Consider the following 65,469-nt stretch of genomic DNA (forward strand, 5'->3'; position numbering starts at 1 on the left):
AGTTAGACATTCATATTCTGATTTTAAAAAATATTATATATTTATGTTGACGTAGATGTTGGATATGTTTTTCATTCTGACAGTATAAGATGAAAGTCGCAAAAATAACAACATGCTTTGCTTCGTTACACTTTTTTCTCTTCTTTTTCTGAAAGTACTGCAACTCGGACAAATATATTACGCGTTTAAACAGCTATCCGAGGCATGTATTGGTATGACATCCCAAAAATGCATAAAAAGCATGAGCATGAGTACGGCCTGTGCTCAGGTGGTGGCTGGCCCTGATGAGTCGTGGCCATTGGCTCCTCTCCACTTCAGCAAAACGACATCAGCGGCCAATCACACGACTCCGTGCCGGGCCCTAAAGATTGCAACCCCGGGGACTGTGCATGCCTGCGAAGCGGCTTTTTCATGCTTACTTACACAAACGCAACAGATGCACATAAGTGTTTTGCTCACAAATGTGTTTATTTTTATGGCCTCAGACGTTTCGGCTGATATTTTCAAGTTACGATCTCGCCAGATTGCCAAACAGCTGCAGAGCATCCGAGTTGTTTTTCTCGCCCGGAATGATTTGATGCAAATATGTTCGCCTCAATGTCAGATTTGTGACAGATAAATTGAGCAGTCGTCGTATTCAGTTTTAGTACACACTTATCATGTTCCAAATTTAAAAAAAGAAAAAAAAAAGAAAAGGCATTTGGTCCACTATACATGATATGGGAAGCTCAAAATGTACACACACACACACACACACACACACAACAATACCAATGTTGTGTTTCCCTTTCAATTACACAGCTGTCTTAAAATTCCATCTCAGCACCTTCTTGCATTTTCTATTCCACTGCTCATACCTGCGGCATGTACGCATATGCGTGGGATGTTTAAGTGCAGCATTAGAGAGGTAAAGAGAGCCAGAAAAAAAAAAAAAAAAAATCCGGCTGTGTACGAGAATGAGAGCAAGAAATGGGAACAAGATGAGAACAAGAAAGTGAGGAAGGGCTTCGCGCAAGGGATGCTTTCTCTGGCCTGTCTCTGCACCTCTTTCAACCTGCTCAGTGAGCCGTGCGCTCGGCCTTGTAAACTGCAGTCTGACTTGATTACTTTGTCAGTCTTCTATGTAAGTGGCTTTTGCTTGCCGCGCGAAATGGCCAAACATGCCCGGCAGAGAATAAGATGTGAGGTGAGGCGAAGGGAGAAGCTCAAACTAAATGAGAGGAAATTGTATTCTGCAGTGTGTGTGAATAATGGAGCATCGCTGTCCAGATCAACTTTTCGAACAGAACACAAAGCCTGGTGTATTCGCCCTGTATTCTTCTAGACTTAGATTTAGACTTAGATTTTACTTTATTGATACCTTTGGGGGGCGGCACGGTAGTCAAGTGGTTAGCACGTCCACTTCCCAGTTCTGAGGTCTCCGGTTCGAGTCCAGGCTCGGACCTTCCTGGGTGGAGTTTGCATGTTCTCCCCGTGCCCGCGTGGGTCTTCTCCGGGTACTCCGGTCTCCTCCCACATTCCAAAGACATGCATGGCAGGTTAATTGGGCGCTCCGAATTGTCCCTAGGTGTGAGTGTGGATGGTTGTTCGTCTCCGTGTGCCCTGCGATTGGTTGGCAACCAGTCCAGGGTGTCCCCCGCCTACTGCCCAGAGCCAGCTGAGATAGGCGCCAGCAGCCCCCGCGACCCTTGTGAGGAATAAGCGGTCAAGAAAATGGATGGATGGATGGATGATACCTTTGGGATGGCTCCCTCTGGGAAATTTACATGTCCAACGGCAATGAGAACAGATAATAAAATAAAAAATTATTCAATCAACCAATAATAAGGTTATTACACCAAAGATTGAATTAATAATGATAATAAAAAAATAAAAATTCAATAAATCAATAAATAAGGTTATTACACCAGAGATTGAATTAATAATAATAATAATAATAAAAAATAAAATAAAAAAATAAAAATTCAATCAATCAATAAATAAGGTTATTCCACCGGAGATTGAATTAAATAATTTAAAGTACAGTAAAGTGCCATATTTGTGAAGTGCACGCTACACCCTCTCCCCCCCCCCCAGTGAGGAGTTGTAGAGTACAATGGCTATAGGGGGCGCTATATTATTTTTCAGAAGTTGTGCCTTATTCCCATTTTAAATTAGCATGGATATGAACTATATAACTATTTATATAATCATATAACTATTTATTATTGTTTTGTTGTCATTTATAGTGTCCAAATAAGTGCTATATAAATTAGTATTATTGTTGTTATTGTTGTTATTATTATTATTGTTATTATTATTATTATTATATTTGAAGCAATCACTATGCTATGCAATATAGCACTTACATTCATACGAAGATGCTAACATGGCGTCAATAGTGCTAACCAATCAGAGTGCTGGCCCTTGATGATGTCATATTTTACCATCCTCTGATTGGCTGGTCAGAGCAATTCTTTTTGCAGTCAATTTCAACAAGTACAATACTTATGTCTGCTGAGTAAGAGGTATGTTTTTGACATGTTTTTAGATTAGCCTTGATTCTGAACTGGTCTAGATGATATACGTGGCACAATATTAATTGTTTTTAAAATTCCAGTGTGCTCGTGGTTGTATTAAGAGGTAGATTTTCAGGTAAGGCCCCATTACATTGAAGGTTCAGGTACAGAATGTACTGGCCGCCACTGGTTTCCCTATTTACAATCTTGTTGTAAATTCTACCCACATCCAAACGGAGCAACTATGACTCACTATTACTCCCTGAGGTACAAAGTTGTATCACCAACAGACAAAGCAAGCATGGCTGGAATGCCAACTTCAGCATATTTGCCTGCACACAACACAATGAATGAAATAACTGGGAAAACCTCAGTCGTATTAGAAATTAAATGGAGACCAGATACAATTCAAGTTCCAGTTAGCTTAAAGTGAATGTTAAAATGCAAATGGAGAAGGTTTTGACTGGATAACAGATGTACTCCCCGTTTTCAAGCAAATTATGTAATGGAATGAATACGCGATAAATGTATAACAATCTGCTGTGTGGTTAGTTCAATTCAATTGTTTGCACTCGAGGGGAATGCAATTAGACACTGCCACCCCAAGGCCATGTTAGGTATTAGATAACTCGCGCACTAGTGTCCACAATGTAATGTTTCTCATCATGCAAGATTAACTCTGAGTAATCCTAAATAGCTTCTTCTTTTTTTTTTATTTTATTTTATCAGTACATACTTGTTTAAAGTTAAACATAGATGAATCCATATAATGTGATAGTGGTGCATATGCAATTTTATAAGCCATTGTGCAGGCCTGTAACCCCTCACCCAAAGTCAATTCACCCCCTTTAGTGAGGATAATGGTACAGAAAAATGGATTGATGGATGTGTACCTGACCTAATAACATAGTATTGACCTCTGTTCCTCTTGTTTTGTTTTTAATTGTGCTTTGCCTCTGCGACTCTAAATGTATTCACCATGAGACAAATAAACTACTACAGTCTAGACATGTAATTTGCGTATTCAATGTGCGTTCTACAAACATTAGCATGTTTCCTCTCTACTCACTAACACTTATACTGTAAATTACCCATAAATATGGACGCTGGAGACAAAAGGATGCATTAAAAAAAACACACAATATTTGCCGGCAGGAAAGGAATTTGTATTTCAATGACCTAAATAGCACAAAAATATACGTGAAGTGAATGTGTGTGAAACATTTCCAATATGTTTCTATTTGTGTTAAATGCTTATTTTGCTTTGTACTCCAAGAATAGATCCCTAAGGTCACTAAAATATTTTATATTATTTTAATCAATATACTGTGTTGCAGGCTACAACTCGAAAAGATGTTCACTAAATCCACACGCTGTGTATGTTTTCCTGCTCTGAGACTTTCAACGTAAACATTTTTGACGACAAGCTATTTCAGGAGTGGCCTTTGACTCCCCACTAAAGTGCATTGCGCAGCTGTCACGAGGGGATTGGTTGGCGATGTGCACCTGTGTGATTTAATTAGTTCCAAGATGCTGAATGCGGATTTAAAGCATTTTATTATTTTTATTTGTGCACACGGTAAAAGAAGCCATTTTCGTACCTCTATGCAAAGATGGAAATGACGAACAATGGCCGTGATGCTCCTGATGTTGACAGACAGGAACATGATGAGCTGTGTTCCAGAGAAGCACGGCTGTGTGGAGGCCAATGACAGCAGCTGGACAGGTCATTAAAAAATACACATTCTTGCTACAAGCAAGACTCACAATATGTCTGTTCCTTCAAAACTTATTGATCACAACTCGCTGCAAGTGACTGTACATAATAGCGCAAGTCCAAATGTGGGTTTGACGTACTTTTAAGGTGTGATTTGCAGTCCTTAAATGTAGCTGAAAGCAAAAGCCCTGATGGAGTTTTACCAGCATGTGTGGACTAAAACAAAGCAACGCCTCTTCTCTTATTGTAACAGGACACGACACATTTGTTTGTCTTGCAAACATTCCTGACAATAAACATCACTGCAAGCCAGATTATGAACAACTGTTGAAAATACTACTCATAGTACTACGACTAAGAATAGCTGTTATTTGTAATACAGTACAAGTATTCCCTAGCCGTTTGATATGAATTTAGTCCTACATATTTATAAAATAAATGTGTAGAAATATTTCTGTGTTATATAAGGATAAGTAACACATAAGGGAAAAAAATGAAAATAATAGGTGAATGTGTGAAAAATTAACTGGAAATATGTGGGTGGGTTACTGTATTAAAATTAAAACACATATTACAAAGCATGCTGTTATAGTGGTTAGCATGTCTGCCTCAATAAACAAGTCTTGTGGTTTCAATGTCGGCTCAGGCCATTTTGTGTTGGGGGCTTTGCATGTTTGCCATCAGAGATGGTGCAAGGATTTTTTTTCTCCCAGGGCGACCGATAAACATGGCGGCTGAGGAAATTAATTAGAAATATATTTTAAAATATCAAGTAAAATGCTGAGGGGCTTAACTGGTGCTGCACAGATTTTCGACGGGTCCCTTGGCCCCGATTTAGCACCATCCATGTTTGCCAGTTGTCACGTACTATAGTGGGTTTTCTCCAGGTACACACACACACTCCCACATTCCAAAATATTCATGTTTGGTTCATTAAGATTACAATTCTAATGGGTCAAATGCAGAGGTCAATTTTCATGTACGTGTGTATCCATGACAAAATAATGGTGATTGTAAAACAAAAACAATAATTCTTCTTAGATCTGAATGTGAATGGTTGCCTCTTATACCATCAGTCCAATTAATAATAATAATAATAATAATAATAATAATAATTATTATTATTATTATTATTATTATTATTATTATAGTCATAAATAATAGTCGTAAAATTGAAAATTAAAAGTAAAAAATAAAATATTTGACGTCGTTACTGTTGAACAGGAAGTGATGCCGAAAGCGGAAGTGACGCAGAGTGGGCGGGACAAAGACGTTAGAACGTCCACCAATCGCGACCCGTCTTCGTCGAGTACGAACATGGCGGCGCTCCACAGTCAGTTTAGGGACCTGATGCAAATCAAAAAGCAGCTTCTCTCTGTAACATGGCTGTGTAAAGAAAGAGGACTTCTGCATAGCGCCAAGTGGTAAGACTGACATTTCGTAAGTGTCGAGCACTGACGATTTGTTCCCTGCCCAATGGACGCAGTTGCGTTGTTGTTTATCTGTTAGCTACGTTAGCATTTACTTATTTTCATCATAACATAACATAATTTTCATATTAATTAGTTAATTGGATAATTTCCTATGGCGAACTTGATGATCTCTTGTTACACAACTGTTATGCTTTTTTGTCTTTTTGATTTAGGGCTTCTGAGTTGGCTTTTGCTTTGGATCCTCTTCCCAAAGATGCATTACCATCACCACATACCTTTTCAGAGGTTCGTACAGCGAAATTTTACTTATCCCCCTGATTACCAGGCAACAAAAAAACATTGTCCAATCATGTTTATTTTGATATTCCCCAATCTTTGTGAAGTAACTGGAATACTGCAAAAGAAATTTTTGAAAAAGTTTTTATACAAACAACACTTTAATGTGTTCTTAAGAGTCTTATAGAAAACATGCTAACATTTTAAATCCTAAATTTGTTCAATAAAAACTGTTATACACTTACTATTCCTCTTCCCTAAAAAGTGCTTGAACTGAGGGAACCCATTTTCTTTTATGATGTAACCAAAGGTAGCAAAGCCCCACCCCTCCACATTTGGTATCATTGGAAACCTCTGAATGTCCTCTATAGAGCACAAAATGAGTTAATTCAATCGTATGCACTGGGTGGGAGATATTCAGGTTTAAAGAAGGTCCACTACAGAGGACAATTTTGAATTGCTGGTAGTCAGGAGGATATTACTCACAAATGAATCCATGGGAATATCCGATTAATGGCCTCTAACATGCTATGTCAACCAATTTTATTTATATAACATTTTTCATTTTACATTATACAATATTTTCTCCTGACTTGCACCTATAGGAGGACATGCAAGACCTTGATGCACTCACACTGGCCAAATCCTACTTTGATTTAAAAGAGTACGACCGCGCTGCCTACTTTTTGAAGGGCTGCACCAGTCAGAAGGCTTACTTCCTCTACATGTATTCACGTTATCTGGTAAGACCTCAACACTCACCTGAATGACATTTTCACACTTCTGAAGTGAAAGCATCCTCGTTTGTTTGCAGTCCGGCGAGAAAAAGAAAGATGATGAGACAGTCGACAGCCTGGGTGAGGACAAAGTAATGGAAAGTGTTTGGGGGGTTTGAACTATAAAAAAAAAAAATAAAATAAAATAGCATACCTGTCTTGTTGTTTTAGGTCCTCTGGAGAAGGGTCAGGTGCGCAACGAAGCTTTGCGAGAACTGAGGGTGGAGCTGAGTAAGAAGCACAACGCAGGAGAGCTGGATGGTTTTGCCTTATATCTGTAAGAAATATTGTTATTGCGGTAAAATTATTTAATTTAACAAAATGGGCCCTTTGTCGATCTATGCTAGCGGCGTGAAACTGAATCGTGAAAAAACGTTGAACACTATTTGGAATAAAGTTGTTCTGTGTAAAATGGCAGGTATGGAGTAGTGCTCCGAAAACTGGATTTGCTCAAGGAGGCGGTGGAAGTTTTCGTGGAAGCCATCCATGCGCTTCCTCTTCACTGGGGGGCGTGGCTGGAGCTCAGCAACCTCGTCACCAACATTGAAATGGTAAAAAGCGGACTTTAACGCGATTGTCCCGCCCCAAGCCAAATGCAAATCATCTGAAATTCTGTCATCTGGTCCTCTCGTAGCTGAAATCTCTGTCTTTGGCTGACTGCTGGGTGAAGGAATTCTTCACGGCCCACATGTACACGGAACTGCAGATGATCAAGGAGGCGTTGCAGAAGTACCAGGACCTCATGGATGCCGGCTTCACCAAGAGCACTTACATCATTTCGCAGATGGCCGTCGCCTACCATAACATCCGAGGTATTTTTTAGTTCAAATAGTGCTTCAACTTGAATTACTACTGAATTCTTACTAGTGGCAACAACGAGTTTACGAGACGAGTACGTGGGCCTTAAGATGGAGACTATTTGAATAAATGTTACAACGGGTTTCCATAGGGCCTTCTTTGTTTAAATGTGGTGGCATTGCAGATATTGACCAGGCGGTGGCTCTGTTTAACAAGCTGAGAGAACACGATCCCTATCGCATCGACAACATGGACACCTTCTCCAACCTGCTCTATGTCAAAGTGAGGCCTTTTGGCAAAAAACAAAACAAACAAACAGTAATTTCTTCATATTTTTTGCAAAAGGTGAAATTTTCTTTTGTGTGCTTTCCACAGATCATGAAACCAGAATTAAGTTACTTGGCCCACACGTTGGTGGAGATTGACAAGTACAGAGTGGAAACGTGCTGTGTCATTGGTACGTATAAATCACACCCGAAAAACATCTCACTTGCGTGTAAGTGTTTCAATTTCGATTAAACACTGTAAAGGAAGTATTCATATTGATGTGTATTTTCTGTTTTCCAGAATAACTTTTTACACATTTTTTTATTATGACATCAGGTTGTGCCAACTTGTCTTGGTTAAATGATTACGTTTTAAGTAGTGATTGACAAATGAAGCTTCATAAAGCACTTGTGATATATATATATTTAAAAAAAAAAAAAAAAAAGTATGTTGATGAAATTATTTTTGTTTAGTTTTCATTGACGGAACTAACACTAATTGCATCACAACCAAAATATGCTGAATAGGCGCCCTCGGAGTTGGCATAAAATTCACAATCGAAATGTCGATATCGTCTGTGAACTGTAGGGAACTACTACAGCTTGCGCTCGCAGCACGAAAAGGCGGCGCTGTATTTTCAGCGCGCCCTCAAACTCAACCCGCGCTGCCTGAGCGCCTGGACGCTCATGGGCCACGAGTACATGGAGATGAAGAACACGTCCGCCGCCATCCAAGCTTACAGGTTAGTCACCGACTCCGTTTTGGTGATCACGTTTGGTGAATGTCGAGTTTGTTTGTTTCTGTCAGACACGCCATTGAAGTGAACAAGCGGGACTATCGGGCCTGGTACGGCTTAGGTCAGACTTATGAGATTCTCAAGATGCCATTCTACTGTTTATACTACTATCGAAAGGCTCATCAGCTCAGGTATATTGTTAAGTGTTGGGGGGTTATATACACATCCCAACTTACTGTGGCACTGTTTTACTCCTTGCAGGCCCAATGACTCGCGCATGTTAGTTGCACTGGGCGAAAGTTACGAAAAACTGTCCCAGACAGCTGAAGCCAAAAAGGTGAAACATAGTGTTATTTTCTTGTTGATGTGCATCTTTTGTGACACGTCTGTTTTTGTTTCAGTGTTACTGGAGGGCATACTCTGTTGGAGATGTTGAGAAGATGGCATTACTCAAACTGGCCAAGTAGGTGGCGCTGATTCAGTGTCTACAGATGTCAGTCTTTCTATCAGCATACATTGCGGTAGTGTTGAAAATAGTCTTTCAAAAACTCATCTTACTAGGTTAAATTAATATTTCTCTCATTAAGGCTCCACGAACAGCTGACCGAAAGTGATGAGGCCGCCCAGAGTTACATGCTTTACACACAAGACGTCTTTTCCTGCGGGGTAAGCATTTTATGTGAACGTGTGTTCTATTCACAGGCTTGTTGGCCGTAGGAGCTTTAAAATGGGACAGTACAACACAGTGTTATGGAAAATGTGACTTTTTAATGGCTTGTTTACAAATAGTTGGAGAGCCTGGACACGCTACTAGTTCTGATTTTCATTTATGTATGGCCTGAAGTACAAATATGGTTGCGCGCACAGGAACAGTTGGAGCACACGGAAGTTAGCACAGCTCTCAAATACCTCGGTCAGCACTATTTCAAGAACAAACTCTACGACGAGGCATCTCTCTGCGCCCAGCGCTGCTGTGACTACAATGATGTGAGTGTTAATGTGCAAGTTGTGAGCAGTCTGGATACATTTGGGGATTTTAGAACACAGTAACCTCGATCTATGTATGCTTTTATAGGCACGAGAAGAAGGGAAAGCTCTATTGAGGCAAATCTCTCAGGTGAGAGATCAGACGGAGACGCCGCCATGCGATCTGTTCACACCGCTCTCCAACAACAATAACACGACACCCGTTAGGAGGGTGTCACCGCTCAACGTCATCCCCTTCACGCCCTGACACTCCTGCTTGTCATTCCTGGCCTTTTTGCAAGGACTATCTGATTGGATTTGCAGAATATGAGAAACAAAAGATGTATCTGTTGCATACAGTTTGATATTAAAACGACACATTGTTCAAACATGCGCAGTTCTGTGACAAAAAAAGAAATACTGCAATCAACACAACATGCATATAAAAGCTTGAAGCCCAAGAACAATTGGAAGCACCACATCCCAAAACATCTTTCAAAGTTTTCCACTTGGTAACATTAGAACTCTTTGGCATAAAACCAAATCAAAACTGTCAATATACATACTGGATCTAGTCCAGATGAAACGGGAGCAAACTCAGTACTTCCCACGTAGGCTGCGAGGTGTGGGCAAAGGGCTCGGAGGCGGAGACTGCTGGCGTGACCTCAGGATCCGAGAGTACGGGGTCAGGTTAGCATCTGCGGCGTTGCGCGTGTTGTATTTGCGCGTCGGCGTGCGGCTGGGGAACAAAGAGTGGTAGAAGGGCTTTTTCTGAGGAGGCTTGTTCTCAGAGTCGGCGGCGGCCGCCGCGCCGCATCCCCGCTTCTTGCAAGAAGTCGGCGTGGCGAAGGCCAGGCGGGGGAGCGAGACGGGCTGGGCCGGAGTGTCGGCCATGCGCCTCAAGTCGGCCTTGACGAGCGTCAGGCCGTTTTGCAGCTCCACTAGGATTTGGTCCTAAGAGGAAGTGGGTTAACAGTTTTACACAGCGCAGTGAAGGTGTAGTCACGCAAAGGAGTTAGCACAGCAAAACCCTCCACGTGCTTGAGAACACAAAAATCCCCCCATGTAGGCACTGCGTTAAAATGAATTAGTCTGAATTAGTAATAAATACGAGTAGTCTAGTTGTGCATGGGAAGATGTTAGTGAAAATCAGAAAGAGGGAGAGAAAAGAAAAAATACTTTGAGAATTCCTCAAGTATGTAAATAACACTGTTGAAATGTGTATTTTAATGATGAAGAAGAGAACTCCATAAAATTGTACTTTATAAAAACACAGTGATGACAAATATAATTGGGCACTTGGTTTCACAGCAAGAATTAAGAACCCAATATGGAGAAATTTGGTTTTCAGCAGCAATTTGATTGAATTGTAGAAAACTAAACTGACAACCAGCTCTATTTTCATTTAAATATCGGCGGTATTATTTTATTTGCACTAAAGGTGCGAAATTGCTAATATTTATTTATAACTTGAGATTTGATAATGTTATCCAAGTAATCTTATTAATTTATTTGATCAACATAACCTCTCGAATGTAGTATGATTAACATTCTGAATTTTTTCAGTTATTAAATGTTTTAATATTTTACACAATTTTAGATCATGATATTCATCTTTTACTGTGTAGTGATGCGATTTACATTCTCAAGTAGATTCACCAGCAATAGCTGAAAATCAGTTAAATGTTTTTTAATACCCTCTCCCACACATTTCAAATTATTAAAACTCACTTAAAGATACTGTAAACTTATTTTAACATAAAAATGTAGGCATACAGTGTATGAAATGTGTAATAAAGAAAAATAACTACCATAATTTCATGTTTTCATCATTCAAAATTCCCATCCCAGAGGTAATTTCACTCAGGTGTACTGAAACTTTTTTTCAAGCTTTTCAACAGAAAAAAAAAGTTTAACAGAAAAAGCAGGCACATTTGGAAAAACATACCTGTTTGATGATCTTTTCATCTGCGGCAGCCAAAGCCTGCCTCAGCCTCTCGCCGCCCGTGTTGCGGCAGCAGGCCCGTTCGCCCGACTGCAGGTCCGTGCCGAGCTTCTGCAAATCCGAGCGCAGCTGGCGCAGGTTCTGGCGGGAGCAGATGCAAAAATGAGCGGTGGCCCTTGAGCGTGGCGGTGGCCCTTGAGCGTGGCGGCGGCTCCCTTACCCTTTGTCCCTCTTCCAGCTTGCGGACGGCAGTGTTGGTGCCCGCTGAGCCTGGTGCCTCCAGTTGGATCTTCAGCTGCGATACCTCTGTAACAGCAAGCAGGGGAAACAATGAAAATGGATTTGGGCGGGGTGGGGTTGTATTGGGTCACAATGCACCTACCCTGTGTCTTGCTAAGCAGCTCAGCCCGACACTGTTCAAGCTCCTGACGCAGTCGGGCGTCTACCTTCTGCGTGCTGAGGCGCTGGGACCGGCGAGGCCCCTCGGGTTCTGGCTGGGGCGCAGAGCTGGGGCCTGCCTCGCAAGCCATCTTTTTCTCCAAGGCGAGGGCCAATTCTTCAATCTCCTGATCACGCTCCTGTCACAGGAAAGTGTCGACATACATTTCCACACCCAACAGGTTAGATTGAGATCCTCCCAGCGCAGGTTTGCAACACTCACCTTTAACTCTTGGCTGTAGAATTCCTTTAAATGTTTCTGCAGGTTGTTTATTCTGTCCTCGCTGCGGTTTTCAACCAGAGCTATCTGCACGTCCAAGGTCTCACTACGGGGACAGTAGGCGGCAGTTTTTGGTTTAGTCAAACAGCCATTAGGTGTTTAGTTGGGACGTCCTCTGTCACCACACCTGAATTCATTTTGCATCCTGGAAATGACCTCCATCATCTCAGAAACAACCTGCTCCCTCACGTTGGCCTCGAGAAGTTCTTTTTCGTCCCGCTGGAGCTGCACCTCGCGCTTCAGGACGTCAATGGCGTGCAGCAAATGCTGAGGGGGAGTGGGGATTAAACAGAAACAGTTTTTTTGAAATCTACAAACCAAAGCATAACACATTACCTACAGTTCAAATAATACCATAATGTGAATTTTAGGCCGTATTCACCCAAACAAAGATGATGCATTAGTCTGCAGAGATAATATCCCTCTACCTCCAGCCATGCCTTACCTCTGTATTCAACATGGTAGTATCGCCATCTTCAACATCGCTGTCTTCTGTCTCCTCTTCCAACACTGTGCTGTCATTCGCATTGGCTTGCTCATGCAACAGAGACAGGATATAGGCCACTCTGGTTTTTGTGGAGGGTGCATGGACCAGCTGGAAGCGGGGGGGGAAAAATGAAAAAAATGTCATTCCTTTGGTCTGATACACAAAACCCCAAGTCAGTCGAGATGTAGACGCTTACTTGGGAAGCGATAGCCGAGAACTTGAGCGCTTGGAGGGTCTCGTCATAGATGGAGGCGCATGTGTTAATGTTGACCACCATGCTGGAAGTTCCTCGGCCACAGAAGAAACCCTGAAGCACCCGCGTCAGCTTACTGTCCCTGAAGGGCACCACTTGAGCTGGCCGTGACCTGAGGTCGACAGTCACATCCAGTATGCGTTTTGTAAACTGATTCATACAAGTTGAGTTGAGTGCGTACTTGTTGGTCTGGTTGTGTCTCAGAGCAGCAATACAGCGCCCCAGGGTAAGGAGGGAGGTGTTGATGTTGTTTGCTTCTTTCATCCGTTCAGCGCTGCGCATCTCTTTGCAGCGTTCCGACCCGGCTAGATCGCACACAGTCAGTCTATACGGGAGTTCACGTGAAACCAGATGAGTAAAGCACATAAAAAGGACATTTTAATATGCGCATACATTTGAAAAATAGCCTAAAGTGGTCCACTTACTCGCTGATGTGCATGTTCTGACCAGATTCTGCATCTGGGCGGATGTGCAGGACACGAATAGAGAAAATGCTGTGGCTGAAAAGTACACTTGGATGAGAAATTGAAAACGGTACACAAATATGCGAAGAACTGAAAATCGAAAGACTCTTACCTACGACTCGAGTTTTGGTTGAAATGTGTGCTGGCAAAACTTTGATTACGATGACCGGCTCTCAGAATCTTCCAAGCTTCCTCTGCACTGCAGATCTGAACCCATGTGAGGTCTGACAAAAACAGCAGATGCATTAAATGTTTATATAAAGTACTGACAACATCAGCTGAAAAGACATCGGAATGATATGGGCATGAAAGCCAATACAAGAGCTTCATCATCGTTATTTACCACTGCAAACATCAACAATTAAATTGTGCAATTATAGTGTCCAATTACGTTATATAAATTACTCCCACTTTCATCACCAGCAAAATGTCTATTACCCTTCACGTAGGGATTGCCGTGCTTGTCGTCGCTCAGCCGCAGCGTGATCCTCTTTCTCGGCTGCAGGGAGGGCGCGGCGTCCAGGAGGTCGTAAAGGAACTCGTTGTAGATCTCATAGAAGGACACCCAGATGGAGAACTGCAGCCCTTTCTCAAGGTCGTCACCGCCGCTGTTGGAGAGGCTGTCGGGCTCCAGGCACACGCTGTCACAGGCTGGAGAAGAAGAACGACGTGTGCACGGAAGAACTACGGAAGCATTTAGCCTAAACACTAGTGTAACGTTTAGTATATAGAACAGGGGGTTGGTTATGATCGATAGAAAAATGTCATACCTTCCAGTTGGGTAGCAATGCGGCTGGTAGCAGAAAGTCCTCCAATGCCGCTGTCCCAAGTGGTTGTGTTGGCCCCTCGATAAGAACTCGGGTTCTCATCCTGTAACCCATAAAATTAATCATTTTACATCAATGTGTAACTAATCGGTGGCAAGCTATAGTGAGTTGTTTTGTTTACCTCTTTGAGCAGAGAGTTTCTGCGAATTTCCTCCACTCTGACCTCAGAGGGTTCCAGATGCCTCACGTCCTGGTACAAGACAGGCTTCAGGTCCATGCCCTCATACAGACGACCTTGCAATTTTCGAAACAGAGACACTAAAGCTCTGGGGAGGAGGCCCGCATCGCGACCAGTGCCTGCAAAAAAAAAAAACATTCAGGAACGGTTTACATGTTAAACAAGACTTCAATCCATGTTGAGCATGTGGAGTTTTATGTGTTTAGTATAGCTCATAGCAGAACATCATCTCACCTTGAACAGTGTAAGTCTTTCCAGAATTGGTGACTCCGTACGTGTATAGGAGTCTATTCTCTCCCTGAAGAACATTTTTGACCATCTCCTTCATGGTGCACTCATAGAAGGCTTGCTGTGTTGTTTCTGGGCCACAAATCTTTCATAGACAGAGATTAATAAGAAAAGGGGCATATTACTACAGTTCTTGTAGGAGATTAGTCATCAATTTATCAACCCAAACCAATCCATTTTATTTCTATAGCACATTTTATAAACAAGTGTTTCCAAACTGCTGCACATTGCGATCCACACAGTATCATAAACATTAAATCTAGTGAAACCAACTATAAAATAAAAACTCAATAAAGTACAAAACTACTATGAGTAAATTTTAAAAAAAATACATTAAAAATTGGACTAAAATAAAAAAAAAATAAAAAACCAGCCTAGTTTATCTGTCAGAACCATTTTTTTAGACTTCAGACTTTGAGACTTCTGTAGTTCAAATACTCTTACATATGCCTTTTGCTAAGTCGCACTGTCCTTTCTAAGAATACTTTATTTAAACTTAAAATATATGTTTAAGGTACCAAATATTCTATATTTTGTTTAAAAATAAAATGGATTGTGTTCATTGGGGAACGCTGTTTTTATTTTCTCAAATTCAAATATCCCCCCCCCCCCCAAAAAAAAAATACATTTTAGAGCTGTAGTTTTAATATTGTGATATTTTTAACAATGGTTATCACACTGTCAGAATCTTACATCATCCCATGCCGAGATGTACCTAACATGTTTGTAAGAGTAACCCACCTTGGAGAAAGTGAACTTGTGCATGCTCTGAGAGATGCCCCTTTCTGCCATCTTCATGTTTTGTGAGCATTTCGGAGCTTTGAGCAGCAGAGTCGCTTCATCTTGCACGTCCACACATTCCTGGATTAGAGGCACATTTAGAGGCACCACATGCATAATGGAGGAACGGGGTAGATCAAAAAATTGGACCTGCTCTTCACCCCTCTCTCTTTCCACCTCTGTGAGGGGTCGTATGCGCAGGAAGACTTTGACTCTCTCTGTCTCGCCTTTATCGCCACTTTCTTGCCTCACCACTGCAGGTTTTGAAGGCAACTTCTAAAATAACAATACAGACCCAAATCATGATTTGTGAATTGTCACAAAATAGTTTGATAATTGACTGATTCAACAAGTGAGTAAACTGCATATGGTTAAGCTTTGCATTTATCTATTCACTTTTAAATCCAATCACACACATCTTAAAAGACTTACTAAAATAATACCTACCGTCTCCGTGGTGGAAGGCCGGGTGTCCAAGCCCGGCGATATGACAGAGAGCTCAGGCAAACGTGGCACGTCGAATCCTCTATAGTCTGCTGCTGTGGACTCAAATACAGCCATGTCCTCCCCTTCGTCTAAAGGGGAGGCACACGTCGTGGACAAAGAAAACGCCATTGACCTGTTCCAAGGATGACAATGTAAGTCAAGTTATATGGATGCAAAAATAGTGTTGGCATAACTGATGGTTTGTTACTTGCTGACACATATTGTATACCACATTTTGCAACTACAAATTGAAATAGTTTTACATACACTCACTGCAAGTTAAAGTAGACGTGAGGGTGTGTCAAAAGACAACCGTTTCACAGGGGGAGTTAAGTTGCTAAACAGGAAAGATTTCTCAAACCTGTCCCATATGACGTGATTAAAAATGTAAAATCGCAATACAACTTCCCCGAATTGTGAATAAGTGAAAAGGCAGTTGTTATCAATGCCGAGTTCCTCGTACAAATGACAATAATAAACAATAACAATAAATCGCCAGTATGTGAAATGAAATCACCAAGTCCTATGCAGGCCACGAAAACGTTTTAGTTTAAATATAATTGGATGCAATGTAACAAATAAGTACAATTTAATTATCATGCTTATTTACTAAGGTAGGCACACAGTTTGCGTTGTTATGCACTTACCTCGCTTCCAAAAGGTTCAACGAAGATTTTAAATGAGAAATCCCAAGAAATTCAAAATAATCAAACTATTTAAGACAACCTCAAAGCTAACACGAACTGCCAAAACGTTGGGTAGTCTAAACACTCATAACACAGAACCACCGTTTGTCGTCAAAAATTCTCCACTGCGCCAGAGATGCAACCGTCTATGAAGCAGCTTTGAGTTTGAATGAGCCTCCAACTGTGTGCCCACTTGTTCATTGGCTGCTGGTCGTTGAGGGCTGCTCTGATTGGCTATTCCGAATACAGTGGGTGTGTGTCAAAATTCCTTCCTAAACAAGTCAGGCTTTCAAATGTTCCGGTCAGTTCATATGTTCATAACGTCCACATCTAACGTTGATTGCTAGTCAAGAATAAAATAAAATAAAATAAAATAAAATAAAATAAAATAAAATAAAATAAAATAAAATAAAATAAAATAAAATAAAATTTAGAAATTTATTTTTCAAAAAACTGGTCATACTATAAAGATTGAAGGGAAATGTATTATTATTACTTGGTTTACATACAAAGATACGGATATTTGTAATGTTGTTGCTCTTTTTATTTTATTAGGGAAATTTCACATTCCAAAAGCCAAATTTTTCAAATTTAATCCATGCTTTAAAGTATTTTTGGTTGATATTAATCATTACATATAGTCTCTTAAATTTGAAAATAATAAAGGTCAAAAGGTTTTGAAAATATTGTCTAGTTTGTTAAATTGAAGTCTGTCATTTTTTTTCTTTCTTTATTTTAGGGTTATAAAAAATTGGAATTTCAGTTTTGATGCAAAATTGAACTGGATTGTCTGAGTGTTTGTATATATTTTTGTCCTTTTTTTTTCTTGTTGTATTGACAAGATTTGATGGGGGAGTTGAAGTTCATTAAACGACAACAGCGTTTAGCTATAGCTGTTTAATTATTATAACAAAATATGTTTGTTGTAAACACCTCACATAAGTTATCCGGGCTCAACTTTTTGCTTCACACCCATATGAAAGAACACTCACATCAAGTCGATTTTTATTTTTAACAATATTGTAGATAAATTCCATTATAGTAAAACACAAGCTACAGATGTTAATAAAAAGAAAGAAACACTATCATTTGGATTAATAACACTTCTTAATATATTAAATCATACTGGCCTTGATCTATTGATAATCAGATGTTTGTATCAACAAACCAATAAAATGTAGCTCAAAATGTAGTTATCCATCTGCATCGGACGCGATTCTGTTAATACTGACGTGGTTGTGCGAATTTTGGAGCCTTTGTTTCTGTACACTGTGCTGAAGCCCATATGCAAAGTAGATGATTAAACCTGTGTCAGAGAAAAACTGTTTGTGTTCTGTCCATCCATGTTGATCATGTTGTTCGTCTATTCTTCACATACCTATAGCCATCCACACGGCATAGCGTATCCATGTGTCCGATCCCAATTGAACCATTAAGTAAATATTGATCAAAGTGCTTAGGATAGGTAGCAGTGGCACAAAAGGAACCTGTTTGTAAAAGAACAGAAACACAGTGAAAGGTAAACATACGAGTAAAAAGAGAAGAAAATTAATCTGGACAAACATTTGTGAGGTCAAATTCCTAAGTTGGAAGTCTTCCTTAGTCTTTCCATGCAGTGTAAGTATTGTGATTAACAAAAGTAACATGCCATAAAAGCAGCACTAATTGTGCTCTGCGGTTGTCTCCAGATGATGAGGACAGTGAGGCTCAGAATCGCTGCCACTACAACCACACAGAGCACGATCCACCACTCCGAAGACTGCAGCGAGGTCGCAGCTTGGGATATGAAGAGACTCAGGATGGTTGCTAAAAATACTGAGATGAAAAAAGAAGAAGAAAGAAAGTAAGCTCAGAAACAGAAAGCAGTCATACAGGTCATACAAACAGAGGATGTCATTACATTTAACAGAACAAAAAGAGTACATACTGACACAAGCTGTCAAAACAGACACATTTTTTGAAGTCCGTGCTGTACATTGTGAAGGAGGAAAAAAGAGTCCGCTGACTGTAAACGGCTCTTCTTTGTTGTCAGCATTGACGTCCGCTTGGTATCTGTACATGTACACAATAATTCAAATTATTGATCTCTAGCGATTCAACAAAAGTCACATTTTCTTGGAAAAATCTATTCATAAAATTACCTTAAAATGAGAATACATATGGCCACAAGGGTGTAAGCAAACAAAGTTCCAATGGACATCATGTCAACCAGTGCCTTCAGGTCAAACAATAATGCCATGATGGCTGCAAAATTATGAGCAAAGTGTACATTAGAATATTAAATCTCACATTTGAGATTTTTTTTATTGTTGTTGTTGTTACCCGCGACAACACCAGAAGCCAGCGTAGCAATGACAGGACTTTGTCTCTTGCTCATTTTGCTGAGAAGGTTGAAGAGAAGGCCATCCCTCGCCATGGCAAAGAGCACTCGGGGCATAGGAAACATTGACCCCAAGAGGCTGCCGAAGTCAAATTAAAACTGGTTTGACGAAAAAAATAAAACAAACAAAACGTGATTGTGTTCATACCTTGTTGTCAGTGCACAGAGGGATCCCACTGCCACGGCGTACTTGGCAGGGCCCCAGCCCACGTAGGTAAAAGCCACAGGCAGTGGGCTGTGAACACTGAGCAAATAGTACGGCATCATTAAAGTAAGGGCAGCGGAAACGCCAAAATAAGCCAGGAAGCAAATGAGAAGGGATGCCACAATTCCAAGTGGGATTGATTTCTGGGGATTCTGAACTTCCTCTCCTAAGGAAAGATGAAAACAAACACTCATTTGGATACATTTGCTGTTACAAATACTTCATAATATACTTTTTTCCCCCCCTTGTGGCATTTAACTCATTCACTCGCATCCATTTTGACTGAAGCAACCCCCTTCGCTCTCGGCTGTTTTACTGGATTTTGACTGATTTTGCAAGGCCCACAGAATATTGTGTTCTTTTGCTATAAAAACATGGAACCTACCAAAAGAATGATTAGGGCCTCTTCTTTCATCAGGAAAAAAAAAGTATATTTCTATTTGTTTTTGCTGCAATTAGCATTAGAATATAGCTAAGTTTCATCATTATTCACAAATCTGTTTAGAATTGTGTGGGAAACAGCTTGTTTTCAAAATGGCCCTGGTTGATCTCTTATACTTTGCTGCTCCCTGCTGGCCGTTTTTGTAATTACTAACATTGTTCCACCCGTTCTTTGCAATTGAGAGGCTGCATCAAAGCCTTCTGGATGCTCTCGCATTAAAAAAAAAAAAAAAAAAAAAAAGTATAAATATGTGTATTGGACACTTAAAACAGTTAAAATAAAATTTATTTATATGTTTTTGGGAACAAATGTGTTGTGTTGCGTGTACTATGTCATTTTACCCATTGTAGCAATGCAGTCAAAGCCGACAAATGCGTAAAAGCAAGTCGCTGCTCCTGCTAATGTTCCATCAAAGCCAAAAGGGAAAAATCCACCACTTCCAAAATTCATGGTTTCATTCATTGATGATGTGTTTCTATAGCAAACAGACAGAAATCTATTAATATCATTCATATTATTAAATAAAAACAGGAATATTTGTATTCATTCATCCAGAGAGGAATGAGAGGAAAGTATTGTAGAAAAGGTGATAGAACGGTGATAGAAAAAAGATGCATACTCATATGAATTTTGTAGATGCCCTTCATCAATGTACCAGTTGTTGAGATCTCCCTTTATGAATCCAGTGAGAATAACAAAAAACAGCACAACAATGTTGACTGCTGTAAAAATTTTGTTCACGATGGCAGACTCTTTAACACCAAATGCAAGAATCCCTAGATGGAAAATTACACAGTCAAAAGGGATATTTTAAAAAGTTGTGATTAAATATTTGAGCGTATGGACTGTTAAAACATGCCTGCCAAGAGCATAATAAGGCCAGCGGCAAAGAAGTCCGGGTAGGGAGCTAAACCTGGCAGGTCCATGGCGGCTTGTTTTCCCAGCGAATTTTCAATGACATTTCCAATGAGGTCATCAAAAGTTCCACTCCATGCTCTGGCCACACTGGATGTGCCTAAACGCAACAAAAGGGGACATGGTTTAAAACCCACTCAGTCGTGACCCTAAATAGGATAAGTAGTAAACAAACGGATGGATGGTAGATTTACACCGTATTTACCGATAACGTAAGACAGGAGAAGGTTCCAACCAGTGATAAAAGCCCATATTTCACCCACTGTCACATAACTGTAGAGGTAAGCAGAACCAGTCTTGGGAACCCGAGCTCCAAATTCCGCATAGCACAATCCCGCAAAGACCGATGCTACGGCCGCTATTAAGAAGGAGATGATAATACTGGGCCCGGCCACGGTTCTGGCCACCTCTCCGGACAGCACATACACGCCAGCCCCTAATGTGCTGCCCACCCCCAAAGCCACAAGGTCAAGTGTAGTCAGGCAGCGGCGGAAGTTGGACACCTCTCCCTCGGGCTCCAGAGGTTTCCTGCGTGATAAGCTCTGAAGGAATAGCAGGATCTTTGTGCCAGACATGCTAGTGAGACACAAGGAAGCCAACGTTTGAAATGCAAAAGAAACAGTCTGACATAGATTGTAATAAAATGTGTTCACTTGAGAAAACATCATCACAATGTTTGAATGAATCATCAGAGTCAAAGCGTCATTGTTAGCTTTACGGAAATATTTTGAAATCATAAAATTAACTGCAATCAACCAAATTGGTCCTCATCAAAATTTTAGACACAGTTGCTTCAAATGGCTATTAAGGTTTCCACACCTTATGACTTGATTAACTGTCATTTGTGTCTGTGTAAGCTCTTGAGGGACTGCATGTTTCATCCAGTGTTGTACTGACTTGAATATAACAAACATATCTAAAGATTTGAAAATGACAATCAGTAGTGTTGAAAATGACAAAAAAAACAACAACAAAAGACTGCTTTTAGAACAGAAAAAAGGGGTGTTTTCCATAAAGAACAGTACATTTTAAAAATTCTGCCATGGTATGTAAACTTATCAGCACAACTGTACATGGTTTTTGTTTAGTTAATGCAGAGGTCTGCAACTTGGTGCTCTGGAGACACATGTGGCTCTTTAGTCCCTCTACTGTCTCTAAAAACATTAGTAGATTTTTATTTTATTTTATTTTTTTACATATTTGTTCTATTTTTTTTAGATAAAATATTATTTCAATGAATTACCAATTTAGATTGGATTAAAAAAAAAAGAAAAAAGAATAAATACATTTTCAAAAAATGCCATAGTTCAAATTTGTAAATTGTTAGAAAAAGAGACGAAGAGTAGATGAAAAAGTTTAAAAAATAAAAATACCCAAAAATGTCCAAGAGTGACCATAAAATGTCCAAAAGGATCATGTGCACAAATTACCAAAAGTCAGAAAATTTATTTTAAAAAAAAAAGGAAGAAAAGAAAACGTTCGAAAATAAACCATAAAATTAAAAAAAAACAAAAAACAAAAACAAAGGCAGAAAATTACCATAAATTGGAATTCATCACAATGTTCAAAAGTTGTTGTTTTTTTGTTTGTTTTTTAAGATTCCAGACAGATTTAATTGTTATTCTTTGGCCTATATGGTTCTTTTGACAATAAAGGTTGTTGACCCCTGAGTTAGTGAAATGACTGCTGGGCTTTGAAGATACTACGATCATGTGCACAATTATACTTTAGCGGTTATTACAGTTTCTGTACACAGACAGAGAAAAACCTGTTGAATAGACTTGTGCAAAAAACACAAAAAAAACATCCCAGAATTACTTTTATTCATCTTATGAGATTTACATTATGAACTTATTATAAAAGTCCACAGTTAGTAATGATAGCAATGAGAAAAAAAATAGCACAAATAAAATATTCCTTTACCTTTGGAGGATGAGAGCGACTTTCACCGCGTTTCAGATCACACCACTTGTGTGGATTTGTCAATCCCGTCACTGTGAACTTTTCATAGCGCAGCATTTTTTGATGCGTTATGTTACATTTCAGACGCACGTGCCATTTCTGAGGAGAGAGGGAGAGGAATTAGAATTTTGGACCAGGATGGGTTATCTCATATTTGTGTACCAATTTACCAATAATTTCCATTAGACAATTGTCAAATAGAAGGTTGTTTGTTTCGAGGCCTTGGCAAATATAAAATAATCGGTCAATGATCACCAGTGAGGAAATTCGCATGATTGGGAAGCTGGACAGTGGAACGTATCTTCAACAATGAATGTGAAAGTGAAACATGACTTTATTCAATGGTCATGCTAAGCATTCAAAATGTAGTTAAAAAATGGTCATGTTGGCTGTTGCTGATCTCACATTTTATCACAAAATTAAATCAAATAAAAGAATGGAATTGACGTTAACAGTCACAAGATCATCCACAGCAACAGCCTGGTGGAAATGCTAACTGTTACTATAGCTCGCCTTTCCTACCTTGCAGACGCACATCAGTTTGGCATTACTCAGACTTCCAACTGCATGCCAGCCATTTACTTTGACTTTTCCCTCCAAATCTTGCCTTTGTGTTTTTAAAGGGATAGTTTAGCTTCAAATTGTGACATACCAAAAGACAGAAATGTTCAGACTGTCATTGGACACTTCATTAGGAACACTTACACATTCTATTGGGAGCCAAATAAAAGAACTACCGTACATCAAAATGTCTGCCTTTACAAGTATATTCAGTTTTGACATGGTCAAAGAGCAACAACTAATCCAGAAACACAACTAAGATCCCACACTGTCAGTTGAGTGTTGTCAACTGAAATTGTTTTAAGAAGAGGCATCTGCTCAGCAACAAATTGAGGAGTGGGTCATCGGAGCAGAAGGCACACTTTGTGAGGAGACTAATGGCGCAATCCAAAGCTTCTACAGATTCTCATTATCATGGCATTATGCAAATTAGAATTGGGCGCAAAATTATATACAAAACAGATCATTTGTGTTGGAACTAATTGCAATCTATTATTTAATACTATTATTGAAATCTTGAAAATAGTATGCAGATGAAGTGAAGTGAGGAGGAGTGGAGGGTGAGTGGGCTTTATTAGCTGTAGGAAATGGACAAACCTTCTCCCAGTTAATCATTCATCAAGACCACAAAGTAGGCTCACAAAGTAATTGTCCACTGAATTCATTGCACACTCAGGATATTTTGGTTAAACACCTTTAAATGACTTACTGCACTTATTTGAGTGAATTTTATTACACTGACAAAGAGATTTAGAGGTAAGTTCACTTTTGGGATATTTTGGTGGTTTTTATAGAATTCAGTGTTAGTCGACTTATTCCATAAACAATGCTCTATGTTACAAAACGTCTGTAATCAACTAATCTTGTGCTTGCATTGTTTTTTACATGTTGATTATGTATTAAAACAGTTTTAATGGGAAATTTGATGTAATGTGTCAATTTGAGGATTTGAGTTTCTCGGTCAGTTTTTATTGGGTTGCTTTTCTGAGTGAAATACTATATTCTGATGTTATAATATAATACACCACATTGGACTATTTCTACAAATGTTGGAAACAAATTCCTTGTGTGCGTAACATTCACACATTATTTCAAAGTTGTTTTAAAATTGGCCTTTGTGACAAAATCTCAATGACCAAAAATGTGGTTGTGAGAATTTGAATTCCTGCAAAGAGTGTGTGGGTCCGTCACTTCATTATCACATCTCTGCCCCGGCATTTTTCCAACGGTATTAGCGAGATGCAGGCGGGCTGCTTTTGGCTGTTCTCCATGATGACTGGGTTCACTGGCCACAGCATGAGGCTGCAGAAAGGAGGCTCATTAGAGTGAGACTCCTCTCCTCCTCTCTCGGGTCAACACTTATTTCTTTCTCCACTCAGATACTACCAGCGCGAACATGAACATCACGGGGAGGCGAAGTGAGCAGAGATAAAACGAGTGTCTTCACTGAAAAGAGAAGAATCCCCCCCCGACAGAAAAGATGCGATTTGTTGTGCGTTGTCTCCTGCTCCTTGGATGCACTTGTGTCATGTCCACCTATGGGCCTCATCAACGAGCACAGATGACTGGTGATATTTTGCTCGGGGGGCTCTTCCCCATTCATTTTGGGGTTGCATCCAAAGACCAAGACCTGGCAGCACGGCCTGAGTCCACACAATGTGTCAGGTGATCGACTTACACAGACAACGATATTAAATACCGTATTTTCCGCACTATAAGGCGCACCTTCAATGAATGACATATTTTAAAACTTTTTCCATATATAAGGCGCTACAGTAGAGGCTGGGGTTACGTTATGCATCCATTAGATGGTGCTGCGCTAAAGGGAATGTCAACAAAACAGTCATATAGGTCAGTCAAACTTTATTAATAGATTACAATCCAGCTTTCTGACAACTCCATTCACTCCCAAAATGAATAAACAGCTGTTTTATTATTTATCTGAGCTAAAGTATTAGTATTAGGTAGCGATCCAAGATGGCGGGATCTTCTTCTGCGCATGCGCACTGCGCACTGATCGTGCAGGGTCACCGATAGCGTCTTGACAGCGAGACCTGTTGCGGCTCAATATTGATCCATATATAAGGCGCACCTGATTATAAGGCGCATGGTCAGCTTCTCAAAAAATTGAAGGCTTTTAGGTGCGCCTTATAGTGCAGAAAATACGGTACACCCGAACAAGCTGAGATCAACTATGAGAGTGTTATCAGAATTCTTTCTTTACAAAGATAATACCAAGTTTGCAGATAGTATGGGTCATCTTTGTAAAAACAGAACTTTTATTACATCCCTTGTCAGAGGTAGAAAATACAGGTCCAGAAAGTCTTTAGCCACAGGTGCTTCTACTCTATTTGCAGGTAAACGAGCTCCAACCTGCCGATTGAGTAAAAGCACCTTTGGCTAAAGCCAAATTGTGGCAGATTTGATACTTTCTGGACCAACTCCAGAAAGGGTTTTGACTTTCTGGACTTGGCTCTCCCACCTATGATTAAGAATTCTGTTTTTACAGTTGTGGTATCTATTGGTCAGAATGGATAGTCTGTTTGAAAACTGGCAGATAAGAGCTCCATCACCTGCCAGTTGAGCAAAAGCGCCTGTGGCTAAAGCCAAACTATGGCAGGATTTTTACTTTCTGGACCTGGATTTGCCACAGGTGTATATTCTTCTGTATGTTGACATCTGTTTTCTAAACTGTCATATCTCCCGTATGTTATGTCCTACAGGTTTAATTTCCGTGGTTTCCGTTGGCTGCAAGCCATGATTTTTGCAATTGAGGAGATCAACAACAGCAGTACGCTACTGCCCAACATCACGTTGGGCTACAGGATCTTTGACACATGCAACACAGTATCAAAAGCACTAGAAGCCACTCTCAGCTTTGTGGCCCAAAATAAGATCGACTCCTTGAATTTGGATGAGTTTTGCAACTGCACTGCCCACATCCCGTCGACTATCGCAGTCGTAGGAGCTGCTGGATCTGCTGTGTCCACAGCAGTGGCAAACTTATTGGGACTGTTTTATATTCCACAGGTAAATCTGTGTATGTGTACTGTAAACAAATTTGTACATTTAGATCTCTGTAGGACAACGATCTATTGATCTGATAAATTTACGTTACGTTTCAGATCAGCTATGCCTCGTCCAGTCGTCTCCTAAGTAACAAGAACCAGTACAAGTCCTTCATGCGTACCATTCCTTCGGATGAGTACCAGGCTACGGCAATGGCGGATGTAATTGAGTATTTCCAATGGAACTGGGTCATCGCTGTGGCCTCTGATGACGACTACGGGCGGCCCGGTATAGAAAAGTTTGAGAAAGAGATGGAGGAAAGAGACATCTGCATTCATCTCAATGAACTGATCTCCCAATACATGGAGGAGCACGAAATCCAAGGACTGGCCGACAGGATCGAAAACTCTAGTGCCAAAGTCATCGTGGTGTTCGCCAGTGGTCCTGATATGGAGCCTCTAATCAAAGAGATGGTCCGAAGAAACATCACAGATCGAATTTGGATCGCCAGTGAAGCTTGGGCAAGCTCCTCTCTCATCGCTAGACCTGAATATCTCGATGTGGTGGCAGGCACTGTTGGTTTTGCCTTAAAGGCGGGACATATACCCGAGTTTAAAGAGTTCCTGCAACATGTCCAACCAAAGAAAGATAGTCACAATGAATTTGTCAGGGAGTTTTGGGAGGAGACATTTAACTGTTATCTGAAAGACAGTCCGAGACTTCAAGAAAGTGACAACGGTAGCACAAGTTTTAGGCCTTTGTGCACCGGTGAGGAAGACATCACCAGTGTGGAGACACCATACCTGGACTACACTCACCTTCGTATCTCATACAATGTGTATGTCGCAGTTTACTCCATTGCACAGGCCCTTCAGAACATCCTAACCTGTACACCTGGACAAGGACTTTTTGCAAACAACTCCTGTGCTGATATAAAGAAAATGGAGGCATGGCAGGTAAACTGTTGCACTTATTCAACAAAGATGCCAAATACATTTAACGACAAGACAAATTTATGCTACACAGGTATTAAAGCAGCTCCGACATCTGAAATATACCAACAGTGTGGGAGGCAAGATGCATTTTGATGAGAACTTCGACGTGGCAGCAAACTACACGATAATCAACTGGCACAGATCTGCTGAAGATGGTTCTGTGGTCTTTGAGGAGGTCGGATACTATCACATTCATTCAAAGAGGGGAGGCAAGCTGGTCATTGACAAGACAAAGATTCTCTGGAATGGATGCAGTTTGGAGGTAAATCGCAATGTTTTGTTTGGGGTCGTCAAAAAAAAAAATGTTCAGTCTGGAACAGAAATTACAGATCTGGTTTGTCAGGCGTATGTAGGCAGGATAACGTGATAGAAAAGAGAGTAACACCATGACTTTAAACAGAGATGGGTGTGTCAATGGACTTTTGAGTGTCCGTCCTTTGGCAATGGTCACCAGTCGGAACACCCTTCCGTCATCCATCAATATTCCAGGCCAAACCAAACTGTAATCGTCAATATGTCAACGTTATTTTAAACAGGCTTCCATCATTGCTAAATTACAGCCGCTATTTTAGGATCAACAGTCAATTTCATGGCTGCAGTAAGGAAATCGTCTGACATAAAATGGTGCACCAAAGGACTCTTTAGCTGTCTAACATACCTGATGTAAACCTGAGAAGGTCTGTTGGCACTAACCCGGTTATTGATGATTACATTGATGGACGAAAACCCACTTCAATGCTTAGTCCGTCAATTTTTCAAAGTTTCCCGTCATTGACCAATCGTCAACAAACCGGGCACCCGTCATTGATGGAATGCCCACTTCTGACCGCAAACAGGATAAACCAGTCATGCAGGTTTTAGATGTTTACATCATCTTCACGTCTAAAACCGGCAGATTTCTGGCCCTCGGGGGCTAGGATTTGAGAGTCCGTCCTTTGGCAATGGTCACTTCTGACCGCAAACAGGATAAACCAGTCCTGCAGGTTTTAGATGTTTACGTCATCTCCACATCTAAAACCGGCAGATTTCTGGCCCTCGGGGGCTAGGATTTGAGAAGCCTGGGATCAACAGTACTGTAAAGAAAATGTATTACCTTTTGTTGAGGATGGGACCTTTCGTTTACAGTAAGTTCTGCTCACTCTCTTTCACAACTTCTGTCGGTTTCCAATCTGTCAGGTTCCGTTCTCCAACTGCAGCGAGGACTGCGAACCCGGCACCAGAAAGGGCATCATAGACAGTATGCCTACTTGTTGCTTTGAATGCACCGAGTGCTCGGATGGAGAGTACAGCAACCACAAAGGTGAGCTGAAAACAGTTTTTGGTGTATTTTTTGGAAAGTTGCAGTTCTAAGATTGATCTTATTGTCCACACAGATGCCAGTATTTGCACCAAATGTCCCAATAATTCCTGGTCCAGTGGGAACCACACCTCCTGCTTTTTAAAGGAAATAGAGTTTCTGTCCTGGACTGAACCATTTGGGATAGCTTTGGCCATATGCGCAGTAGTGGGTGTTGTCTTGACAGCTTTTGTAATGGGAGTGTTTGTCAAATTCCGCAACACCCCCATCGTGAAGGCCACAAACCGAGAATTGTCTTACTTGCTGCTCTTCTCACTTATTTGCTGTTTCTCCAGCTCACTCATCTTCATCGGACAGCCACACGATTGGATGTGTCGTCTGCGCCAACCAGCCTTCGGTGTCAGTTTTGTTCTTTGCGTCTCTTGCATCCTCGTCAAAACCAACAGAGTCCTTTTGGTCTTTGAGGCCAAGATCCCGACTAGTTTCCATCGAAAATGGTGGGGATTAAACCTGCAGTTTCTTTTGGTGTTTCTTTTCACGTTTGTCCAAGTTATGATATGCGTCGTGTGGCTCTACAACGCTCCCCCTTCCAGCTATATGAACCATGACATTGATGAGATTATTTTCATCACCTGCAATGAGGGCTCCGAGATGGCTCTTGCATTTCTCATTGGCTACACTTGCCTCCTGGCGGCGATCTGTTTCTTCTTTGCATTCAAATCCCGCAAACTTCCAGAAAACTTCACCGAAGCCAAGTTCATTACTTTTAGTATGCTCATTTTCTTCATTGTCTGGATCTCCTTCATCCCCGCTTACTTTAGTACTCACGGCAAGTTTGTTTCAGCAGTGGAAGTCATCGCAATTCTGGCGTCCAGCTTCGGGATGCTGGCCTGTATTTTCTTCAACAAGGTCTACATCATTCTCTTCAAATCTTCCAGGAACACCATAGAGGAAGTCAGGTGCAGCACGGCAGCCCATGCCTTCAAAGTGGCCGCCAAAGCCACGCTCAAACAGGGCACGGTGTCCAGAAAAAAGTCAGGCAGTATCGGGGGATCATCTGCCTCCTCTCCGTCGTCCTCCATCAGCCTCAAGACGAACGGCGACGGTGGTGAAACACCCTCTGGAAGGCACAAGCCAAGAGTGAGCTTTGGCAGCGGGACAGTCATGTTGTCGTTGAGCTTTGAGGAGTCGAGAAGGAGTTCTTTAATGTGATTGCCTACCTTTAAGTTGCACCTTTTTTTTGGGGGGGGGGGGGGCTTTAAAAAGGAACGAAAACCATGTCAGCCTTCAATTCACAAGCCAGATTGATAAATGTGATTCAATCAAAGGAGTTGTTCACATTATCACTCTGGAACTTCACTCGGCAGATTCATTCGGGAAAGGAGACACTTGTTGTACAATACTTTGAGCTGATTGGACGATGCGGCATCTTTGCATGTTGGTTTTGACCAATCAAGGCAATGGATGAAAATGTTGTCTTCGATTTGGTCTTGGGGGGGGTCTTTACCAGATTAAAGTGCACGAAGCTCGTCCCTCTGTTCAACATTCAACATTCAACAATGAAACTGTGAGTAATTCTGTGAGAACAGAAGTATATATTTGGTCTTGAACATTCTTGAGATGTTGCGATTATTGAGAATGAATGCAAACTATTGCTGTCCACTTTTCACATAATCAGTAAATATGGACCATGGAGAATTTGTTGAGTTTTAGACAACTTTCTGTGCTTGCTTATCACAAGGGTGTGGCAAGAGCAAATTTGCAGATGTGTCTCACATGTTGCATCTTTGCATTTGTGAAGGACCCGCAAAGCTTTTTTTGTTTTTTGCCTTAGCATTTTTTGTTACAATAAAATTAAGCTATTCCACTATTCCTATCTGCAGCCTTAATGAAAGTTTTTATTGAAAACCTAACACGATGACAGCTTTGTGAAATCTTTTTGAAAGTTTATTTTTTTTCTTTTTAATGAGGGCAAGGGACATTTGAGGATGACACGCTGAGATTTTCAGGATCAGGGTTGACCCTGACAGGATTGAAAACAGACTGAGAAGCAGCTGGACAACTAAAGACCCACCAAACAACAAACGGATGTCCAGCCGAGACCAGCATGATGTGCACATCTGATCTGCAGTGTGAAATGACACTGAAAGACATATCTGTTTGACTCAGGCATTACCAAATAGATTATAACCAATGGAGTAGCTGATAAAATGCTCCACTATATACCATGATGATATTGATAAAACAACTTCTGCCATTCTGAGTCGATCAATTCTTGAGGATGACTTTAATTTTGTTTGCAAAGTTTTTTTTATAGGGAGATGTGAAAGTAGCTACTATTTACAGTGTTCCCTCGTTTTCCGCTGGGGTTAGGTTCCAAAAAATACCCGCAATAAATGAAATCTGCGAAGTAGTTAGCTTTATGTTTTACAACTCTTATACATTTTTTAAGGCTCTAAAATCCCCGACCGCACAATTTATACACTTTTCTCATTGAGGCATTTACATGTTCGCACATTTCTCTCTTGTTCAAACATTGACAATGTTCAAACCTTCATAAATTTTATAAAATGGGTATATTACTGTAAAAAAATATGCAAAATTGCACTTTAAAAAAAATCTGCGAGACCGCGAAAAGTGAACCGCGTTATAGCGAGGGAAGACTGTAATCAATATTTTCAGACAATCTAATGTAGAATCACAGTACAAACTACATATACTAGTGCAGTACACTATATTTACAACATAAATAAAATGTGGTATACAATTATATTCAAAAGTATTATTATTTAGAAATTTATTGTCCCCGCAGGAATCTGTATTGGTCAATTCATGGTTTTAAACCCCCCCAAAAAGAAACCAAAAAAAAACAACAACACCTATTGTTAATTTTGTCATGCACGGAACATTTGGACATGTGCATTTAAAAGTTTGGCGGTCAAATTGAATGTGATATTTAATTTTAAAATTCGTCCTGAAATTTCACGGTAAAAACCGGATGTTGTGAAAGCCCCTGCCGGAAGTGCATGTATTTGTATTGACTTTATGGCAGTAAACTGGGGAGTGACATGCCACAGCCTTGGAAGTAGCAACAAAAACTCTTGTAAAAATCAAAGATATTTTGATAGTAAAGCGATGTTGTAATGTTCCACGGGTTGTCCTTTACAACAGGCGTGCACATTTTTCTGCTGACGTAGGGAGAAGCCACTGAGGAGGTAACAATCAGCAACGAAGATAACGACGTGTGGATTGTGTGCAAACATGGAGAGAATCCGGGTGGAGGAGGACGTGTCGCCTTTGTGAAAGGTGTCCACTTGTATTTGTGTCTCTTTTCTTGACGTGATTACAAATGGAATGTTTTGTAACTATAGCGGGCACTGTGCTATAATGGGATGCTCGTGGAGCTAGCCAATGCGAGCTCGACTTGTCCCGAAAAGAAGATGACTTTGGGGAGAAACGAGCATCATTAGGTCATTTAAAGTAAGTATTTCTGATAATGCAAAAATATATACAGCATTTTTCAACTACATTTTGTTTGTGCACGTTAATCTGTTGTGACTGTTAATGAGTTGTCAATTTGTTTACTAATTAACTGGAAACTCAATTTAAATTCATATTTTGGATGAAGTTACTAATTGATAACGATAATAAACATGGACATAGTATGATCAACAATGTTTTTTGTGAAGGGATTTTTTATGGCTATTTTTCTTTTCTTTTTTCCCTCTTGTTTAGGTATTATGAAACTGTCTTAAGACATTACGTCATTTCATATGGCCAACACATGTTCATCATTTCCTGATTTTTTGTTTGTTTGTTTTGTTTTGTTTTATTACCAAAACCTAAAAATTCCATCTTCTACACAATACATTTCTAGGGCAACAATTTGGATGTCTTGGCTAGCATGTCGGCCCCACAGTTCTGAGTTCGAATCTGGGCCTTTGTAGATTTTCTTCTCTTCGATTCTGCATGTACTTTGACTCCTTTTGACGTTTCAAATACATGCAACGTTAATTGAAGACTTGTCCATAGGTATTACTATGAGTGTGAATGGTTGTTTGCCTGCGATCCTATGAGGCTATAATCAATGATTGGATATCTTATGCAAATTTACCTAATTAATTGTCTAGTGAGCATTTAGTTTAATTTACGGCAAGATAATGAGGACAAACTGAATATAAACTGGATGAATAATAGACAGGACGCCAGTACAGACAATTCAAACATCTGCAACATGATACTTTTTGGAAGATCACATCTGTCATGGTGTAGTTAATACTTTAGCTTAATGCTAACAAACTACAAAACGCAACAGAGGCGCTCACAAATAGTATCTGGGTTGTGATGGTATAACATTTAAAGAAACATTTGTCATTACTATATGTTTTTATCAAGTACAATATTAGTGCTATTCTTCTGTGCACTAACATCTGATCTCTCTTTCACAGTTGCTATCGATTCATCATCTTCAGGCTACAACCACGTATGTCAACGCCAATATGGAACCACATGGTGGAACCTGTAAACCAGCGGAATGCTTCACTGTCATGGGCGGACTGTGGTAGCCATGAAGAACACATTTTAACCTAGCAAAGTCACAACGTCATCACACAGCCATGGCCTTTTGTTCGTCCGCGTGCAAGATGTTGCGCAGGGTCAAGTACGTTTTCCTGCTGCTTCTTTCGCTCTCCATACTGGCGTGGATTTCCATGTTCTACGGCGGCAGCGTAAAATCTGCTTTGGTCCCCTCGGCGGCAACGCAGCCTCTCGTTCAAGGGGAGAGTACGCAAGATGTGGCAAACTTGGGGACATCGGAGGCGGTTCGCTTAATTACACCAACGCCAATGGGAGAATGTCCTAAGGAGTCGCCGCTGCTACGTGAGTGAACGCCCACGTTTAATTTATTGTCTCTGCAAACATAGGATTCTTGTAACAGATCACCTGCAGTGTTGGATCTCATTATACTGTGCAGATGTACCTAATGAAAACAGGGCCCTAAAACTCTGGAAGTCTCCCTGGGTGGATGACTTAAATAAATATTATAAAGAGAGTCATCAGTAAGCCATATTTGTAAAAGGTAGCACTGCTATATGTCAGCTGTTCCTGACAAGTGACAAAATAAATATAATAAAACAATCCAAAGATGGAGGCTTGCTTGTCAGACTGAGGCCAATCACAATGTAATGTTATTGCTTCAACCTTACTAACGAGTTTCATTGTTTATTGTTGTTATTCTTGAATTGTTTAAAATTGATCTGCCAGGTCGTTCACTTGGATAAAGTGGATTAAAAAGTTAAATAAAAAGCAAAACGTACAAACTGAGCTTTCATAAGATTTGCTGAGGCACAATATGGAGACGTCTCACTCCCAAGTGTAATTTCTATCAAAATATCGTTGTGAATTGTTCACCCTTTGCGGTGCAAATTGTGATTCGGCAGAAGGAGCGGTGAAGCTGAACTTTGAGCCCGCTCTGAAACTGAAGGAGGTGGAGGAAGAGAACAAGCGAGTGTCTGAAGGCCAGTATCAGCCTTCGTCCTGCGCGGCCAGACAGAGCGTGGCCATCCTCATTCCCCATCGCAACCGAGAGCGACACCTCCTCTACCTGCTGCACCACCTGCATCCCTTCCTGCAGAGGCAGCAGCTCCACTATGCTGTTTATGTCATCCAACAGGTACTGTCAACACTGACATAATGTACTGTATGTGTAGTATGAACATGCGTGTATAGGGTTCTATGGAAGAGTATTCAGGCCAGTGAAGAAGGGGGAAAAAAAGGGCATGATTTTCACTTTAAAGTCCGAACTCTGAGAATAAAGTCAGAATTCTGACTTAAAAGTGAGAGTCTTGAAAATTGTGACTTTTCTCAGAATTCTCACTTTATTCTCAGAAAATCAGAACTCCGACTTTATTTTCATAATTCTCTTTAAAGTTAAAATTCTGAGAATAGTCATTATTTTCACAACTCTGATACTATTTGGAATTCTGAGAATAAAATTAAAGTTCTTACTGTGAAATGAGAATTCTGAAAATTCTCACTTTAAAGTCAGAATTCACAGGATAAAGTCAAAATTGACAGAATAAAGTCAGAACTCTGACTTTCAAGTGAGAAGTTTGGAAATTCTGACTGTGGTCACAATTCTCACTTTATTCTCAGAAAGTCCGAATTCTGACTTTATTAATGAGAATTCTGACAATAGTCAGAATTTTCAGAACTCTGAGAATATTCAGAATGCTGAGAATGAAGTCAGAATTGTCACTTTGAAATGAGAATTCTGACACTTCTCACTTTGAAGTGAGAATTCTGAGAATGAAGTCAGAATTAATTTCCCACTTTAAAGCGTGAATTCCAAGAATAAAGTCAGAATTCATAGAAAAAGCTAAGAATTCTGACTTTAAAGTGAGAATCTTGAAAATTCTGACTATTCTCATAATTCTCAGAAAGTCAGTCAGAATTCTGACTTTTTTTTTTTTTTTAAGTCAGAATTATGAGTGAGAATTCACAGAATAAAAGTTAAAAGTGTGAATCCCGCCAACTTTTTTTTCTTCTTCACTTGCCCGATCCTCTTCTGTAGTATTCTAATTTCACTGTCTCTTGCAAAAGGCTGGTGATGTCACGTTCAACCGTGCCAAATTACTGAACGTTGGATACTTGGAGGCGCTTAAAGACTACAGTTGGGACTGCTTCATTTTCCACGATGTGGATCTGGTTCCTGAAAATGATCACAATCTCTACATCTGTGATAGGCAACCCAAACACCTGGTCGTTGGCCGGAATGCCACCGGATACAAGTAAGTTCCTGGAAGAAGAAAAAAAAAAAAAAAAAAAAAAACTTCATTTCCTGTATGCCTGCGTAACTCTGGTCTGATATTCGTACATTATTGGAAATGGTCTGGCACAGGCTACTCATAGTCTCAGTGTGTGTTGCCTCCATCAGGTTGCATTACAAAGGCTACTTTGGAGGAGTCACAGCCATGAGCAGAGAGCAATTCCGTAAAGTGAATGGATTTGCAAACACCTACTGGGGTTGGGGTGGAGAAGACGACGACCTACGCATCAGGTGAAAGAAAATACCAGCTCTGGAAAGCGTTTAGAACATATACACTGGTTCACGTCTTAATGTTTTACATGCGTACTGTAAGGGTGGAGCTACAGAAAATGAAGATTGTGCGGCCGCCAGCTGCCATCGCCCGCTACACGATGGTGTTCCACAAACGGGACAGCGGTAATGAGGTCAACAAAGACAGGTCGGTCATTTGTCACGATCGTGTCCTGGCAACAGTTTCGAGTTTTCCTGAACTTATTTATCCCCGCCTCCCTATCCAGGATGAAGCTGTTAAGACGAACAACGCTAGTTTGGAGAAAAGATGGACTGAACAGCTGCAAATATCAGACATTATCAGTGGAGAGGCCGACACTCTACGTCAACGTGACCGTCGACATCGGGAAGCCGTAGAACTGACGTTTCCAATCAGTTCTGCTCACTGTTAGGCAGTTGAAGCAACTGAAGCGCAAGATAAAATGTGATGGAATCTGCAATATCCATTTCACGTTTGTCAAACAAGGAATGTGTGCAGTCAAAGAGTGGCCAAATGCACATACATGTTTTGCCCAGGTTAAAAGTACTGAATGTGATTCCATTCATTTCTTTTTCTCTCTCTTTTTGACTAGATTGCACTTTTATACATTTCATTTACATATTATACTTTTAAAGTACACATTGCTCAACATATCTGTGACCAAATGTCTAGCTGAACTTAAATGGTTCGAGTAGCAAAAAGTGAACACTGGACTGAAATGCTCGCTGGCCAAAAGACAAAGTCTTGATATGATTGCAAGACTGAATAGAACATTAATAGTGTTCATGAAAATGTATTGATAGTTTACTTTTAGATTACATATACAGTAATTTATAGAATACTTCATACTCAGCTTCGAGGTGTGCCCTTAGAAATGGACAACATTGACTGTTATTCAAGAAATATTTGTTTTTGCAATACAAATGTACTTGGAGGATGTAATAAGTGATGTTTCCAAAAAAAAATTTTAAAAAGGGGCAAAGTGTCCTTATAATAGTATTTGTGTGAGACCATAAATCTCTGGCTCTCACATAAAGATGATCTTGGTAACATATGAAAAATAGTCAATGATATTCCTTGACTGCCTTTTCCTAGAAGTTAAATTTGTGCTACCATGTTCATTAGACTGAAAGATTTGAATTGTAATGTGTAGTATTATATTTTATTTGAAAAAAAAGGGCCTTCTGTTCTTGCTCTGCAGGAAAATGTAATGGGTGGTGGATCGATATTATCTTTACAGTGTCTAAATGTGACCAATGACAATAACAATAACCTCTCATTATACAGTATGAGTAGTAAACTGCATGATGGTTAGTAATGAGACTTGAGATGCACGTATCAATTTTATTTTTTTAAGGGATGTGTGTTACAATTTCCGTTTTATGTCCACATGACCATCACAACTTTGTTCCCTTAAGTTGGTTGCAAAGTACTTGAATGGAACTTTCTGATGATTTCAGACACATTGCCAACCCTGACAGACCAATGTTGCGACAGATGTTTTCTCTTGAATGTGATTCATTATATACAACACAATTCATTTTTTGAGTGTCATTTGTGTATTTGACTTGGGAAAAGACTGGGGTAAAATGTCTAATAAACTATTATTTTCATATTGTCACGTGATCTTTTGTGCCGTCATATTCTATTGCAAATTCAGCTTGAAATGATTCTACTGATTGCAGTGTATAGATCTGGCCACTGGGAGGCAGAAGTAACAAGATTTCCTGTACTTTACGTTTAAAAAAAAAATAAGGCTTACTTTACGTGGTTGTTCTAAAAAAAAGCCTTACTATACATGGTCGTTTAAAAAAAAAAAGGCTTACTATACGTGGTCGTTCTAAAAGAAGCCTTCCTATAAAAAAAAAAAAAGCCTTAGTATACATGGTCGTTTTGAAAAAAAAAAAGCCTTACTATACATGGTCGTTAAAAAAAAAAAAAAAAAATTTGCTATACATGGTCGTTTTAAAAAAAATAGCTGACTATACGTGCTTGTTAAAAAAAAAAAAAAAAAAAAAAGCCTGACGACATGGTCGTTTAAAAAAAAAAAAAAAGGCTTAACTATACATGGTCGTTTAAAAAAAAAAAAGGCTTAATATACATGGTTGTTAAAAAAAAAGCCTTACTATACATGGTCCTTAAAAAAAAACAAAAACACTTACATAGTCGTTTAAAAAACAATGAAAGCTTGACTATACTTGGTCGTTTAAAAAAAAAAAAAGGCTTAATATACATGGTTGTTAAAAAAAAAGCCTTACTATACATGGTCCTTAAAAAAAAAAAAAAAAAAACTTACTACATAGTCGTTTAAAAAACAATGAAAGCTTGACTATACATGGTCGTTTAAAAAAAAAAAAGGCTTAATATACATGGTTGTTAAAAAAAAAGCCTTACTATACATGGTCCTTAAAAAAAAAAAAAAAATTACTACATAGTCGTTTAAAAAACAATGAAAGCTTGACTATACTTGGTCGTTTAAAAAAAAAAAAAAAAAAGCTTTACGATACATGGTCGGTTTAAAAAAAACAAAAACAAAACGCCATACTATAAATGGTCGTTTGAAAAAAAAAAAAACAAGAAACAAAAAAAATGCCTTACCATACATGGTCGTTTTTTTTGTTGTTTTTTAAAAAAAAAAAAAACGCCATACTATACATGGTCGTTTAAAAAAACAAAAAAACAAAAACGCCATACTATACATTAGGGGTGTTAAAAAAAATCGATTCGGCGATGTATCGCGATACTACATCGCGCGATTCTCGAATCGATTCATTTAAAAAAAAATCGATTTTTTTTTTTTTTTTTTTTTTTTTTTTTTTTTTTTTTTTTTTTTTTTTTTTTAGGATTCACACCTTGAGCATGGAAGAATGTTATATGAACGGCACATTAAGCCTTAATATTTTTATTTTAATGCTGTTCAAATGTGAAACAGATTGCAAACTGTTTGTGTACAGTGGCTCACGGTTATAAGCCTCAAGTTTTAGATAAATATATTCATACAAATCTTACAGTGTACATGTACAAATTTACTGATAGTATTTTCTAAATTTGAATGGAAAAAAATCGCAACAATCGACTTATAAATTCGTATCGGGATTAATCGGTATCGAATCGTGACCATTCGTATCGGGATTAATCGGTATCGAATCGAATCGTGACCTGTGAATCGTGATACGAATCGAATCGTCAGGTACTAGGCAATTCACACCCCTACTATACATGGTCGTTTAAAAAAAAACAAAAAAAAACGGCATACTATACATGGTCATTTGAAAAACAAAAAAAACAAAAAACGCCTTACTATCCATGGTCGTTTGAAAAACACAACAAACAAAAACGCCTTAGTATACATGGTCGTTTAAAAAAAAAAAAAAAAAAAAAAAAAAAAAAAAATGCCTTACTATACATGGTCGTTTGAAAAAAAAAAAAAGCCTTAGTATACATGGTCGTTTGAAAAAAAAAAAACGCCTTACTATACATGGTCGTTTGAAAAAAAACCAAAAAAACGCCTTAGTATACATGGTCGTTTGAAAAAAAAAAAAAAAAAAAGCCTTAGTATACATGGTCGTTTAAAAAAAAAAAAACAAAAACAAAAAAAAAACGCCTTACTATACATGGTCGTTTGAAAAACAAAAAACAAAAAAAAAGACGCCTTAGTATACATGGTCGTTTAAAAAAACAAAACAAAAAAAAACGCCTTACTATACATGGTCGTTTGAAAAGAAAAAAAAAAAAGAAAAGCCTTAGTATACATGGTCGTTTGAAAAAAAAAAAAAAGAAAAGAAAAATGCCTTAGTATAGATTGTCTTTTTTTTTTTGGTGTGACCTGGCCGGGGGATTGAACTCACAACCTCCTAGTCTCAGGGTGGACACTCTACCACTAGACCACTGAGCTGGTCTTTGAAAAAGCAAAAAAACAAAAAAAAGCGCCTGACTATACATGGTCGGTTTAAAAAATAAATAAATAAATAAATAAAAAAAAAAAAAAACACCTGAGTATACATGGTCGTTTGAAAAAAACAAAAAAAAGCGCCTGACTATACATGGTCGGTTTAAAAAATAAAAAATAAAAAAAACACCTGAGTATACATGGTCGTTTGAAAAACACAACAAACAAAAACGCCTTAGTATACATGGTCGTTTAAAAAAAAAAAAAAAAAAAAAAAAAAAAAAAAAATGCCTTACTATACATGGTCGTTTGAAAAAAAAAAAAAGCCTTAGTATACATGGTCGTTTGAAAAAAAAAAAACGCCTTACTATACATGGTCGTTTGAAAAAAAAACAAAAAAACGCCTTAGTATACATGGTCGTTTGAAAAAAAAAAAAAAAAAAAGCCTTAGTATACATGGTCGTTTTAAAAAAAAAAAACAAAAACAAAAAAAAAACGCCTTACTATACATGGTCGTTTGAAAAACAAAAAACAAAAAAAAAGACGCCTTAGTATACATGGTCGTTTAAAAAAACAAAACAAAAAAAAACGCCTTACTATACATGGTCGTTTGAAAAGAAAAAAAAAAAAGAAAAGCCTTAGTATACATGGTCGTTTGAAAAAAAAAAAAAAGAAAAGAAAAATGCCTTAGTATAGATTGTCTTTTTTTTTTTGGTGTGACCTGGCCGGGGGATTGAACTCACAACCTCCTAGTCTCAGGGTGGACACTCTACCACTAGACCACTGAGCTGGTCTTTGAAAAAGCAAAAAAACAAAAAAAAGCGCCTGACTATACATGGTCGGTTTTAAAAAAAAAAAATAAAAAAAAAAAAAAAAAAAAAAAACACCTGAGTATACATGGTCGTTTGAAAAAAAAAAAAAAAAAGCCTTAGTATACATGGTCGTTAAAAAAAAAAAAAAAAAAACGCCTTACTATACATGGTCGTTTGAAAAACAAAAAACAAAAAAAAAGACGCCTTAGTATACATGGTCGTTTAAAAAAAAAAAAAGAAAAGAAAACGCCTTACTATACATGGTCGTTTGAAAAACAAAAAAAACAAAAAAAAACGCCTTACTATATATACATGGTCGTTTAAAAAAAAATAAATAAATAAAAAATAAAAATAAAAAAAAATGCCTTACTATACATGGTCGTTTAAAAAAAAAAAGCAAAAAAATAAAAAACAAAAAAAAAGCCTCACTATAACTCCGTTCTCCTCCCACATTCCAAAGGCATGCACGGCAGGTTAATTCCAAATTGTCCCAAGGTGTGCTTGTGAGTGTGGATGGTTGTTCGTCTCTGTGTGCCCTGCGATTGGCTGGCAACCAGTCCAGGGTGTCCCCCGCCTACTGCCCAGAGCCAGCTGAGACGGGCGCCAGCACCCCCCGCGACCCTTGTGAGGAATAAGCGGTCAAGAAAATGGATGGATGGATGGATGCCTCACTATACATGGTCGTTTTTTTGTTTGTTTTTTAAAACGCCATACTATACATGGTCGTTTGGAAAACAAAACAAAAAAAACAAACAAACAAAAACAACGCCTTACTATACATGGTCGTTTGAAAAAACAAAACAAAAAAAAAACGCCTTAGTATACATGGTCGTTTTAAAAAAAACAAAAAAACGCCTTAGTATACATGGTCGTTTAAAGAAAAACAAAAAACGCCTTACTATACATGGTCGTTTGAAAAAAACAAACAAACAAACAAACAAAAAAAACGCCTTAGTATACATGGTCGTTTAAAAAAACAAAAAAAACAAAAAACGCCTTACTATACATGGTCGTTTGAAAAGAAAAAAAAAAAAAAAAAGCCTTAGTATACATGGTCGTTTGAAAAAAAAAAAAAAGAAAAGAAAAATGCCTTAGTATAGATTGTCTTTTTTTTTTTTGTGTGACCTGGCCGGGGGATTGAACCCACAACCTCCTAGTCTCAGGGTGGACACTCTACCACTAGACCACTGAGCTGGTCTTTGAAAAAGCAAAAAAAACAAAAAACTATATATGACTACATATACATGGTCTCAAAAAAAAAAAAATAAAAAATAAAAAAATCGCCTGAGTATACATGGTCGTTTAAAAAAAAAAAAAAAAACGCCTTACTATACATGGTCGTTTGAAAAAAACAAAAACAAAAAAAAACGCCTTAGTATACATGGTCGTTTAAAAAAAAACAAAAAAAAATGCCATACTATACATGGTCGTTTAAAAAAAAAACAAAAAAAAACGCCATACTATACATGGTCGTTTAAAAAAAAACCCAAAAAAAAACGCCATACTATACATGGTCGTTTGAAAAAAAAAAAAAAGCCTTAGTATACATGGTCGTTTGAAAAAAAAAAAAAAGCCTTAGTATACATGGTCGTTTGAAAAAAAAAAAACGCCTTACTATACATGGTCGTTTGAAAAAAAACAAAAAAACGCCTGAGTATACATGGTCGTTTGAAAAAAAAAAAAAAAAAAAAGCCTTAGTATACATGGTCGTTTAAAAAAAAAAAAAAAAAAAAAAAAAACGCCTTACTATACATGGTCGTTTGAAAAAAAAAAAAAAAAAAAAAAGACGCCTTACTATACATGGTCGTTTAAAAAAAATAAATAAATAAATAAAAAATTAAAAAAAAAATGCCTTACTATACATGGTCGTTTGAAAAAAAAAAAAAAAGCCTTAGTATACATGGTCGTTTGAAAAAAAAAAAAAAAAAAAAATGCCTTAGTATACATGGTCGTTTTTTAAAAAAAAACGCCTTACTATCCATGGTCGTTTGAAAAAAACAAAAAAACAAAAAAAAATTCCTTGGTATAGACAGTCATTTTTTTCTTTGGTGTGATCTGGCCGGGGGATTGAGCCCACCACCTCCTAGTCTCAGGGTGGACACTCTACCACTAGACCACTGAGCTGGTCTTTGAAAAGGCAAAAAAACCAAAAAACTATATATGACTATATTAGGGGTGTTAAAAAAAATCGATTCGGCGATGTATCGCGATACTACATCGCGCGATTCTCGAATCGATTCATTTAAAAAAAAATCGATTTTTTTTTTTTTTTTTTTTTTTTTTTTTTTTTTTTTTTTTTTTTTTTTTTTTAGGATTCACACCTTGAGCATGGAAGAATGTTATATGAACGGCACATTAAGCCTTAATATTTTTATTTTAATGCTGTTCAAATGTGAAACAGATTGCAAACTGTTTGTGTACAGTGGCTCACGGTTATAAGCCTCAAGTTTTAGATAAATATATTCATACAAATCTTACAGTGTACATGTACAAATTTACTGATAGTATTTTCTAAATTTGAATGGAAAAAAATCGCAACAATCGACTTATAAATTCGTATCGGGATTAATCGGTATCGAATCGTGACCATTCGTATCGGGATTAATCGGTATCGAATCGAATCGTGACCTGTGAATCGTGATACGAATCGAATCGTCAGGTACTAGGCAATTCACACCCCTAGACTATATATACATGGTCAAAAAAAAAAATAAAAATCGCCTGAGTATACGTGGTCGTTTTTTTTTTTTTAAAAACCGCCTTACTATACATGGTCGTTTGAAAAAACAAAAAAAGAAAAGAAAAATGCCTTAGTATAGATTGTCTTTTTTTTTTTGGTGTGACCTGGCAGGGGGATTGAACCCACAATCTCCTAGTCTCAGGGTGGACACTCTACCACTAGACCACTGAGCTGGTCTTTGAAAAAGCAAAAAACAAAAAAAACGCCTTACTATACATGGTCGGTTTTAAGAAAAAAAAAAAAAAAAAAAAACCCGCCTTAGTATACATGGTCGTTTGAAAAAAAAATAAAAATAAAAAAATAAAAAAAGTCGCCTTAGTATACATGGTCGTTTTAAAAAAAAAATGCCTTACTATACATGGTCGTTTGAAAAAAAAAAAAGAAAAAAGAAAAAAAAGAAAATGCCTTAGTATACATGGTTGTTTTTTTTTGTTTTTTTATTTAAAAAAACGCCTTACTATACATTGTCGTTTTTTTTTTGTTTTTTTTAAACGCCATACTATACATGGTCGTTTGAAAAAACAAAACAAAACAAAAAACGCCTTAGTATACATGGTCGTTTTTTTTTTGTTTTTTTTTAAAACCGCCTTAGTATACATGGTCGTTTGAAAAAAAAAAAAAAAAAAAAATGCCTTATTATACATGGTCGTTTGAAAAAAACAAAAACAAAAACAAAAAAAAAGCCTTACTATACATGGTCGTTTTAAAAAAAAAACGCCTTACTATACATGGTCGTTTGAAAAAAAAAAAAAAAAGCCTTACTATACATGGAAGTTTGAAAAAAAAAAAAAAAAAGCCTTACTATACATAGTCGTTTTAAAAAAAAAAACTCCTTACTATACATGGTCGTTTGAAAAAAACAAACAAAAAAAAACGCCTCAGTATACATGGTCGTTTTAAAAAAAAAAAAAAGCCTTACTATACATGGTCGTTTTTTTTTTTAAAAACGCCTTACTATAACATGGTCGTTTGAAAAAAAACAAAAAACAAAAAAAACGCCTTACTATACATGGTCGTTTGAAAAAAAAAAAAAAAAGCCTTAGTATACATGGTCGTTTGAAAAAAAAAAAAAAAAAAAAAAACGCCTTAGTATACATGGTCGTTTTGAAAAAAAAACAAAAAAACGCCTTAGTAGACATGGTCGTTTAAAAAAAAAAAAAAAACGCCATCCTATACATGGTCGTTTGAAAAAAATAAATAAATAAAAAAATAAAAAAATCGCCTTAGTATACATGGTCGTTTTAAAAAAAAAAAGCCTTACTATACATGGTCGTTTGAAAAAAAAAAAAAGAAAAAAGAAAAAAAAGAAAATGCCTTAGTATACATGGTTGTTTTTTTTTGTTTTTTTATTTAAAAAAACGCCTTACTATACATGGTCGTTTGAAAAAAACAAACAAACAAACAAACAAAAAAAACGCCTTAGTATACATGGTCGTTTAAAAAAACAAAAAAAACAAAAAACGCCTTACTATACATGGTCGTTTGAAAAGAAAAAAAAAAAAAAAAGCCTTAGTATACATGGTCGTTTGAAAAAAAAAAAAAAGAAAAGAAAAATGCCTTAGTATAGATTGTCATTTTTTTTTTGGTGTGACCTGGCCGGGGGATTGAACTCACAACCTCCTAGTCTCAGGGTGGACACTCTACCACTAGATCACTGAGCTGGTCTTTGACAAAGCAAAAAAACAAAAAAAAGCGCCTGACTATACATGGTCGGTTTTAAAAAAAAACAAACAAAAAAAAAAAAAAACAAAACAAAAAAAAAAAACACCTGAGTATACATGGTCGTTTAAAAAAAAAAAAAACGCCTTACTATACATGGTCGTTTGAAAAAAACAAAAACAAAAAAAAACGCCTTAGTATACATATTTGTTTAAAAAAAAAAAAAAAAAGAAAGAAACGCCTTACTATACATGGTTGTTTGAAAAACAAAAACAAAAAAAAACAAAAGAAAATGCCTTAGTATACATGGTCGTTTTTAAAAAAAAAAAAAAACCCGACTTACTATACATGGTCGTTTGAAAAAAATAAAACGCCTTAGAAGACATGGTCGTTTGATAAAAAAAAAAAAAAGAAAAGAAAAATGCCTTAGTATAGATTGTCTTTTTTTTTTTTGGTGTGACCTGGCCGGGGGATTGAACCCACCACCTCATAGTCTCAGGGTGGACACTCTACCACTAGACCACTGAGCTGGTCTTTGAAAAAGCAAAAAAACAAAAAAAAGCGCCTGACTATACATGGTCGGTTTTTAAAAAAAACAAACAAAAAAAAAACAAAAAAACAAAAAAAACCACCTGAGTATACATGGTCGTTTTTTAAAAAAACGCCTTACTATACATGGTCGTTTGAAAAAAACAAACAAACAAAAAAAACCGCCTTACTATACATGGTCGTTTGAAAAGAAAAAGAAAAAAAAAAGCCTTCGTATACATGCTCGTTTTTAAAAAAAAAAAAAAACACCTTGCTATACATGGTCGTTTGAGAAAAAAAAAAAAAAAAATGCCTTGGTATAGACAGTAATTTTTTTCTTTGGTGTGATCTGGCCGGGGGATTGAACCCACCACCTCCTAGTGTCAGGGTGGACACTCTACCACTAGACCACTAAGCTGGTCTTTGAAAAAGCAAAAAAAACAAAAAACTATATATGACTACATATACATCGTCTTAAAAAAATAAATAAAAAAAAATACAAAATCGCCTGAGTATACATGGTCGTTTTAAAAAAAAAAAACCCGCCTTACTATACATGGTCGTTTGAAAAAACAAAAAAAGAAAAGAAAAATGCCTTAGTATAGATTGTCTTTTTTTTTTTGGTGTGACCTGGCCGGGGGATTGAACCCACAACCTCCTAGTCTCAGGGTGGACACTCTACCACTAGACCACTGAGCTGGTCTTTGTAAAAGCAAAAAAAACAAAAAACTATATATGACTACATATACATGGTCTCAAAAAAAAAAATAAAAAAAAAATAAAAAAATCGCCTGAGTATACATGGTCGTTTTAAAAAAAAAAAAAAACGCCTTACTATACATGGTCGTTTGAAAAAAACAAAAACAAAAAAAAACGCCTTAGTATACATGGTCGTTTAAAAAAAACCAAAAAAAAACGCCATACTATACATGGTCGTTTAAAAAAAAAACAAAAAAAAACGCCATACTATACATGGTCGTTTAAAAAAAAACAAAAAAAAAAACGCCATACTATACATGGTCGTTTGAAAAAAAAAAAAAAGCCTTAGTATACATGGTCGTTTGAAAAAAAAAAAAACGCCTTACTATACATGGTCGTTTGAAAAAAAACAAAAAAACGCCTTAGTATACATGGTCGTTTGAAAAAAAAAAAAAAAAAAGCCTTAGTATACATGGTCGTTTAAAAAAAAAAAACAAAAAAAAAAAAAACGCCTTACTATACATGGTCGTTTGAAAAAAAAAAAAAAAAAAAAAGACGCCTTAGTATACATGGTCGTTTAAAAAAAAAGAAAGAAAAGAAAACGCCTTACTATACATGGTCGTTTGAAAAACAAAAAAAACAAAAAAAACGCCTTACTATACATGGTCGTTTAAAAAAAATAAATAAATTAAAAAAAAATTTAAAAAAAAACGCCTTACTATCCATGGTCGTTTGAAAAAAACAAAAAAACAAAAAAAAATGCCTTGGTATAGACAGTCATTTTTTTCTTTGGTGTGATCTGGCCGGGGGATTGAGCCCACCACCTCCTAGTCTCAGGGTGGACACTCTACCACTAGACCACTGAGCTGGTCTTTGAAAAGGCAAAAAAACCAAAAAACTATATATGACTATATATACATGGTCAAAAATAAAAAATAAAAATCGCCTGAGTATACGTGGTCGTTTTTTTTTTTTTAAAAACCGCCTTACTATACATGGTCGTTTGAAAAAACAAAAAAAGAAAAGAAAAATGCCTTAGTATAGATTGTCTTTTTTTTTTTGGTGTGACCTGGCAGGGGGATTGAACCCACAATCTCCTAGTCTCAGGGTGGACACTCTACCACTAGACCACTGAGCTGGTCTTTGAAAAAGCAAAAAACAAAAAAAACGCCTTACTATACATGGTCGGTTTTAAGAAAAAAAAAAAAAAAAAAAACCCGCCTTAGTATACATGGTCGTTTGAAAAAAAAATAAAAATAAAAAAATAAAAAAAGTCGCCTTAGTATACATGGTCGTTTGAAAAAAAAAATGCCTTACTATACATGGTCGTTTGAAAAAAAAAAAAAGAAAAAAGAAAAAAAAGAAAATGCCTTAGTATACATGGTTGTTTTTTTTTGTTTTTTTATTTAAAAAAACGCCTTACTATATATTGTCGTTTTTGTTTTTGTTTTTTTTAAACGCCATACTATACATGGTCGTTTGAAAAAACAAAACAAAACAAAAAACGCCTTAGTATACATGGTCGTTTTTTTTTTGTTTTTTTTTAAAACCGCCTTAGTATACATGGTCGTTTGAAAAAAAAAAGAAAAAAAAAAAAGCCTTATTATACATGGTCGTTTGAAAAAAACAAAAACAAAAACAAAAAAAAAGCCTTACTATACATGGTCGTTTTAAAAAAAAACGCCTTACTATACATGGTCGTTTGAAAAAAAAAAAAAAAAAAAAAAAAAAAAGCCTTACTATACATGGTCGTTTGAAAAAAAAAAAAAAAAAAGCCTTACTATACATAGTCGTTTTAAAAAAAAAAACGCCTTACTATACATGGTCGTTTGAAAAAAACAAACAAAAAAAAACGCCTCAGTATACATGGTCGTTTTAAAAAAAAAAAAAAGCCTTACTATACATGGTCGTTTTTTTTTTAAAAAACGCCTTACTATACATGGTCGTTTGAAAAAAAACAAAAAACAAAAAAAACGCCTTACTATACATGGTCGTTTGAAAAAAAAAAAAAAAGCCTTAGTATACATGGTCGTTTGAAAAAAAAAAAAAAAAAAAAAAACGCCTTAGTAGACATGGTCGTTTGAAAAAAAAAAAAAAAAAATGCCTTAGTATACATGGTCGTTTGAAAAAAAAACAAAAAAACGCCTTAGTAGACATGGTCGTTTAAAAAAAAAAAAAAAAGAAAAGAAAAATGCCTTAGTATAGATTGTCTTTTTTTTTTTTTGGTGTGACCTGGCCGGGGGATTGAACCCACCACCTCATAGTCTCAGGGTGGACACTCTACCACTAGACCACTGAGCTGGTGTTTGAAAAAGCAAAAAAACAGAAAAAAGCGCCTGACTATACATGGTCGGTTTTTAAAAAAAACAAACAAAAAAAAAAACAAAAAAACAAAAAAAACCACCTGAGTATACATGGTCGTTTTTTAAAAAAACGCCTTACTATACATGGTCGTTTGAAAAAAACAAACAAACAAAAAAAACCGCCTTACTATACATGGTCGTTTGAAAAGAAAAAGAAAAAAAAAAGCCTTTGTATACATGCTCGTTTTTTTTTAAAAAAAAAAACACCTTGCTATACATGGTCGTTTGAGAGAAAAAAAAAAAAAAAAAAATGCCTTGGTATAGACAGTCATTTTTTTCTTTGGTGTGATCTGGCCGGGGGATTGAACCCACCACCTCCTAGTGTCAGGGTGGACACTCTACCACTAGACCACTGAGCTGGTCTTTGAAAAAGCAAAAAAACCAAAAAACTATATATGACTACATATACATGGTCAAAAAAAAAAATAAAAAAAAATAAAAAATCGCCTGAGTATACATGGTCGTTTTAAAAAAAAAAAAACCCGCCTTACTATACATGGTCGTTTGAAAAAACAAAAAAAAGAAAAGAAAAATGCCTTAGTATAGATTGTCTTTTTTTTTTTTGTGTGACCTGGCCGGGGGATTGAACCCACAACCTCCTAGTCTCAGGGTGGACACTCTACCACTAGACCACTGAGCTGGTCTTTGAAAAAGCAAAAAAAACAAAAAACTATATATGACTACATATACATGGTCTCAAAAAAAATAAAAAATAAAATAAAAAAATCGCCTGAGTATACATGGTCGTTTAAAAAAAAAAAAAAAACGCCTTACTATACATGGTCGTTTGAAAAAAACAAAAACAAAAAAAAACGCCTTAGTATACATGGTCGTTTAAAAAAAAACAAAAAAAAATGCCATACTATACATGGTCGTTTAAAAAAAAAACAAAAAAAAACGCCATACTATACATGGTCGTTTAAAAAAAAACCCAAAAAAAAACGCCATACTATACATGGTCGTTTGAAAAAAAAAAAAAAGCCTTAGTATACATGGTCGTTTGAAAAAAAAAAAAAAGCCTTAGTATACATGGTCGTTTGAAAAAAAAAAAACGCCTTACTATACATGGTCGTTTGAAAAAAAACAAAAAAACGCCTGAGTATACATGGTCGTTTGAAAAAAAAAAAAAAAAAAAGCCTTAGTATACATGGTCGTTTAAAAAAAAAAAAAAAAAAAAAAAAAACGCCTTACTATACATGGTCGTTTGAAAAAAAAAAAAAAAAAAAAAAGACGCCTTAGTATACATGGTCGTTTAAAAAAAAAGAAAGAAAAGAAAACGCCTTACTATACATGGTCGTTTAAAAAAAATAAATAAATAAATAAAAAATTACAAAAAAAATGCCTTACTATACATGGTCGTTTGAAAAAAAAAAAAAAAGCCTTAGTATACATGGTCGTTTGAAAAAAAAAAAAAAAAAAAAATGCCTTAGTATACATGGTCGTTTTTTAAAAAAAAACGCCTTACTATCCATGGTCGTTTGAAAAAAACAAAAAAACAAAAAAAAATTCCTTGGTATAGACAGTCATTTTTTTCTTTGGTGTGATCTGGCCGGGGGATTGAGCCCACCACCTCCTAGTCTCAGGGTGGACACTCTACCACTAGACCACTGAGCTGGTCTTTGAAAAGGCAAAAAAACCAAAAAACTATATATGACTATATATACATGGTCAAAAAAAAAAATAAAAATCGCCTGAGTATACGTGGTCGTTTTTTTTTTTTTTAAAACCGCCTTACTATACATGGTCGTTTGAAAAAACAAAAAAAGAAAAGAAAAATGCCTTAGTATAGATTGTCTTTTTTTTTTTGGTGTGACCTGGCAGGGGGATTGAACCCACAATCTCCTAGTCTCAGGGTGGACACTCTACCACTAGACCACTGAGCTGGTCTTTGAAAAAGCAAAAAACAAAAAAAACGCCTTACTATACATGGTCGGTTTTAAGAAAAAAAAAAAAAAAAAAAACCCGCCTTAGTATACATGGTCGTTTGAAAAAAAAATAAAAATAAAAAAATAAAAAAAGTCGCCTTAGTATACATGGTCGTTTTAAAAAAAAAATGCCTTACTATACATGGTCGTTTGAAAAAAAAAAAAGAAAAAAGAAAAAAAAGAAAATGCCTTAGTATACATGGTTGTTTTTTTTTGTTTTTTTATTTAAAAAAACGCCTTACTATACATTGTCGTTTTTTTTTTTGTTTTTTTTAAACGCCATACTATACATGGTCGTTTGAAAAAACAAAACAAAACAAAAAACGCCTTAGTATACATGGTCGTTTTTTTTTTGTTTTTTTTTAAAACCGCCTTAGTATACATGGTCGTTTGAAAAAAAAAAAAAAAAAAAAAATGCCTTATTATACATGGTCGTTTGAAAAAAACAAAAACAAAAACAAAAAAAAAGCCTTACTATACATGGTCGTTTTAAAAAAAAAACGCCTTACTATACATGGTCGTTTGAAAAAAAAAAAAAAAAAGCCTTACTATACATGGAAGTTTGAAAAAAAAAAAAAAAAAGCCTTACTATACATAGTCGTTTTAAAAAAAAAACTCCTTACTATACATGGTCGTTTGAAAAAAACAAACAAAAAAAAACGCCTCAGTATACATGGTCGTTTTAAAAAAAAAAAAAAGCCTTACTATACATGGTCGTTTTTTTTTTAAAAAACGCCTTACTATAACATGGTCGTTTGAAAAAAAACAAAAAACAAAAAAAACGCCTTACTATACATGGTCGTTTGAAAAAAAAAAAAAAAAGCCTTAGTATACATGGTCGTTTGAAAAAAAAAAAAAAAAAAAAAAACGCCTTAGTATACATGGTCGTTTTGAAAAAAAAACAAAAAAACGCCTTAGTAGACATGGTCGTTTAAAAAAAAAAAAAAAACGCCATCCTATACATGGTCGTTTGAAAAAAATAAATAAATAAAAAAATAAAAAAATCGCCTTAGTATACATGGTCGTTTTAAAAAAAAAAAGCCTTACTATACATGGTCGTTTGAAAAAAAAAAAAAGAAAAAAGAAAAAAAAGAAAATGCCTTAGTATACATGGTTGTTTTTTTTTGTTTTTTTATTTAAAAAAACGCCTTACTATACATGGTCGTTTGAAAAAAACAAACAAACAAACAAACAAAAAAAACGCCTTAGTATACATGGTCGTTTAAAAAAACAAAAAAAACAAAAAACGCCTTACTATACATGGTCGTTTGAAAAGAAAAAAAAAAAAAAAAGCCTTAGTATACATGGTCGTTTGAAAAAAAAAAAAAAGAAAAGAAAAATGCCTTAGTATAGATTGTCATTTTTTTTTTGGTGTGACCTGGCCGGGGGATTGAACTCACAACCTCCTAGTCTCAGGGTGGACACTCTACCACTAGATCACTGAGCTGGTCTTTGACAAAGCAAAAAAACAAAAAAAAGCGCCTGACTATACATGGTCGGTTTTAAAAAAAAAAAAACAAAAAAAAAAAAAAACAAAAAAAAAAAAAAAAACACCTGAGTATACATGGTCGTTTAAAAAAAAAAAAAACGCCTTACTATACATGGTCGTTTGAAAAAAACAAAAACAAAAAAAAACGCCTTAGTATACATATTTGTTTAAAAAAAAAAAAAAAAAGAAAGAAACGCCTTACTATACATGGTTGTTTGAAAAACAAAAACAAAAAAAAACAAAAGAAAATGCCTTAGTATACATGGTCGTTTTTAAAAAAAAAAAAAAACCCGACTTACTATACATGGTCGTTTGAAAAAAATAAAACGCCTTAGAAGACATGGTCGTTTGATAAAAAAAAAAAAAAGAAAAGAAAAATGCCTTAGTATAGATTGTCTTTTTTTTTTTTTGGTGTGACCTGGCCGGGGGATTGAACCCACCACCTCATAGTCTCAGGGTGGACACTCTACCACTAGACCACTGAGCTGGTCTTTGAAAAAGCAAAAAAACAAAAAAAAGCGCCTGACTATACATGGTCGGTTTTTAAAAAAAACAAACAAAAAAAAAACAAAAAAACAAAAAAAACCACCTGAGTATACATGGTCGTTTTTTAAAAAAACGCCTTACTATACATGGTCGTTTGAAAAAAACAAACAAACAAAAAAAACCGCCTTACTATACATGGTCGTTTGAAAAGAAAAAGAAAAAAAAAAGCCTTCGTATACATGCTCGTTTTTTAAAAAAAAAAAAAACACCTTGCTATACATGGTCGTTTGAGAAAAAAAAAAAAAAAAAATGCCTTGGTATAGACAGTAATTTTTTTCTTTGGTGTGATCTGGCCGGGGGATTGAACCCACCACCTCCTAGTGTCAGGGTGGACACTCTACCACTAGACCACTGAGCTGGTCTTTGAAAAAGCAAAAAAAACAAAAAACTATATATGACTACATATACATCGTCTTAAAAAAATAAATAAAAAAAAATACAAAATCGCCTGAGTATACATGGTCGTTTTAAAAAAAAAAAACCCGCCTTACTATACATGGTCGTTTGAAAAAACAAAAAAAGAAAAGAAAAATGCCTTAGTATAGATTGTCTTTTTTTTTTTGGTGTGACCTGGCCGGGGGATTGAACCCACAACCTCCTAGTCTCAGGGTGGACACTCTACCACTAGACCACTGAGCTGGTCTTTGAAAAAGCAAAAAAAACAAAAAACTATATATGACTACATATACATGGTCTCAAAAAAATAAATAAAAAAAAAATAAAAAAATCGCCTGAGTATACATGGTCGTTTTAAAAAAAAAAAAAAACGCCTTACTATACATGGTCGTTTGAAAAAAACAAAAACAAAAAAAAACGCCTTAGTATACATGGTCGTTTAAAAAAAAACAAAAAAAAATGCCATACTATACATGGTCGTTTAAAAAAAAAACAAAAAAAAACGCCATACTATACATGGTCGTTTAAAAAAAAACAAAAAAAAAAACGCCATACTATACATGGTCGTTTGAAAAAAAAAAAAAAGCCTTAGTATACATGGTCGTTTGAAAAAAAAAAAACGCCTTACTATACATGGTCGTTTGAAAAAAAACAAAAAAACGCCTTAGTATACATGGTCGTTTGAAAAAAAAAAAAAAAAAAGCCTTAGTATACATGGTCGTTTAAAAAAAACAAACAAAAAAAAAAAAAACGCCTTACTATACATGGTCGTTTGAAAAAAAAAAAAAAAAAAAAAAGACGCCTTAGTATACATGGTCGTTTAAAAAAAAAGAAAGAAAAGAAAACGCCTTACTATACATGGTCGTTTGAAAAACAAAAAACAAAAAAAAAACGCCTTACTATACATGGTCGTTTAAAAAAAATAAATAAATTAAAAAAAAATTTAAAAAAAAATGCCTTACTATACATGGTCGTTTGAAAAAAAAACGCCTTACTATCCATGGGCGTTTGAAAAAAACAAAAAAACAAAAAAAAATGCCTTGGTATAGACAGTCATTTTTTTCTTTGGTGTGATCTGGCCGGGGGATTGAGCCCACCACCTCCTAGTCTCAGGGTGGACACTCTACCACTAGACCACTGAGCTGGTCTTTGAAAAGGCAAAAAAACCAAAAAACTATATATGACTATATATACATGGTCAAAAATAAAAAATAAAAATCGCCTGAGTATACGTGGTCGTTTTTTTTTTTTTAAAAACCGCCTTACTATACATGGTCGTTTGAAAAAACAAAAAAAGAAAAGAAAAATGCCTTATTATAGATTGTCTTTTTTTTTTTGGTGTGACCTGGCAGGGGGATTGAACCCACAATCTCCTAGTCTCAGGGTGGACACTCTACCACTAGACCACTGAGCTGGTCTTTGAAAAAGCAAAAAACAAAAAAAACGCCTTACTATACATGGTCGGTTTTAAGAAAAAAAAAAAAAAAAAAAACCCGCCTTAGTATACATGGTCGTTTGAAAAAAAAATAAAAATAAAAAAATAAAAAAAGTCGCCTTAGTATACATGGTCGTTTGAAAAAAAAAAAGCCTTACTATACATGGTCGTTTGAAAAAAAAAAAAAGAAAAAAGAAAAAAAAGAAAATGCCTTAGTATACATGGTTGTTTTTTTTTGTTTTTTTATTTAAAAAAACGCCTTACTATATATTGTCGTTTTTGTTTTTGTTTTTTTTAAACGCCATACTATACATGGTCGTTTGAAAAAACAAAACAAAACAAAAAACGCCTTAGTATACATGGTCGTTTTTTTTTTGTTTTTTTTTAAAACCGCCTTAGTATACATGGTCGTTTGAAAAAAAAAAAAAAAAAAAAAAAGCCTTATTATACATGGTCGTTTGAAAAAAACAAAAACAAAAACAAAAAAAAAGCCTTACTATACATGGTCGTTTTAAAAAAAAACGCCTTACTATACATGGTCGTTTGAAAAAAAAAAAAAAAAAAAAAAAAAAAAAGCCTTACTATACATGGTCGTTTGAAAAAAAAAAAAAAAAAAGCCTTACTATACATAGTCGTTTTAAAAAAAAAAAACGCCTTACTATACATGGTCGTTTGAAAAAAACAAACAAAAAAAAACGCCTCAGTATACATGGTCGTTTTAAAAAAAAAAAAAAGCCTTACTATACATGGTCGTTTTTTTTTTAAAAAACGCCTTACTATACATGGTCGTTTGAAAAAAAACAAAAAACAAAAAAAACGCCTTACTATACATGGTCGTTTGAAAAAAAAAAAAAAAGCCTTAGTATACATGGTCGTTTGAAAAAAAAAAACAAAAAAAAAACGCCTTAGTAGACATGGTCGTTTGAAAAAAAAAAAAAAAAAATGCCTTAGTATACATGGTCGTTTGAAAAAAAAACAAAAAAACGCCTTAGTAGACATGGTCGTTTAAAAAAAAAAAAAAAACGCCATCCTATACATGGTCGTTTGAAAAAAATAAAAAAATAAAAAAATAAAAAAATCGCCTTAGTATACATGGTCGTTTTAAAAAAAAAAAAGCCTTACTATACATGGTCGTTTGAAAAAAAAAAAAAGAAAAAAGAAAAAAAAGAAAATGCCTTAGTATACATGGTTGTTTTTTTTTGTTTTTTTATTTAAAAAAACGCCTTACTATACATTGTCGTTTTTGTTTTGTTTTTTTTAAACGCCATACTATACATGGTCGTTTGAAAAAACAAAACAACAAAAAACGCCTTAGTATACATGGTCGTTTTTTTTGTGTTTTTTTTAAAAACCGCCTTAGTATACATGGTCGTTTGAAAACAAAAACAAAAAAAATTAAAAAAAATGCCTTAGTATACATGGTCGTTAAAAAAATAAATAAATAAATAAAAAAAAAGCCTTACTATACATGGTCGTTTAAAAAAAAAAACGCCTTACTATACATGGTCGTTTGAAAAAAAAAAAAAAAAAAAAAAACGCCTTACTATACATGATCGTTTGAAAAAAAAAAAAAAAAAAAAACGCCTCAGTATACATGGTCGTTTTAAAAAAAAAAAAAAAGCCTTACTATACATGGTCGTTTTTAAAAAAAAAAACGCCTTACTATACATGGTCGTTTGAAAAAAAAACAAAAAAAAAACATCGCCTTAGTATACATGGTCGTTTGAAAAAAAAACAAAAAAAAAACGCCTTAGTATACATGGTCGTTTTTTTTATTTTTTTTTTTATACGCCTTAGTATACATGGTCGTTTGAAAAAAAAAAAAAAAAACGCCTTAGTATACATGGTCGTTTTTAAAAAAAAAACGCCTTACTATCCATGGTCGTTTGAAAAAAACAAAAAAACAAAAAAAACGCCTTCGTATACATGGTCGTTTAAAAAAAAAAAAGAAACGACTTAGTATACATGCTCTTTTTTTTTAAAAAAAAAAAACACCTTGCTATACATGGTCGTTTGAGAAAAAAAAAAAAAAAAAAAAAATGCCTTGGTATAGACAGTCATTTTTTTCTTTGGTGTGATCTGGCCGGGGGATGGAACCCACCACCTCCTAGTCTCAGGGTGGACACTCAACCACTAGACCACTGAGCTGGTCTTTGTAAAAACAAAAAAAACAAAAAACTATATATGACTACATATACATGGTCTTAAAAAAATTAATTAAAAAAAATAAAAAATCGCCTGAGTATACATGGTCGTTTTTTAAAAAAAAAACGCCTTACTATACATGGACGTTTGAAAAAAACAAAAACAAAAAAAAACGCCTTAGTATACATATTCGTTTAAAAAAAAAAAAAAAAAAAAAGAAACGCCTTACTATACATGGTCGTTTGAAAAAAACAAACAAACAAAAAAAACCGCCTTACTATACATGGTCGTTTGAAAAGAAAAAAAAAAAAAAAGCCTTCGTATACATGGTCGTTTTTTAAAAAAAAACGCCTTACTATCCATGGTCGTTTGAAAAAAACAAAAAAACAAAAAAAAATGCCTTGGTATAGACAGTCATTTTTTTCTTTGGTGTGATCTGGCCGGGGGATTGAACCCACCACCTCCTAGTCTCAGGGTGGACACTCTACCACTAGACCACTGAGCTGGTCTTTGAAAAGGCAAAAAAAACAAAAAACTATATATGACTATATATACATGGTCAAAAAAAAAATAAAAAAAAAATAAAAATCGCCTGAGTATACATGGTCGTTTTTTTTTTTTTTAAAACCGCCTTACTATACATGGTCGTTTGAAAAAACAAAAAAAGAAAAGAAAAATGCCTTAGTATAGATTGTCTTTTTTTTTTTGGTGTGACCTGGCCGGGGGATTGAACCCACAATCTCCTAGTCTTAGGGTGGACACTCTACCACTAGACCACTGAGCTGGTCTTTGAAAAAGCAAAAAACAAAAAAAACGCCTTACTATACATGGTCGGTTTAAAAAAAAAAAAAAAAAAAAAAAACCCGCCTTAGTATACATGGTCGTTTGAAAAAAAAAACAAACAAAAAAAAACGCCTTACTATACATGGTCGTTTGAAAAAAAGAAAAAAAAAGAAAAATGCCTTAGTATAGATTGACGTTTTTTTTTTTGTTTTTTTTAAACGCCATACTATACATGGTCGTTTGAAAAAACAAAACAAAACAAAAAACGCCTTAGTATACATGGTCATTTTTTTTTTGTTTTTTTTAAAAACCGCCTTAGTATACATGGTCGTTTTAAAAAAAAAAAAAAAAAAAAAAAATGCCTTATTAAACATGGTCGTTTGAAAAAAACAAAAACAAAAACAAAAAAAAAGCCTTACTATACATGGTCGTTTTAAAAAAAAACGCCTTACTATACATGGTCGTTTGAAAAAAAAAAAAAAAAAGCCTTACTATACATAGTCGTTTAAAAAAAAAAAAAAAAAAAAAGCCTTACTATACATGGTCGTTTGAAAAAAACAAACAAAAAAAAACGCCTCAGTATACATGGTCGTTTTAAAAAAAAAAAAAAGCCTTACTATACATGGTCGTTTTTTTTTTTAAAAACGCCTTACTATACATGGTCGTTTGAAAAAAAACAAAAAACAAAAAAAACGCCTTACTATACATGGTCGTTTGAAAAAAAAAAAAAAAGCCTTAGTATACATGGTCGTTTGAAATACAAACAAAAAAACGCCTTAGTAGACATGGTCGTTTAAAAAAAAAAAAAAAACGCCATCCTATACATGGTCGTTTGAAAAAAATAAATAAATAAAAAAATAAAAAAATCGCCTTAGTATACATGGTCGTTTTAAAAAAAAAAAAAGCCTTACTATACATGGTCGTTTGAAAAAAAAAAAAAGAAAAAAGAAAAAAAAGAAAATGCCTTAGTATACATGGTTGTTTTTTTTTGTTTTTTTATTGAAAAAAACGCCTTACTATACATTGTCGTTTTTGTTTTTGTTTTTTTAAACGCCATACTATACATGGTCGTTTGAAAAAACAAAACAACAAAAAACGCCTTAGTATACATGGTCGTTTTTTTTGTGTTTTTTTTAAAAACCGCCTTAGTATACATGGTCGTTTGAAAAAAAAAAAAAAAAAAAAAAAATGCCTTAGTATACATGGTCGTTTAAAAAAAAAAAAAAAAAAAAAAAAAAAAAGCCTTACTATACATGGTCGTTTAAAAAAAAAAACGCCTTACTATACATGGTCGTTTGAAAAAAAAAAACAAAAAACAAAAACGCCTTACTATACATGATCGTTTGAAAAAAAAAACAAAAAAAAAACGCCTCAGTATACATGGTCGTTTTAAAAAAAAAAAAAAAGCCTTACTATACATGGTCGTTTTTTAAAAAAAAAACGCCTTACTATACATGGTCGTTTGAAAAAAAAACAAAAAAAAACCATCGCCTTAGTATACATGGTCGTTTTTAAAAAAAAAACGCCTTACTATACATGGTCGTTTGAAAAAAAAACAAAAAAAAAACGCCTTAGTATACATGGTCGTTTTTTTAATATTTTTTTTTATACGCCTTAGTATACATGGTCGTTTGAAAAAAAAAAAAAAAAAACGCCTTAGTATACATGGTCGTTTTTAAAAAAAAAACGCCTTACTATCCATGGTCGTTTGAAAAAAACAAAAAAACAAAAAAAACGCCTTCGTATACATGGTCGTTTAAAAAAAAAAAAAAAAACGACTTAGTATACATGCTCTTTTTTTTTTTTTTTAAAAACACCTTGCTATACATGGTCGTTTGAGAAAAAAAAAAAAAAAAAAAATGCCTTGGTATAGACAGTCATTTTTTTCTTTGGTGTGATCTGGCCGGGGGATTGAACCCACCACCTCCTAGTCTCAGGGTGGACACTCAACCACTAGACCACTGAGCTGGTCTTTGTAAAAGCAAAAAAACCAAAAAACTATATATGACTACATATACATGGTCTTAAAAAAATTAATAAAAAAAAATAAAAAATCGCCTGAGTATACATGGTCGTTTTTTAAAAAAAAAAACGCCTTACTATACATGGTCGTTTGAAAAAAACAAAAACAAAAAAAAACGCCTTAGTATACATATTCGTTTAAAAAAAAAAAAAAAAAAAGAAACGCCTTACTATACATGGTCGTTTGAAAAAAACAAACAAACAAAAAAAACCGCCTTACTATACATGGTCGTTTGAAAAGAAAAAAAAAAAAAAGCCTTCGTATACATGGTCGTTTTTTTAAAAAAAACGCCTTACTATCCATGGTCGTTTGAAAAAAACAAAAAAACAAAAAAAAATGCCTTGGTATAGACAGTCATTTTTTTCTTTGGTGTGATCTGGCCGGGGGATTGAACCCACCACCTCCTAGTCTCAGGGTGGACACTCTACCACTAGACCACTGAGCTGGTCTTTGAAAAGGCAAAAAAAACAAAAAACTATATATGACTATATATACATGGTCAAAAAAAAAATAAAAAATAAATAAAAATCGCCTGAGTATACATGGTCGTTTTTTTTTTTTTTAAAAACCGCCTTACTATACATGGTCGTTTGAAAAAACAAAAAAAGAAAAGAAAAATGCCTTAGTATAGATTGTCTTTTTTTTTTTGGTGTGACCTGGCCGGGGGATTGAACCCACAATCTCCTAGTCTTAGGGTGGACACTCTACCACTAGACCACTGAGCTGGTCTTTGAAAAAGCAAAAAACAAAAAAAACGGCTTACTATACATGGTCGGTTTTAAAAAAAAAAAAAAAAAAAAAAAACCCGCCTTAGTATACATGGTCGTTTGAAAAAAAAAACAAACAAAAAAAAAAGCCTTACTATACAGGGTCGTTTGAAAAAAAGAAAAAAAAAGAAAAATGCCTTAGTATAGATTGACGTTTTTTTTCTTTGATGTGACCTGGCCGGGGGATTGAACCCACAACCTCCTAGTCTCAGGGTGGACACTCTACCACTAGACCACTGAGCTGGTCTTTGAAAAAGCAAAAAAACAAAATAAAACGCCTGACTATACATGGTCGGTTTTAAAAAAAACAACAAAAAAAACAAAAACCAAAAAAAAACCCAAAAAAAACACCTGAGTATACATGGTCGTTTTTAAAAAAAAACGCCTTACGATACATGGTCGTTTGAAATAAAAACAAAAAAACGCCTTAGTAGACATGGTCGTTTTTAAAAAAACAAACAAACGCCATCCTATACATGGTCGTTTGAAAAATAAAATAAAATAAAAAAATAAAAAAAGTCGCCTTAGTATACATGGTCGTTTTAAAAAAAAAATGCCTTACTATACATGGTCGTTTGAAAAAAAAAAAAAGAAAAAAGAAAAAAAAGAAAATGCCTTAGTATACATGGTTGTTTTTTTTTGTTTTTTTATTTAAAAAAACGCCTTACTATACATTGTCGTTTTTTTTTTTTTTTTTTTAAACGCCATACTATACATGGTCGTTTGAAAAAACAAAACAAAACAAAAAACGCCTTAGTATACATGGTCGTTTTTTTTTTTGTTTTTTTTTAAAACCGCCTTAGTATACATGGTCGTTTTTTTTTTGTTTTTTTTAAAAACCGCCTTAGTATACATGGTCGTTTGAAAACAAAAAAACAAAAAAAACAAAAAATGCCTTAGTATACATGGTCGTTTTAAAAAAAAAAAAAAAAAAAAAAAAAAAAAAGCCTTACTATACATGGTCGTTTGAAAAAAAAAAAAAAAAATGCCTTAGTATACATGGTCGTTTGAAAAAAACAAAAACAAAAACAAAAAAAAAGCCTTACTATACATGGTCGTTTGAAAAAAAAACGCCTTACTATACATGGTCGTTTGAAAAAAAAAAAAAAAAAAAAAAAAAAAAAGCCTTACTATACATGGTCGTTTGAAAAAAAAAAAAAAAAAAAGCCTTACTATACATGGTCGTTTGAAAAAACAAACAAAAAAAACAAAAAACGCCTTACTATACATGATCGTTTGAAAAAAACAAACAAAAAAAAACGCCTCAGTATACATGGTCGTTTTTAAAAAAAAAAAAAAAAGCCTTACTATACATGGTCGTTTAAAAAAAAAAAAAAACGGCATCCTATACATGGTCGTTTGAAAAAAATAAATAAATAAAAAAATAAAAAAATCGCCTTAGTATACATGGTCGTTTTAAAAAAAAAATGCCTTACTATACATGGTCGTTTGAAAAAAAAAAAAATGCCTTAGTATACATGGTCGTTTGAAAAAAAAACAAAAAAACGCCTTAGTAGACATGGTCGTTTAAAAAAAAAAAAAAAAAGCCTTACTATACATGGTCGTTTAAAAAAAAAAAAAAGCCTTACTATACATGGTCGTTTTTTTTTTAAAAACGCCTTACTATACATGGTCGTTTGAAAAAAACAAAAAACAAAAAAAACGCCTTACTATACATGGTCGTTTGAAAAAAAAAATGCCTTAGTATACATGGTCGTTTGAAAAAAAAACAAAAAAACGCCTTAGTAGACATGGTCGTTTTAAAAAAAAAAAAAACGGCATCCTATACATGGTCGTTTGAAAAAAATAAATAAATAAAAAAATTAAAAAATCGCCTTAGTATACGTGGTCGTTTTAAAAAAAAAATGCCTTACTATACATGGTCGTTTGAAAAAAAAAAAAATGCCTTAGTATACATGGTCGTTTGAAAAAAAAACAAAAAAACGCCTTAGTAGACATGGTCGTTTAAAAAAAAAAAAAAAAAGCCTTACTATACATGGTCGTTTAAAAAAAAAAAAAAAGCCTTACTATACATGGTCGTTTTTTTTTTAAAAACGCCTTACTATACATGGTCGTTTGAAAAAAACAAAAAACAAAAAAAACGCCTTACTATACATGGTCGTTTGAAAAAAAAAAAAATGCCTTAGTATACATGGTCGTTTGAAAAAAAAACAAAAAAACGCCTTAGTAGACATGGTCGTTTAAAAAAAAAAAAAATAAAAAAAAAAGGCCTTATTATACATGGTCGTTTGAAAAAAACAAAAACAAAAACAAAAAAAAAGCCTTACTATACATGGTCGTTTTAAAAAAAAACGCCTTACTATACATGGTCGTTTGAAAAAAAAAAAAAAAAAAGCCTTACTATACATAGTCGTTTAAAAAAAAAAAAAAAAAAAGCCTTACTATACATGGTCGTTTGAAAAAAACAAACAAAAAAAAACGCCTCAGTATACATGGTCGTTTGAAAAAAAACAAAAAACAAAAAAAACGCCTTACTATACATGGTCGTTTGAAAAAAAAAAAAAAAGCCTTAGTATACATGGTCGTTTGAAAAAAAAAAAAAAAAAAAAAAACGCCTTAGTATACATGGTCGTTTGAAAAAAAAAAAAAAAATGCCTTAGTATACATGGTCGTTTGAAAAAAAAACAAAAAAACGCCTTAGTAGACATGGTCGTTTAAAAAAAAAAAAAAAACGCCATCCTATACATGGTCGTTTGAAAAAAATAAATAAATAAAAAAATAAAAAAATCGCCTTAGTATACATGGTCGTTTAAAAAAAAAAAAAGCCTTACTATACATGGTCGTTTGAAAAAAAAAAAAAGAAAAAAGAAAAAAAAGAAAATGCCTTAGTATACATGGTTGTTTTTTTTTGTTTTTTTATTGAAAAAAACGCCTTACTATACATTGTCGTTTTTGTTTTTGTTTTTTTAAACGCCATACTATACATGGTCGTTTGAAAAAACAAAACAACAAAAAACGCCTTAGTATACATGGTCGTTTTTTTTGTGTTTTTTTTAAAAACCGCCTTAGTATACATGGTCGTTTGAAAAAAAAAAAAAAAAAAAAAAAAAAAAATGCCTTAGTATACATGGTCGTTTAAAAAAAAAAAAAAAAAAAAAAAAAAAAGCCTTACTATACATGGTCGTTTAAAAAAAAAAACGCCTTACTATACATGGTCGTTTGAAAAAAAAAAACAAAAAACAAAAACGCCTTACTATACATGATCGTTTGAAAAAAAAAACAAAAAAAAAACGCCTCAGTATACATGGTCGTTTTAAAAAAAAAAAAAAAGCCTTACTATACATGGTCGTTTTTTTTAAAAAAAAACGCCTTACTATACATGGTCGTTTGAAAAAAAAACAAAAAAAAAACATCGCCTTAGTATACATGGTCGTTTTTAAAAAAAAAACGCCTTACTATACATGGTCGTTTGAAAAAAAAACAAAAAAAAAACGCCTTAGTATACATGGTCGTTTTTTTTATTTTTTTTTTTTATACGCCTTAGTATACATGGTCGTTTGAAAAAAAAAAAAAAAAAACGCCTTAGTATACATGGTCGTTTTAAAAAAAAAAACGCCTTACTATCCATGGTCGTTTGAAAAAAACAAAAAAACAAAAAAAAACGCCTTCGTATACATGGTCGTTTAAAAAAAAAAAAGAAACGACTTAGTATACATGCTCTTTTTTTTTTTAAAAAAAAAAACACCTTGCTATACATGGTCGTTTGAGAAAAAAAAAAAAAAAAAAATGCCTTGGTATAGACAGTCATTTTTTTCTTTGGTGTGATCTGGCCGGGGGATTGAACCCACCACCTCCTAGTCTCAGGGTGGACACTCAACCACTAGACCACTGAGCTGGTCTTTGTAAAAGCAAAAAAACCAAAAAACTATATATGACTACATATACATGGTCAAAAAAATTAATAAAAAAAAATAAAAAATCGCCTGAGTATACATGGTCGTTTTTTAAAAAAAAAACGCCTTACTATACATGGTCGTTTGAAAAAAACAAAAACAAAAAAAAACGCCTTAGTATACATATTCGTTTAAAAAAAAAAAAAAAAAAGAAACGCCTTACTATACATGGTCGTTTGAAAAAAACAAACAAACAAAAAAAACCGCCTTACTATACATGGTCGTTTGAAAAGAAAAAAAAAAAAAAGCCTTCGTATACATGGGCGTTTTTTAAAAAAAAACGCCTTACTATCCATGGTCGTTTGAAAAAAACAAAAAAACAAAAAAAAATGCCTTGGTATAGACAGTCATTTTTTTCTTTGGTGTGATCTGGCCGGGGGATTGAACCCACCACCTCCTAGTCTCAGGGTGGACACTCTACCACTAGACCACTGAGCTGGTCTTTGAAAAGGCAAAAAAAACAAAAAACTATATATGACTATATATACATGGTCAAAAAAAAAATAAAAAATAAATAAAAATCGCCTGAGTATACATGGTCGTTTTTTTTTTTTTTAAAACCGCCTTACTATACATGGTCGTTTGAAAAAACAAAAAAAGAAAAGAAAAATGCCTTAGTATAGATTGTCTTTTTTTTTTTGGTGTGACCTGGCCGGGGGATTGAACCCACAATCTCCTAGTCTTAGGGTGGACACTCTACCACTAGACCACTGAGCTGGTCTTTGAAAAAGCAAAAAACAAAAAAAACGCCTTACTATACATGGTCGGTTTTAAAAAAAAAAAAAAAAAAAAAAACCCGCCTTAGTATACATGGTCGTTTGAAAAAAAAAACAAACAAAAAAAAACGCCTTACTATACATGGTCGTTTGAAAAAAAGAAAAAAAAAGAAAAATGCCTTAGTATAGATTGACGTTTTTTTTCTTTGGTGTGACCTGGCCGGGGGATTGAACCCACAACCTCCTAGTCTCAGGGTGGACACTCTACCACTAGACCACTGAGCTGGTCTTTGAAAAAGCAAAAAAACAAAATAAAACGCCTGACTATACATGGTCGGTTTTAAAAAAACAAACAAAAAAAACAAAAAACAAAAAAAAAAAAAAAAAAAACACCTGAGTATACATGGTCGTTTTTAAAAAAAAACGCCTTAGTAGACATGGTCGTTTTTAAAAAAAAAAACAAACGCCATCCTATACATGGTCGTTTGAAAAATAAAATAAAATAAAAAAATAAAAAAAGTCGCCTTAGTATACATGGTCGTTTTAAAAAAAAAATGCCTTACTATACATGGTCGTTTGAAAAAAAAAAAAAGAAAAAAGAAAAAAAAGAAAATGCCTTAGTATACATGGTTGGTTTTTTTTGTTTTTTTATTTAAAAAAACGCCTTACTATACATTGTCGTTTTTTTTTTTTTTTTTTTAAACGCCATACTATACATGGTCGTTTGAAAAAACAAAACAAAACAAAAAACGCCTTAGTATACATGGTCGTTTTTTTTTTGTTTTTTTTTAAAACCGCCTTAGTATACATGGTCGTTTTTTTTTTGTTTTTTTTAAAAACCGCCTTAGTATACATGGTCGTTTGAAAACAAAAAAACAAAAAAAACAAAAAATGCCTTAGTATACATGGTCGTTTTAAAAAAAAAAAAAAAAAAAAAAAAAAAAGCCTTACTATACATGGTCGTTTGAAAAAAAAAATAAAAATAAAATGCCTTAGTATACATGGTCGTTTGAAAAAAACAAAAACAAAAACAAAAAAAAAGCCTTACTATACATGGTCGTTTTAAAAAAAAAACGCCTTACTATACATGGTCGTTTGAAAAAAAAAAAAAAAAAAAAAAAAAAAAAGCCTTACTATACATGGTCGTTTGAAAAAAAAAAAAAAAAAAGCCTTACTATACATGGTCGTTTGAAAAAAACAACAACAAAAAAAAAAAAAC

General features: G+C 35.3%; 5 protein-coding genes across 7 annotated transcripts; 3 read left to right on the plus strand and 2 right to left on the minus strand.

Annotated features, from left to right (window-relative positions):
* Positions 1 to 5,489: 5,489 nt before the first annotated feature.
* cdc23 (CDC23 (cell division cycle 23, yeast, homolog)) lies at positions 5,490 to 9,856 on the plus strand. Of its 2 annotated transcripts, none has more exons than XM_077504385.1 (16): positions 5,490 to 5,639; positions 5,861 to 5,933; positions 6,530 to 6,667; positions 6,739 to 6,781; positions 6,872 to 6,977; positions 7,119 to 7,251; positions 7,335 to 7,512; positions 7,683 to 7,780; positions 7,874 to 7,955; positions 8,354 to 8,507; positions 8,573 to 8,692; positions 8,763 to 8,838; positions 8,903 to 8,964; positions 9,089 to 9,167; positions 9,369 to 9,488; positions 9,577 to 9,856. In XM_077504385.1, exons 1-16 carry the CDS (start codon positions 5,533 to 5,535, stop codon positions 9,733 to 9,735), a joined length of 1,728 nt encoding a protein of 575 aa, XP_077360511.1. In that variant the 5' UTR covers positions 5,490 to 5,532; the 3' UTR covers positions 9,736 to 9,856. The 2 variants fall into 2 exon arrangements, with proteins under 2 accessions (XP_077360511.1, XP_077360512.1); XM_077504386.1 differs by having other exon boundaries at positions 5,525 to 5,655.
* On the minus strand, positions 9,248 to 16,756 carry kif20a (kinesin family member 20A). Its single transcript, XM_077504384.1, has 19 exons — positions 16,541 to 16,756; positions 15,855 to 16,026; positions 15,558 to 15,683; positions 15,369 to 15,488; positions 14,574 to 14,712; positions 14,283 to 14,458; positions 14,105 to 14,204; positions 13,773 to 13,985; positions 13,447 to 13,558; positions 13,296 to 13,370; positions 13,052 to 13,195; positions 12,814 to 12,982; positions 12,576 to 12,725; positions 12,258 to 12,397; positions 12,074 to 12,176; positions 11,795 to 11,990; positions 11,633 to 11,718; positions 11,416 to 11,553; positions 9,248 to 10,421 (listed from the first exon to the last, which is right to left on the minus strand). The coding sequence occupies exons 2-19, from the start codon at positions 16,020 to 16,022 to the stop codon at positions 10,065 to 10,067; spliced, it is 2,712 nt and encodes a 903-aa protein (XP_077360510.1). The 5' UTR covers positions 16,023 to 16,026; positions 16,541 to 16,756; the 3' UTR covers positions 9,248 to 10,064.
* Positions 16,757 to 17,772: 1,016 nt separating this feature from the next.
* Positions 17,773 to 21,096, minus strand: LOC144006798 (cationic amino acid transporter 2). Its single transcript, XM_077505839.1, has 11 exons — positions 20,727 to 21,096; positions 20,466 to 20,621; positions 20,226 to 20,382; positions 19,948 to 20,081; positions 19,108 to 19,330; positions 18,902 to 19,038; positions 18,721 to 18,823; positions 18,507 to 18,631; positions 18,228 to 18,394; positions 17,958 to 18,066; positions 17,773 to 17,885 (listed from the first exon to the last, which is right to left on the minus strand). The coding sequence occupies exons 1-11, from the start codon at positions 21,094 to 21,096 to the stop codon at positions 17,773 to 17,775; spliced, it is 1,794 nt and encodes a 597-aa protein (XP_077361965.1).
* A 3,428-nt stretch (positions 21,097 to 24,524) lies between these two features.
* On the plus strand, positions 24,525 to 29,557 carry casr (calcium-sensing receptor). The gene is made up of 6 exons (XM_077504383.1): positions 24,525 to 24,709; positions 25,768 to 26,074; positions 26,170 to 27,009; positions 27,080 to 27,310; positions 28,225 to 28,348; positions 28,422 to 29,557. Exons 1-6 carry the CDS (start codon positions 24,525 to 24,527, stop codon positions 29,555 to 29,557), a joined length of 2,823 nt encoding a protein of 940 aa, XP_077360509.1.
* Positions 29,558 to 31,360: 1,803 nt separating this feature from the next.
* Positions 31,361 to 37,034, plus strand: b4galt4 (UDP-Gal:betaGlcNAc beta 1,4- galactosyltransferase, polypeptide 4). Of its 2 annotated transcripts, XM_077504388.1 has the most exons (8): positions 31,361 to 31,651; positions 31,717 to 31,825; positions 32,794 to 33,223; positions 33,784 to 34,016; positions 34,946 to 35,133; positions 35,280 to 35,402; positions 35,485 to 35,589; positions 35,669 to 37,034. In XM_077504388.1, the coding sequence occupies exons 3-8, from the start codon at positions 32,962 to 32,964 to the stop codon at positions 35,796 to 35,798; spliced, it is 1,041 nt and encodes a 346-aa protein (XP_077360514.1). In that variant the 5' UTR covers positions 31,361 to 31,651; positions 31,717 to 31,825; positions 32,794 to 32,961; the 3' UTR covers positions 35,799 to 37,034. The 2 variants fall into 2 exon arrangements, with proteins under 2 accessions (XP_077360514.1, XP_077360513.1); XM_077504387.1 differs by having other exon boundaries at positions 31,361 to 31,825.
* Positions 37,035 to 65,469: the final 28,435 nt, after the last annotated feature.

Source organism: Festucalex cinctus, chromosome 18, assembly GCF_051991245.1.
Source record: "Festucalex cinctus isolate MCC-2025b chromosome 18, RoL_Fcin_1.0, whole genome shotgun sequence".
NCBI lineage: Eukaryota > Metazoa > Chordata > Actinopteri > Syngnathiformes > Syngnathidae > Festucalex > Festucalex cinctus.

Bases quoted from the DNA above. Each gene is read 5' to 3' on its own strand.
- LOC144006798 (XM_077505839.1), bottom strand. From the start codon at position 21,096: ATGTCTGGCACAAAGATCCTGCTATTCCTTCAGAGCTTATCACGCAGG. The intron at 19,039-19,107 runs GTATGAACACAA...TGACTTCGGCAG, and splicing joins CTCTGTGCACTGACAACAAG to CCTCTTGGGGTCAATGTTTC. The intron at 18,632-18,720 runs GTAATTTTATGA...GTACATGTACAG, and splicing joins ATATGTATTCTCATTTTAAG to ATACCAAGCGGACGTCAATG.
- cdc23 (XM_077504385.1), top strand. From the start codon at position 5,533: ATGGCGGCGCTCCACAGTCAGTTTAGGGACCTGATGCAAATCAAAAAG. The intron at 5,640-5,860 runs GTAAGACTGACA...TTTTTGATTTAG, and splicing joins CTTCTGCATAGCGCCAAGTG to GGCTTCTGAGTTGGCTTTTG. The intron at 6,668-6,738 runs GTAAGACCTCAA...GTTTGTTTGCAG, and splicing joins ACATGTATTCACGTTATCTG to TCCGGCGAGAAAAAGAAAGA.
- kif20a (XM_077504384.1), bottom strand. From the start codon at position 16,022: ATGGCGTTTTCTTTGTCCACGACGTGTGCCTCCCCTTTAGACGAAGGG. The intron at 14,713-15,368 runs GTGGGTTACTCT...TGTCTATGAAAG, and splicing joins ACAAGTTCACTTTCTCCAAG to ATTTGTGGCCCAGAAACAAC. The intron at 14,459-14,573 runs GTGAGATGATGT...TTTTTTTTGCAG, and splicing joins AAAGACTTACACTGTTCAAG to GCACTGGTCGCGATGCGGGC.
- casr (XM_077504383.1), top strand. From the start codon at position 24,525: ATGCGATTTGTTGTGCGTTGTCTCCTGCTCCTTGGATGCACTTGTGTC. The intron at 24,710-25,767 runs GTGATCGACTTA...TATGTCCTACAG, and splicing joins GAGTCCACACAATGTGTCAG to GTTTAATTTCCGTGGTTTCC. The intron at 27,010-27,079 runs GTAAACTGTTGC...TATGCTACACAG, and splicing joins AGAAAATGGAGGCATGGCAG to GTATTAAAGCAGCTCCGACA.
- b4galt4 (XM_077504387.1), top strand. From the start codon at position 32,962: ATGGCCTTTTGTTCGTCCGCGTGCAAGATGTTGCGCAGGGTCAAGTAC. The intron at 34,017-34,945 runs GTACTGTCAACA...CTCTTGCAAAAG, and splicing joins CTGTTTATGTCATCCAACAG to GCTGGTGATGTCACGTTCAA. The intron at 35,403-35,484 runs GTGAAAGAAAAT...GCGTACTGTAAG, and splicing joins GACGACGACCTACGCATCAG to GGTGGAGCTACAGAAAATGA.